General features: G+C 44.9%; 2 protein-coding genes and 2 non-coding genes across 6 annotated transcripts in view; all 4 read left to right on the forward strand.

The window, feature by feature from the left end:
• The first annotated feature begins 3,810 nt into the window (after nt 1–3,810).
• On the forward strand, nt 3,811–39,066 carry Atg16l1 (autophagy related 16 like 1). Of its 3 annotated transcripts, XM_048428900.3 has the most exons (19): nt 3,811–4,042; nt 8,345–8,438; nt 13,324–13,429; nt 14,082–14,155; nt 14,859–15,110; nt 17,605–17,670; nt 19,905–19,991; nt 20,585–20,641; nt 20,853–20,900; nt 21,469–21,571; nt 25,087–25,192; nt 26,580–26,650; nt 28,533–28,604; nt 33,376–33,496; nt 33,804–33,909; nt 35,657–35,806; nt 35,886–35,933; nt 37,036–37,137; nt 37,865–39,066. In XM_048428900.3, exons 1-19 carry the CDS (start codon nt 3,928–3,930, stop codon nt 37,956–37,958), a joined length of 1,872 nt encoding a protein of 623 aa, XP_048284857.3. In that variant the 5' UTR covers nt 3,811–3,927; the 3' UTR covers nt 37,959–39,066. The 3 variants fall into 3 exon arrangements, with proteins under 3 accessions (XP_048284857.3, XP_085553130.2, XP_048284855.3); XM_085697004.2 differs by lacking the exon at nt 20,853–20,900 and having other exon boundaries at nt 3,812–4,042; XM_048428898.3 differs by lacking the exons at nt 20,585–20,641; nt 20,853–20,900 and having other exon boundaries at nt 3,813–4,042.
• LOC125396911 (small Cajal body-specific RNA 6) lies at nt 22,705–22,975 on the forward strand. The gene has a single exon (XR_007230938.1).
• Nucleotides 31,988–32,252, forward strand: LOC125396910 (small Cajal body-specific RNA 6). Its single transcript, XR_007230937.1, has one exon.
• Nucleotides 39,067–50,880: 11,814 nt separating the features above from the next.
• Sag (S-antigen visual arrestin) overlaps nt 50,881–71,035 on the forward strand; it is a 34,921-nt gene continuing 14,766 nt past the window's right edge. Inside the window, exons 1-8 of the mRNA XM_087907326.1 lie at nt 50,881–50,946; nt 52,751–52,811; nt 56,161–56,205; nt 57,868–58,061; nt 61,242–61,301; nt 64,684–64,760; nt 65,985–66,120; nt 67,252–67,336. Of these exons, the coding sequence (XP_087763452.1) occupies nt 50,881–50,946; nt 52,751–52,811; nt 56,161–56,205; nt 57,868–58,061; nt 61,242–61,301; nt 64,684–64,760; nt 65,985–66,120; nt 67,252–67,336 (724 nt within the window). The remainder of the gene's footprint in view (nt 50,947–52,750; nt 52,812–56,160; nt 56,206–57,867; nt 58,062–61,241; nt 61,302–64,683; nt 64,761–65,984; nt 66,121–67,251; nt 67,337–71,035) is intronic.

A 71,035-nucleotide genomic window follows, 5' to 3' on the forward strand; every position in this document is an offset into this window, starting at 1 on the left:
CTGCCTGCAGATCCAGATGTAGAATTCTCAGCCCCTCTAGCACTACATCTGCCTGTATGCCATCATGCTCCCATGAAAACGGGCTAAGCCCCTGAAACTGTAAGCCAGTCTCATTTAAAAGCTTTCCTTTATAAGAGTTGTCATGGTCATGGTGTCTTTTCACAGCAACAGAACTATCAAATGCTTGAAAAGGTTGAGATAGGACCAGGAGTATGAGCCCAGCTTTAGCCACATAGTGAGTCTGAGGTCAGCCTGGGATACATTAGACAGGGGGTGAGGGGAGATACCACATTGCTAGTGTGATGCTCTAAGATAATATCATTAATATTTTTGTATTCTTCATTCACTAAACTGTGTTTGTTGACCACCTACTACTTCAAAACTTTCCTGCCTTTGCTGAACAAGTAATAACAAGCAAAAAATACACAGGGCTCTTGTCTCATAAAACTTACAGGTGAGTGGGGGAAGTCAGGCCTCCATCAAGTAATGATAAACTCCAAATGTGACGAACGCTATGAGGAGATGTACGCTTGTAAGAGGGAGATGTGACCTAGCTATTAAGAACGGTCCCCTGTGAAGTCAGAAGTCAGGAGTGTGTAAAAAACTCTGCAGAGGGAGGGAGCACAGTACTAAAAGGAAGGATGGCTCAAAGCCATTCAGGGTGTGCTAGCCAGGGCTGTGATTAGGAAAGAGGATGGAGCAAAGCTTATTGCACTTAGTTTAGTGATTATCTTTTATTCAACAAGCATCTATAGTTGAGGAGTTAGGAATACTTCTTTTAAGCAAATAAGATCTATGCCATATACTACGTTTAGTATGAGCAGCTGACAATGAGTCTACAATAATTTAGCCAATCTCTTAGGGTTGGGAAAATCATCTCTAACCTTACACTTTATTATTAGCAATGCTATGACAAACATTTTTGTATATGGTCATGCATCAAAATATTACTTGGCACAACTCCACGTGGCTGCTGGCTGAGCAAATTAGTAAAAATATCAACACTTTTAATTATACCCTGTCGAAAAATTATCATGATTAGTTGTCAAGGTTTGATGCCATGGTCTTTTGCAGTTGACAGCACTGCTGCAGTTGGAGATATCCCTGGTGACTTTCAGGACCTGTTTCTTCATTTCTTTCCCTGTAGAAGGACGTGGCTTCCATCTCTGATTCCCATGGGTCCTTTCAATGCCTCCAGAATGGTAGCTAATGGAGTGTCCTTACTACAGTTCTGACTGTCCTCCTTCACCATTCCATGTTTGTTCTGGTCCAAGGATTTCTTACCTGTCTCTGTAGGATTTTATTAGAAGATTCTCGGACATTTCTTCCCCCTTCTGTGACCTCCACTTTGTGTGACTCCACATTTTTAAATTACATTTTACTTATTGTATGTGCACATGCGTGTGTGTTGTGTATGTGTGTGTGTGTACATGGGTGCCCCTGTGTGTGTGTGTGTGTGTGTGTGTGTGTGTGTGTGTGTGTTAAAAAGAAAACTGGCAGGAGTCAATTATCTCCTTCTATTGTGTGGATCCTGAGAGTTGAACTCAGGTCATCAGACTTGGCAAGAGTTGCTCTTACCTAATAAGCCATTGTACTGGCCCCTGTCACAAATTTACTAACATGTTAAAGGCAATGTATTCACTAGTCTGATGAAGGCAATGACATCTAGGCAATTCTATTTCAACCTAAGTTTTCTGTTCCATTGAGCTTGTCAACCAAAGCCATCTTTTCAAGGATCTGGGCATCAGTTTCTCCCATTCAAATTCTACTAGTGTTAGATTGCCTTCTGAGGCTCCTAGGAGTCTAAGGATGGACTCAAACTCTGACTCACTGTTCACATTTATTTTTATTAGCTCTTGTTTTCATCCATCCCCTTCTCTAGTGGTAGTGGTGTTTCTAAGATCAGTGGTTCTGGGCACAGGGGCACATGACTGTGTATAGTCTCAGCTACTCCAGAAGCAGATAAAAGAATTTTGGGTAGAAGGCAACTTGAGGAAATAATCGAGGAGAAGGGGGTCCTAGAAGATAGATCAATCCCCATTCCTAACTTTGTAAAGCTTGAGAAACTATCATAAAACCATGGCCCAACTTTCATAATAAAACTTCAATTTTTTTCTTTTTTGTTTTGTTTGTTTGTTTTCCAAGACAGGGTTTTTCTGTGTAGTCCTGACTGTCCTGGAAGTTGCGCTGTAGACCAGGCTGGCCTCGAATTTGCAGAAATCCACCTGCCTCTGCCTCCCAAATGATGGGATTTAAGGCATATGTCACCACCACTTCGCTAAATCCTCATTTTCTTACCAGAGAACTAAGGGATTATTTCTGGGAACTTGAACAGTCTCAAAAGGAGCTAGATATGAAGCAACTGTCTTATGTTTTTGTTGTTTGATTTTTTAAGACAGGGTCTCTCTTTGCAGCCTTGGCTGTCCTGGAACTCACCATGTAGATCAGGCTGCCTTAAACTCACAGCGATCCACCTGCCTCTGTCTCCCTAGTGAACCATTCAAACCCGGCCTTCAGTTTGTTTGTTTGTTCGTTAACCAAAAAAACACTGAACAGACTTGTCTACAGGCCAGTCTTATGAAGACATTTTTTCAGTGGAGGTGCCCTCTTCTCAGATTATGTCAGGATAAAAGAAAATAAAACACAAAACAACCACAGCAATTTGGTAGCTGTGTCTCCTGGTGAGCAGAATTCCCCATATGCTTAAATGTCCTGCAGATATCTCTCCTAGCTAATCAAAAACCACGGCTCATATGTATGTATGTATGTATGTATGTATGTATTCACAAAGGGACTACATTCCTTCAGATGATACCTTGTGGGCTTTCCTGGGAAAATCAGAATACTCTAAAAGTATGAACTAGTCCACCATAACTTGAGAGGGGAAAAGGGACGCCTTACTCCATGAATTATGCTACCTACCTCATTTTCATAAAAATGTCAATAATATCCCCAACAGAGACAGCCCACTCCTCTCTCTGTCTAGCGTGTTTGCTTCGCTAAACTTCTGCTTAAATTGTGTCTCTCAACTCTTTTATTTCCTTTGATGGAATAGGAACCGAAACACACGCACACACACACACACACACACACACACACACACACACACACACACGAGAGAGAGAGAGAGAGAGAGAGAGAGAGAGAGAGAGAGGGAGGGAGGGAGGGAGGGAGGGAGGGAGGGAGGGAGGGAGGGAGGGAGGGAGGGAGGGAGGGAGGGAGGGAGGGAGGGAAAGAGAGAGAGAGAATAGAGAGAGAGAATTGCCTACCCCACAGTACAGCAGCTAGACATTTGGTAGGTCTTGGAGGAACATGTGTCTATTTAAAGATAGGCTTGTCATGCAGCTGAGACAGAAATTACATTGTATAGCTTTTCACAATCCCGTTAAGTACCATTAGCGTTTCTATTTTACAGGTTAGGCAACGAAATGCTTAGGGAGGCTGTCACTCAACTCACTCCACATTTAGCGACTAGGAGGGGAGTGGGTCCCATTTCTGAGCTGAAATGAGAAAAAAAGGGGGTGGGCCAAGAGAGAAAATAAAAAATATAAAAGCAGCAAGGAGAACCGACACGGGAGGACAAAATAGTCCCTTTCCTGTCTCCTTCCGCGCAGCCAGGGCGCCCCACAGCGGCAGCTTCTCATCACCGACACTTCCTGTTTCGAGTTTGCGTCATTTGAGAGCGTCCCGCGACGTCTCCGGCCGCGAACTTGCGTGCGGTCTATGACGTCCGGCAGCGAGGCGGGTCTTCCGGCTCCCTGCTAAGTCATTTCCTTCAGGGACCGGAAGATCATCCCGGCTAGCCTCAGGGGTGCCCTGTGAGTGGAGGTGAGGTTCCGGCGGCCGGCCCCCGTGCGCCCGCCGCTCGCTGCACGCCGCAGCCTGCAGTCCCCAGTGTCGGCGCGGATCGGCGCCTCAGCGTTCGGCATGTCGTCGGGCCTCCGCGCCGCAGACTTTCCCCGCTGGAAGCGCCACATCGCGGAGGAACTGAGGCGCCGGGACCGGCTGCAGAGGCAGGCGTTCGAGGAGATCATCCTGCAGTGTGAGCCGCGCACGCGGGCCCGGGGCGGGGAGGAGAGCGGCGCGGCAGCGGGAACCCCAGACCGAGCCCCGGCTCCGCCCGCGCGCATGGCGGCCTTGGCGGAGACCTTGGGCCCCGCGCGCCCCAAGCCCTTTAAGCATTTTCCTTCCATATTTGACTTAAGCCTTAGGTGGGGTCGCAGAGTCTTTCTCTTTCACTTTCTTTCCTCAGGCATCGTTTGTGGTTGTAAATCTCGACAATCCACTCGGTGCTGATGCACTTAAGTATTCAGGCTCCCGAAACATCCTGTCTTAGGAATCAAGTTCGTTCGAGACAGACATTGACTTTAAGCAGTATCTTGAGAGATTAACGTTCTCTTCAGAGTGCTTTCATTTCTCAGGCTTCTCCAGTTTTTTGTACACATTTTTGTACAAAATTTTGTACAAAAATTTTGAATTTTGAATCTTATGGTTTGTACGTTGGATTTGGTATTATTGAAAGCCTTAGGTGAGAAAGGAGTTATTTTCTTGGCCGCTCTTTATGACTTTAAGGATCAAAAGTATTTGTGTGTGTGTGTGTGTGTGTGTGTGTGTAATGTATGTATGATGTATGTGTATTCCTAAGGCGGGTCTCACCAGCATTTTCGTGCTTCGTGTCCCCAGTTTTGCCAGTCGGTTTGACATTTGACCGAAGAAATTATCACTCTTCGGTCCTAAGGTCCTATCTGCTTTCTGAGTTAACCTGGGCAAAGTCTTCCTAAATTTTGTGGATAATGAGATTTGAAATAGTAATACTACCGTTTGCATTCCGATTGAGATAACTCAGTAGCTTCAAAGCTTATCTGCACATTAGAACCATCTGGGGATCTCTAAAAAGTATTTACAAATCAAAAGCACTTCCGACAAATTAGGCCAGTATACATGGCGGAACATAATTATTATTTTTTTTTTCTTTGGGAAAGATTTCATCTGTAACTTTGGAGCCTGTCCTGGAACTAGATCTTGTAGACCAGGCTGGCCTCGAACTCACAGAGATCCGCATAATTACCAACTTTAATGCGTCCTAAATGGTTTCGATTTGCACACAAGTTTGAGCCCTTTATTAAATAATTGACATGGATCATTTCATCTTAAGTTTTACGAAGCAGCCAGTTTAACGATGAGTAAGGAGCATCTTTGAAGTTGCAGTGTGGATTAATGGTGGGGCTGGGATTCGGTCTTAGTTTTCAGACACTCACTTTTGCATTTGCTCTTGTTGGACTTCCAGAGAAATGGCTTCTCTCTTCCACTGCACTTAGCTGCTTTCAAAGGTGAGAAGAGAGGGGTGCTGTGTCTCTGCAGGGTTAATCCCTTGTACTCTGGGAGAGCAGTGGCTATTTCTGTAGCACAGGAAGCCACTTCTTACTCAAAATGTGATTCCCTTTCATGATTCAGTTCTTGCTTCTTTAGAAGAAGTGTTTTGTTTGTTTTTTGTTTGTTTTTTAGTAAAATAATATACTTAAGTCACATTGCATTGTAGGCCTCACTAGCTCCTTACTGACTTTTTCTCCTTTTCTGGTTTGATGCGTTTTTAAAATGGGGGTAAAGATTTGCCCTGCCTGCTTCATAAAGACAGTATAGTGCATATAAGGAGTTTAAAAGCCATCTGTATGATAAAACATAATAGTCAGGTGCAAATAATCTCAGACACAAATTGAACCGTTTTTTAATTTCAAAACTGTATGAGCTGTTGGTAGGAGAGGGTAGAACCATCTGAACAGTCAGATTTTGGTTGTGAGGCTAGCCTTGAACAACTAAGCCATCTGCGAAGGCAGTGGATATAATACACAGCTCTATTGTCCCACCCCACTTTGAGTTGTTACATAGTACTGTTTGCCAGTGTAGGGAAGGTATTGGATATGATCCTATTCAAAGTATATCTTTAGTCAAACAAGTTAAGTAATGACTGCTTGGGGCCAAGAGAAGAGAAAACAGTGAGAGACCTGGAGCAGGTTGTACAGACGGCCTTTGCTTGCTTTAACCCTTTATAGGCCAGAGCATATAGGGCATATCTTCCCCAGTTTGACTCTGACCTAGTTCATTCTAGCCTTCTCAAACCAGTTAATTCTGATCGTCAACTGTGTTTCCTGAGCTTGAAGAACAACATAGAAAGAGGCCTTGGTTACCTAGCCTTCTCTGTAGGAGAAAAGAGCCTGCCTGCCTGCCTGCCTGTCTGTCTGCCTTTCTTCCTTTCGTTTTTCAAGACAAGGTTCTCTGTGTAACAGTCTTGGCTGTCTGGAACTCTCTATAGACCAGGCTGGCCTAGAACTCACAGAGATATCCCCCCCTCCCTCCGCCTCTGCCTCCTGAGTGCCGGGATTAGAGGTATGCTCCATCACCACCCAGGTAGGAGAAAAGAACCTTTGTGAAATAACCCTCTTATATTCATTGTGTCCTTTAAAAGACCTACCTACCGTTATCACAGGGTTCCATCTGTGGTGAAAGTAAATGGTACCAGATTTTAAACTCCTCTTTTTGTCACGCTAGTCAAGGGACCACTTCCTCCTAAAGTTCCTAATGTAGGAAAAAACTCCTTGACTTCCATTTTCTTTTCTTCTTTTTTTTTTTTTTGAAGATTTATTTATTAAGTATATAGTGGTCTGCCTGCATGCATGCCTGCAGGCCAGAAGAGGGCACCCAGATCTCATTTCAGGTAGTTGTGAACCACCATGTTGTTGCTGGAAATTGAACTTAGGACTTTTGGAAGAGCAGGCAGTACTCTTAACCACTGAGCCATCTCTCCAGCCCTTGACTTCCATTTTTCAAGAAGTAGGACCCCACCACACCTGGCTTTTGTTGTATTGATTTCCTTCAAAGGTCTACCTAGTTCCCATGGTCAGTTTCTTGTTTTGCCTTACGAGGTTGGAACTCAGAAGGGGAGCTTTATGTTTTGAAACTGGGTCTCTTTGTAACCCACACCACTTCCAGCCCAGATCCTCTTTAAGCCTACAGAGTGCTGAGGTTAAAGATGTTGCCCCGACTCAGCGCTGTCCTTTGATGTGTTGACCTGTGTCTCCTGTTTATTCCCTACCACAAGAAATTTTTTTTTAATTTCAAATTTCCAAGTGAGAAATCTTTTTCTCTCAGCACTACTGTGGGCTCAAGCCTAGAGACTGGCATGCTAGACTAGTACTCGACCACTGAACTACCTCAGCACATATGAACGAGAAAACTTTCTCCAACAAAAATGCAGTTGCCCCGAATTCTCTCCCTAGTCATCTCTTCAGATAACTAGGAAAAAAATTAGATCCTGTGAACGAGAATCTTAAACTTCATCTCGCCTCTCAGTTGTTTATTTTGCATGGCTTCACGTTAATAGAATGGCCTTGTTTCCTTTCTGTTAATTTGCTTTCCCTTATAAGACTGTAGACTGACCGATCACCCCCATTTTTGCTCCTTCAGAACCCCCCCTTGATCACACCTTATTGAACTGTGCCTTTTGTCCCTGACTACATCTTTCAACCTGTCCGTTCTTTTGAGTTTCTTTCCTATTTACCATCTCACGGACAGAAAGAACTTGTTTTATTGCCACAGTCCTTCCAACAGTGTTCTGAGATAAACCTCCATCCAGTTGCCTGGGCAAGAAGCTTCACAGTGGACTTTGACATCTTTTAAATCAGATTTTTTCATGTAGCTGCCTGCTTTTACAGTCTTTTATTTTATCTTTGCCAGTAAGAAGTCTAAATATTTCACCTCACCCCTTTAATCTCAGCACTCGGGAGGCAGAGGCAGGCGGAAACAGACTGAAAACAGTCTGGTCTACAAAGTTCCAGGACAGCCAAGGCTACACCAGGAAACCCTATCTTGAAAAAAAACCAACAAGTAAATAAATAAATAAAGTCTAAATATTTCATCCTTCTTTTTCCTGTATTAGGTTCTAACCTTTCTTTCTAGCCCATTAGACTTTCTGCATTTCCCAGTACCCTGATCTGAAAAATATACAATAAGGTTCCATAGTACCTAGTGTTTCATTTTAGTGTTATGTATGGTATTTTGTTCCTACTCCTGAGGCAGAAAACAGTAACCTTGGAAATAAGAAGCAATTTTAGTTGTCTCCACAGGGGTCATTCTTACAGCTGTGTGTCCATGGGTGCCTGTAGGTGGGCTTCGCAAGCTTAGACCAAGAAACCCAAGGAACTCCTACATGTGACCAAGCCTGCTGCAAACAATAGTTTGCCACATAATTATGATGACATTTGCCCAGGACTCTGGTATTTTTTTGGTCCCAAGCTTTGTAAGTTTTATAAATGGTGCAATAATAGCTTTTTTCTTTTTATATATATAGATACCAAGTTGCTGGAAAAGTCAGATCTTCATTCAGTATTGGCCCAGAAACTACAAGCTGAAAAGCATGACATACCAAATAGGCACGAGATAAGGTATTCTGAAACAAACTTATGTTGTATATTTTATTTGAAATTTGTCTTACTGTTCTCCCTCATGTGTATTTATTTGTTATTTTTGAGGCAAGGTCCCGCACTACTAGCCCAGGCTAGTCTTGAGCATGTAGCCATCCTTCTTCAGCTTCCCAGGTGCTGGGATACCGGAGTGTACCAGCATGCCCTGCTCAGTTAGCACTTTCTAAAGCAAACACCTGTTTTCTCAATTCCTTCATATAAAAACTCCTAAAATCATGAAACTAAAGTGATTGTTCAAAAGATACACGTGCACACGCAGACCCCCACTCCCACCCACCCCCAGAAGCCTTATCAGTACAGTATCATCAGGTTGAGAAATTCTCAAGGCCTGTACACGTAGCACTTGTTTCAATCTCTCTTCTAACCCACTGGGTTCTTCTTTTTGAATAATTGAAACAAGGGCTAGGTCTGGTATTGCACACCTGTAATTCCAGCACTTTGAAGGCAGAGAAAGGTGGATTTCTGAGTTCAAAACCAGACTGATATATATAGCAGGTCCCAGGCTAACCAAGATATCATAGTGTGACCCAGCCTTTAAAAAAAAAGTTGAATAATCAGAAACAACTGGGTTCCTGAGTAGTCTTTCACAGCCTTGTTAAAATAAGATTAACTGGCAAATAAACACAGATTGTATTTTATTATAGTACTGACTTGTTTGATCCTTTTTAGCCTGGTGTTTTCGACTTTAGCTTGTGAAATTAAATTAACAGGTTGCTACATGCTTTTATTTTTCTTTCAAGAACTAGATTGGAAAAGTAGCAGTATTTGCTAATGGGAATGGTAAGTCCTGTTCAATGCCCATGTGTGTTCATGTGGGATGTTTGGTTGTTTACTGGGCTTTAGTGAAAAGCCATACTCCAGTGCAAACGGGGTTCAGAGTCTTTGCCCTCTTCATACTGTTTACAACGTTTGCATAGTCAGTGGCTGATAACGGAAACAGTACCCATTACTAGTAATTTATACTCTTAGTGTGTTGGCACCTGGTAATTGTTAAAAACAAGGTAGATAACTTAAAAAACAAAAATGATAGGTGTGGCCTACCATTTACTTCTGCCTGTAAATGCATCTTTCATATGGCCTTTTGTCCGTCTGGGAAGTGACAGAGTGGGGAAAATTGCAGAGAATAGATGACTCTGCCCAGCATGGGTCCTACCTATGTGACCTGAAGAGGCTTCTCTAGTGTTTAAAATATTAGTTACAGTGATCTGGTTAATTATAGGAAATACACTTTTACCCTGTTCACCTAAATTTATTCAGTTAAAAAATTGTATTTCTGGGTAAGCACCTTGGCTTTTTGAGACAGGGTTTCTCTGTTGGCCCTGGCTCTCCTGGAACTCACTCTGAAGACCAGGCTGATCACAAACTCGGAGATCCACTTGCCTCTGCCTTCCGAATGTTATGATTAAAAGTGTGTGACAGCAGGAGGGCCTGCCTGGTAAGCCCTTGGTGACTGTCCTAATTAGGTTTCTATTTCTGTCACAAAGACTATGATCAAAAGCAACTTGGGAAGGAACAGGTTTATTTGGCTTATATATCCCAATCACAGTCCATCACTGTGGGAAACTGGCATAGGTACTTAGGCAGGGCAGGAACCTTGAGGGAGCAGCTGCAGCAGAGGCCATGGAGGAACACTCTTCCCTATGGCTCACTCAGCCTGTTTTTTCAAACACCCCAGGACTGCCTGCCCAGGGCTGGCACCACTCCTGGTGGGCTGGGCCCTCCCACATAAATCATTAATCAAGACAATGCCCCATAGGCTTGCCTACAGGACAATCTAATGGGGCTCTTTCAGTTGAGGTTTCCTCTTTTCTGATGGCCCTAGCTTGGGTCAAGTTGATGAAAACAATCAGTACAGTGACTATTCCTATATCATCAACAGATTGATTTGTTTGAGAGGGTATTGTAAATATAGACAGTTCTTTGTGTGAATTTTATTAGTGTATTATTTTATTGGAAGTCTGTCTTTCCCACAAACATCCACAATGAGCCAGTCCTCCTGACTGACTTGTCTCCATTAACTTGGCCTTTCCACAAGTTGTCTGCCTTTTCCCCTTGTTTCCCTTTCCCTCCCATATCCTGTCTGTTACATTTTTTGCTACCACTTTTCATTCGTGAACTGTAACTAGAGTCTCAGTTTAGATTTGTGACTGTAGTGTGACCAGGCATTAGTGATGCAGAGATGAGAGTTAAGAGTCCACTTTGTGGGGACAGAAGCTAAGCCCGAGACCTGCACAACAGGATGTCTGCTTAGAAATGTGTTGAGTGTTCACAGAAGGTATCAGTCCCTTTGTTTTGTTGTGAGTAGGAGGAAGTCGCTGGTCCCAGAGCAAGGGAGTAGCCTATCTCTTTTTGCCTTGTTCCTAATGGTTCTGATGGATGCTGTGTCTGTCTGTACGTCAGTCCCCGTCAGCCTGCTGTCCTCATCTGCAGTTAGGAAGTCCTCCCTGCTACTCTTTTCAACCCCTCCCAGCCTTGTGTGAGGAATGACTTGATTTTCTTACTGCTTTCATTTCATGAGCCTTTCTTTTTAATGCTAGTTTGTAGGTTAGAAGGAATGTATTTGATGCTTTGCATTTAGAGAAAGAGTTGGTGAAATACTTTCTAATCACTCAAAATTAGTAAGAATGGTTTTATGTAGGGGCTGGAGAGATAGTTCAGAGCACTGGCTACTTTTCTAGAGGACCGGAGTTCAATTCTCAGCACCCACATGATGGCTCACAACCATCTATAATAGGACCTGATGCCCTCTTCTGGTGTGCAGGTGTGCATGCAGAACACTCAGACATAAATAAAATTTAAAAAGAATGGTTTTATATAGGGTACTCTACTTTTCTAACTGCTGCTGTCTACTTCTTGAACTAAAATTGGGAAAGTATTCAGTTGCCTAAAGAGTGAGATGCATGGTTATACTTAGGTATATAATAAAAATTCAAGCTTAAGTAGAGGTTTGAATTATGAAGTGTTACTAAGCTGTTTTGAGACATGGCCTCTCTATTTAGCCCTGGCTGTCCTCAAACTCAATGTGTAGACCAGGCTGGTCTTGAACTTTCAGAGGTTCTCTTGTATCTGCTGGGATTAAAGTCTCACACCACCACGCCCAGCTTCTGCTACTCTTTGTCATCCTCCCTCCCCCTTTTCCATTGTAGCCTAAGGTCTTAAGGAGCAGTCTCTTCTTGAAGCATGGATGTTTAGTCACTGTCCAGCCTTCCTTTTTTCCTATCACTTTTTCCAGATCAAAGTCACCCACTAATATGCATATCTGTAGCTCTTGCCAGGACCCTTCCATTGAACCATAAATCTTCAGTTGTTGTTAGCCAAAATTTTAGTCCATTGTGGATGCTGGCTAAAAAAATAAAGAGCCAGATCCTGGGACACTGGTCCTTCCGCTACTGGGAGGAAGGTAGCAAAGGCTAGGTAGCCCTTGATAAAAGTGTATAGTCACCACACCAGATCAAGACTATTGGCAGTTTTGTTTTCCCTTGAGCTTTGGAGAAGAGATCTTTGGGACTGGTAGGAATTCCTTGAGGAGAAATGGTTACTTCTGGATCTGTTTGGGTTTGAGTCCAGATATTTCTCTGAACAGGGGTAGTGGCCCTGGAGGTCTGTGGTGACAGGACTTAGGTCTGGGTTTCCACACAGTTTGTTTTGCATGCAGCTGTTAACTGATTAACTTCCTTTCTTTCTGCCTGTGTAATTTAGAACCTCTCAGTGGTTTTCATCACAGTGTTTCTGAGATAATATCAAATATCTGACAGAGTCCCCCAAACAAACTATTGTTGTGGTAGCCTGTACTCCTGCAGTGTTGTGCACATCTGTGTGCTGACCTTAATTGTGAGTGTGGATGTCCAAAGCAGAGTCCTTCTGTCCTCGCTAGACCTGTTCCTCCCTAGTCTTGCCATTCAATTCATTAATGATAACCTGCCTTGCTGGTTGCTCAGGCTCAAAGCCCTGAGTCATCTTTGATTCCTGTCATTTTATCATTCCCCACATCCAAGTATTGTAGGCACTCCTCTGAATGGTTCAGACTCTGAATATCTCCACTGGCACCACTGTGGTGTGAGCTCCCTTGTCTAGAAGGCTTTTCCAGTGTCTGTTAATTGGTCTCATTGTCTCTGCTCCTGTCCTAGCACCACCTCCCCTTCTAGACTAATAAAACCCTTCATTAGTGAGTGAATGCCACTCCACGATCCTCAGGGGAGTAGAAGGCTCAGCATCATCTTAACTTTCTGAGTCTTGGCTCTTCTTCCTCTCCACTGACACTGGTCTCCCGGGTATATAGTGTGTTCCCCCTTCTACTCAGAGGATCCTTCTCCAAGTAGTGAGTGAGCACACTTCATTCTTTCTGGTCACCTCAGAGAAGCCCTGCTTCCTCATGCCAAATAGAATAGGACTTTCCTTCCCTTGTTTGTGCTTTCTCTGTAGCATGTAACTTCACACATCTACTTGTTTTTGCCATCGGCCTTTTATTGATTGTCAGCTGCCTGAGGACAGAGCTCTGTGCCCCCTCTGCCATTTTCGTCAGAACCAGCAGTACAGGGCTGGAATGCAGATGCTTAGTAACGAGTGGGTGTGTTGACTGTTCACCTACACCTGATTTCGAAGCCCAACCTTTGCTCCTGATCAACAGGTAGCTGTGGTTGTGGTTGGTTTACCACTACCAGTCTCCTGCTTTCTACTCATAATGGTTCAAGATTTGCCACTGTTTCAGATGCCAAAATGGTTTGGTAGATTGGCAGATTTAAATTCTCGATAGTGCTCTGATGCCGAGTGTGGAAGGTCTGGAGTCTAATGTTTTTCACTCTCCTTTTTTGCATGTTGCCTTGGTGTGGCTGGTGGTGACTTTTAGTCCTGGACACGATGGTGCGTGGAGTGACAATCAGCTACAAGAAATGGCCCAGTTGAGGATCAAACACCAGGAAGAACTGACAGAACTGCATAAGAAACGTGGGGAGGTAGGGAAAGTCCTTCTGCTCTTTGCAGGACCCTCTGGATAGAGGCAGGAAAGCAGTCACCTGAAGCAGTTCAGTAATTTGGTCTAATTTGGTATTACAAACTCTCAATGAGGCAAGGTGAGGGGGGCATGGGACAGGACACAACAAAGGAAACCATCAGTCTGCACGAGGTCTTTTAGCAAGAAGTAAGCCTAAGCCAGACCACTGCTCTAACAGCAGCATATGAGAAATAGTAGGGAAGTCTTCAAGAGCAAAAGGTTTATTTTGTGATCCTGTAAAGGCCTTCCTGATGCATCAGCTTTTGAGTGTGAACCCTCAAATATCAGTCACAGAGGTTGAGTACCTAGTTACCCTAGTTTCTGGTCTTACTTGAGATAAGTCTAGATGAGAAAATACCTTTTCTGTTTTCAGCTGAGTCAGTCACAGGGTGGAGGCTATCCTCTGCAAAAACGTCTCAGCCTAGATTGTCAGCAAGAGGCAGCAGACAGCCCCAAAGGCCCTTCTGCCTGCTCTGCAACCATCTTCCTTTTCCTTTTTAACTACCCAACAGCACTTCTTCTTTCTTAAAACTAAAGGAAATGCTAACCCACTTTGTAGCTTGTGGTTGAGATTCAACCGTCTCTTATTTATGAGAGTATTCTTTCTCTCCCAGTTAGCTCAGTTGGTGATTGACCTGAATAACCAAATGCAGCAGAAGGACAGGGAGATGCAGTTGAATGAAGCAAAGTAAGTAGAAACTGTCTTCTGGGGGTCTGACTGTTGGGTCGCACATTGTTTTTGCTGTACTATTTTGGGTAGAACTGGTGGCAAGCAGTGGCCACACTGCTTTCCACAAGAATTTTACTGCATTGCTTGCAACCTGAGCTTCTTTTCTAAGTAAAGCAAGGGAAGTGCCCTTTACTCATAGGTGCTGGACATCGGCTAAGGAAGTAATGGTGGCTCTTGCAAGTGAATGTTCCAGAGACATTCTTGGTTCTACATGGCCACTGAGTGTGATCACTGGTGTCTTCCACTAGAGGTGGGGCCACAGTGTCCAAGCATGTGTCTGTTAGAATGGTGAAAGGTACATTTGTGATTGTTAACTGGCAAGAATTCTAGCAGATGGGAAACAGAATCTGACCTTGTACCTTAGAGCTGTGGAGGGGTCCTTAAAAGGGTCTTCCCACTTGGGAACTGCCTAGAGCTTCCCCTTTAAGGCCTTTGAGGTGGGGGAGCTGCTGTTACTGGCTGTTTGTGGTCAGTAGGATCTTTATCCTGGGTGTTTACTAATATAACTATTCTGTACACCAAGGAGCTGGATGGACCAGGTATGGTAGCCAGTGTTCCTGCTGCTGCTTGCTCAAGCCCACCTAGGTAGCACTTGGCTAGTCGCTCTCACTGAGGTACAGGACTCTGATGAGAGAAACCTCTTCTAAAATTGTTCTTTCAGAATTGCGGAGTGTTTACAGACCATCTCTAACCTGGAGACAGAATGCCAGGACCTGCGCACCAAACTGCAGGACCTGGAGCTAGCCAACCAGACCCTGAAGGATGAGTATGATGCCCTGCAGATTACTTTCACTGCTCTAGAGGAGAAACTGAGGAAAACTACTGAGGAGAACCAGGAGCTGGTCACCAGGTGGATGGCTGAGAAGGCCCAGGAAGCAAATCGTCTCAATGCAGAAAATGAGAAGGACTCCAGGTGTGATGTTTAGCTTTAGTTAGTGTGCTCTGAGGTTGGTGGAGCAGAACTGGTTCTTTGAAAAGAAAAGCATGTCTGGAGTTGTCAATGTGGTGGTGGTAGAGGCTGAATTAGAAATGCAGAAGTCAGAGAAATCTGCATTTGCAGCTGAGCAGAGGGATACGCTATTTGGAAGACACTGTTCAAGTGGTGTATCCTTGTTGCATATCTCCCAACTACCTCCTAGTTTCATGAAGCTGTTCAGACGCATACAAAAACTTTGATTCTGCTAGTATGTAAGAAGACTGTAGTTTCCCGTGGTGGCGCACGCCTTTAATCCCAGAACTCAGGAGGCAGAGGCAGGCAGATCTGGGTTTGAGGCCAGCCTGGTCTATAAGAACTAGTTCCAAGACAAGCTCCAAAGCTACATAGAAACCCTGTCTTGGAAAAAAAAAAAAACAAAAAACCAAAAATAAAACTAGTTTAACGTCAGGAATGTAAAATTGAGATTCCTAAACCAAATTTATTGCTAATGTTGTTAATACAGTAAAATCTTGGTAGGGTTTATGCTGGGAATTAAAAGATGGGTCACTGGGGTATCAGTGACAGCTCTCTGAATAAGGAATTTTGTAACCGTTCAGTTAACACTGTTCCGCTAAAGTCGTCTTGATTAAGACCCCATAAATCCAGAACAACAGCAGCAACAAAGCTTTTGAAATGAGCACCTGTCTGACAACAATTACTAAATTCTGTAATTAATAGGGAAACCTCCCACCCTACTATACTAGAAACTTGCATATATATGCACGACATGAAGGAATTTAGCACACATAGTTGCTGGTGTGTGGTCAGGGTCCACTATTACCCCACATACTTAAGTTCAGACAAGAAGACTACACTTTAAAACCTCTTTCTGGAAAATCTCTATCTGTAGCTCAGTCTGGAAGGGATTTTAGTTCATCCGCAATGGGGTTAGGAGTGAGTCCTAAGGACTGATAGTGAGTGCTTACCCTGCCTTGCTTCGTCCTCACTTAGTGGGAAAATGAGGTCGTAGAGGTCAAGGTAGAAAACAAATGAGTGCTGATTATTTCATGAAGAGTTCCTAAACAAATATTAGCGAACTTTGTGATCGGAAAATCGAATACAGTAATTAGGAGTGGCAGTAAAACTGTTAGATTTCTTAATATGGGAGCCGTGGATTAAGAAATGCTTTTTTGTCATTGCTGTGTATGCTCTTAGGTATGTTGCTCACACAGGTAGGGAAGGGAAAGCACAGTGCACATGTGGAAGTTGGAGGGCACTTTTGTGGGATCAGTTCTCCCCTTTATGTGGGCTCCAGGAAATCAAATGCAGATCATCAGACTTGCACATCAATCACTTTAATCCACTGGGCCGGAAAGATCTTTTAAAATAAAATGATCTTAATGCAGTCATTAGGAGAGATGGGTCTGACAAGCAGCAGTGGCTATCATCAATAAAAATGCCAGAAAGGTTTGTTAGGAGTCTAGTGTGTTCTGGAAGCACATGGCACCACCTCTAGGAGGACTGCTTAGAATCTGATAACGTTCCCACTTGCTGGGCCTTATCCCAGCCATGGAAGTAAGGGAACTTGTTCACAAATGATCAATCAGGGTGGCACGTTATTCATAGTGAAAAAATTAGGCCCTTACGTTTAAGTTGTGACATAAGCACACAGTGAAATTTTATGAAGACATTTAAGATCGTATATTTTAGGGTTTTTGTTTGTTTGTTTTTAGAAGTTTAACGTTAATGTATTTTATATTCATATTACACACACATAAACAATGATAGCCATTGTTTTCCTCTTATTTTTGAGTTGTGGCTGGACTAGTAGATAGTTCATTGCAGAAAGTTAAGTCATAACCATAACTAACTCTGGAATTACGAAGCACCTTTTGTCCTAGGCAGCCATGGGTCCCTGCAGGCTAGTTTTCTTTTGTGTGTGAGAGTACTTTTGCCACAGGTGGCTCCCACAAGGGATCTAACTCAGGTCATCAGGCTTGGCGGCACATACCTTTTCATTGGCTCTGGAGCCTTTTTATAATGGGAACTCTCATCAGTATTGGGGTGTTTTTGGCCATATTGTTATTTGAAATGTCTTAAACATTCTTTTTTTGTGGAGAGGGACAGGAGGCATGCTCAAGGAGGCTCTTAGATGTTCTGCTCTGTGACTCTGCCTTATTCTTTTGACATAGACTTGCTCCCTGAACCTAAAGTTAGACCGGCAGTGAGCACAGCCCCAGTGATTCTCCTGTCTATACTCCCACCGGGGTTACAGGCCTGTAGCCATGCTGGGCCTTCAACGTAGGTGCTGGGATCTGAACTCAGGTCCTCATGCCTGTGGCAGTAGCTTTCTTACCCACTGAGCCGTCTCTGCAGTCCTGCACCTGAAAGTCACATTTCAGAACCAGAAGTTTGCTAAGATAGAAACCTGGTGCTTTTTAAACAGGCATAAAGTTATGTTTTGGTTTGTTTATTTTATTTCTGCAAACAGGAGGCGGCAAGCACGGCTGCAGAAGGAGCTTGCAGAGGCAGCAAAGGAACCCTTGCCTGTTGAACAGTAAGTACAGAGAAGTTAATCCAAACTGTGCTCTTAATGATTTGTTTTATGGTTTTATTTCTTTAAAAGGTAAAATAGTTTTATTATGGGAAGTACTGGGGATAGAAGCTGCAGTCCCAGCCCAAGTTAGAAAATGAAGACCAGAAATTAAGAACCCGTTACCACCACTGGAAAGTAAGATGCGCACAACCACTTCTGTACTTTGATGCTGGTGGCGTTCTGTTGCACTTAGAAATAGTATACTGAAATAGCTTTTGACTGTATTTCAAATCAGTTACTTGGGATGAATTTTTTAAAAACAATACTGTGTTGACTTAAGATTTTCAGATATATCACCAGGTTACTTTCCCAGAAGTTTTTCTTGTTGACAGTAATCAGCTGATTATGACTAACTTCCCTCACAGAGAGCCACCTTACTATTTTCTGTAGACTCTTGGGTCACTGGCCTTCCTCTAACGAGACCTGTTGTCATGTAATCTGGGCTATGGTTTCAGTTTTATTATCTGGATCTGTGACTTTAGTGGAAGTTTATCCAATTTTTGAGACATTAGTGAGGTCAGAAATCTCTTTGCAAAAAGAAATTAGATCCAATCAGCCCTCCGTGCTCCTGCTAATGAAAATGAAGTGCCTGGTATTAGCAGTCCCATGGTAAGTGGTGGGACTTCAGTAACAGTCCTCTCTGCTCTGATTCAGGACGGGTTTCCTGCTGGGCTATGTTAGCTCCAGAAGTATGACCTACTGTTACTTAAATGTGCATTAATTCCTGGGGCTGAGAGAGGCTCAGCAGTTTAAAGCACGTGTTGCTCTTACAGAGGACCTGGTTCAGTTCCCAGCACCCACATGGTGGCTCACAGCCATCTGTATATCTCTAGTTCCACGGGATCCAGTGCCCTCTTCTGACCTCCCAGGTACCCAGCATGATACATACACCCATGCAATCCAAACACACACAAATACATTTTTAAGTGGAGAGGAATGGTTTAAACTTGAACCCATACACCTTCCCTTAAAGGAAAGGAGAGTTATGCCAAATTTTTGCTCTAAGAGAGAATATGAATGTATGTATCTCCTGACCTCAATGGAGAAAACTGGTCTTGATGCCTTTTTTTTTCAAACCCACAAAGTAGTAGATAAGTAGGTGGCCTAAAAATGAGATTTGATTCCTTTAAAAAGAAAAAAAAAAGGAAGTCTCACGTGTCTGCCTCATTTGCTAGTGTAACCAGGTGGCATGATTAAGAAAGATCCAGCATCCTTCCCGGATTCCACATGGAAAGCTGTGCTGAAATGTAAACCTGGGAGAGCTTGCTATAGAGATTTTCCCAATCTATCTACTCTGCAGGAATGTAACAGAGTCTAGGTCAGAGATACTTACATTTCTAGAACGGGGAGGCAAGACCTGGTATTTTCTGGGGTGTGGGCCCTTACACACTTCAAGTCTTTAGAACCATGAGACTCTGTCACGGAGCATCAATGTAGGCTCAGTTCATATTGTTCCTCTTGCCGTCTTTCTCCTGTGACTCTCAAACTCTAGGTCTGGGAAGGCCAGGCAAGCAGGAAATCAGACATGGCCTTGTTCTTCTTACTCTCTCCATACCCTACCAAGAGTGTAAAGCAGCTAAGTGTGATCCCAGAGTAAACAAGGGAAAATAAAGTTACTTAGTCATGGTTTTACTTGCTTGGTGTAACAGGTTCTTAAGTATATATACTCATAATCCAGATAATCATAGAAAGGGGGAAAAAAATCTTGTTTTCAAAATCTTAAGAATCTAAACAGTGGGTGGTGAGCTCTTAATATTTTAAGGTGGTTTTTTTTCCATGAAGATTGCAAAACAGCAAGTCATTAAGACCAAAATTATGACTTGGCTTTCTTCTCAATCAGGGAAGACTTGGCCTGTAAGAATGTGTAAAAAGGAATACCAGAGGGGCCTGCATCGCTGGCATGAACAACAAAAGGAGCATGTTCTGAATTCAGATGATAGCATAGGAAGTGTGCAGACCCTCCAGCCATTAGAAGCACATGTGTTTAGGTTTTGTTTTTGGAAAATTATTCTTGGTTGGCTTTATTGGTCTTGAATAGGTAAAATGGTTTATGTTTCTCAAACATGATGTAGTTCCCTTTTCTCTTTCACCATCACTTTGCAGCCACGACTCAGAATTCTTCTCTAGAATGTGGTACTGGCCCTTGCAGAGCTCCTGTTCGGGACAATGACAGACTCACTTTCATTTCTTTCCAGGGATGATGACATTGAAGTCATTGTGGATGAGACCTCAGATCACACTGAAGAGACCTCCCCTGTGCGAGCCATCAGCAGAGCAGCTACGTGAGTGGACCGGCTGGGTGGGAAAAAGGCGAGCCCCAGCGTTAGCGTGACTGCCAATTTGTGGATGTAACAGGAAAACCTTGTCAGATGTACCCAGAGTCCCCAAGCCTATTCCACCACACAGAGAGAAGAGTGGGAGGGAGGCAGACAGGTGGCCTGGCATTTCTAACACAAACAGGTGCACCAACCTCCCGAAAGATGAATGGGTCAACCGTTAAATTTCATTATTCACTGCAATCATCCAGATCTTAGGACACAAGGATATATATTATAGGGTTTTGTTTTTGTTTTTTTAATTTGCTAAAGTAGGGCTGAAAGAATGGATGGAAATTTAACACCCTGATGTTTTTGGTGAATTAGACAGATCCCTTATCAGGAAATTTCTTAGGGAACCTTGTTTCTTTTAAGACTGTAGACTGGGTTTTCCCTTCTGCCTTCTTACTATTTCCTGATGGTTCAAATGCTGTATTGAGTTTGTCTTGGCTGGGATTTGGGAATGGAAAGTGTATTCCCAGGTATTTGTTTTTAGGGGCTATTTTGATTTGGGGGCAAAATGTTTCTAAGGTTTAAACCTATCCTCCCCTCCTCTTTAGTAAGCGACTCTCGCAGCCTGCTGGAGGCCTTCTGGATTCTATCACTAATATCTTTGGGTAGGTTAGAAGTCCTTCACCTTTCCTTTTAAAAATGTGTGAATATACCTAAGCATATGTATGTGATGTATTATTTTTAATATACACCAGAATTTCAGCAGTGCCAAGAACGTGGATGCCTTAATTCAGCTTGTCATTAGCTTCTTTCTCTTTTCTGCAACTTCCTTTCTCTTTATCTTGCTGTGAGCTGATCTATGGCCTTTCCCTTTAGTCTGTCCGAATCTCCCCTTTTGGGACATCATTCTTCTGATGCTGCCAGGTGAAAATATTACCCTCTCTCAGCCCAGCATGTGAGTGTGGGTTATTGATAATTGTGCTGACCACGCTGCGCTGCCCGCAATCATCGATGTCCACACGCTAACCAGGGCGCTTTGCATGTTCCTCGGAATGAATGCTGGAGCCCTTGAGCTGGGCAGTCAGGTTGAGCTCTCTGCAGTCATCATGCTCTTGACGCCGTTCCTCTTAGCATGCATTTGACTCTGCCTTGACCACAGAGTGTCGGAGGTTCGCCTCCAAGCCAGCTGCTGTGTTAGATTGAAAATGTTTTCCCAACGTTTACTGACAGGGCAAGCAACTTTGGTTCAAGATTGTGTCAGTGTTGGGTTTTGAAGCCCATTAATTAGCAAACAGAAAAGGTGTGTGCTAACTCCTGTCATATGTGTAAGATGGTATTATGAATCCTGGATTTTGGAGGGTCTAGATAGACAACAGCTATTAACACAAACACACTGCTTAAGTAGGGTCATTCTTGAGGTCTGTTTAGCAGTTTGGTACACACTAATCCTAAACAGTCCTGTATAATATCTGCTTTTTGTGTTGTTCCTTAGGAGACGCTCTGTCTCTTCCATCCCAACCCCTCAGGATAATGTGGACACTCATCCTGCTTCTGGTAAAGATGTGAGAGTCCCAACTACTGCCATGTATGTCTTTGTAAGTATGCCTTGTACCCAGACCCCTCTGAGCCTGGGATAGTAGCAGGATCTGGAACTAAAGGGTCTTTGGGGCTGCCTCTAGACTTTACACTGTTGACTTAGACCAGCTGACTTTGTGACCTGTGAGGAATTAAGGTATGTTGTGTTTAGCTTTTAGCATAAAGAATTTGTTAAAAACATACTGTGTACCCTGGGACCGACTGAAAGGATTGGTGGCTTTTGAGTATTGGAGCAAGAGAAACCAGTGTAATTTGTGCAGTTGTTTTTAACCAGTTAGCTGCAACTTAAGATGACATTCCTGATGGAGACTTGTGTCATTCAGAGGCACTAAAGCAATGGCTCAGATTAAAATGTGGGGAGCTAGAAAGAAGACTCAGTGGCTAAGAAAACTAACTACTCTCCCAGAAGACCTGGATTTGATTTCTAGCACCCACATGGCAGCTTAAATCTATCTGTAAATTGTTTCACGGGGTCCAATGCTCTCTTCTGGTGCCCACATCACCAGTCATATACATGGTGCACAAACATTCATGCAGATAAAACACCCAAGCATACACATATAAAACTAAAAAAATATTAAAGTCCACCAGAGCAGGTGTGTTGGTTTCCTAAATCAAATTGTATCTGAATGACTTCCAGCCACTCAGAACTTGTTATGGGAAGCAGGACACAGCACTGGACAGAAACCACAGTGGTGCCTGGGATTCTAAGTTGGATCCTGGCAGTAGCAATTAATCTTAGTTTCAGTTGAGCCATAGAACAGAAGAAATTGGTGTAGCCTGAGGAAGTGTGGTCTACCTTGCTCAAAGCTTTCAGAAGTGGAGAGGCAGAAAGGCATCATGACTTACAGTGCCCTGGAGTTGGTTAGGTAGTTTGGGAAGGACATGTGGCTCAAACAACCTACTTCAGTTAGTGCCATAGAAATGGCGTGGCACCTGGGTGGTAGAGCTTTCAGTAGAGCACATTCAGGAGAGCTTCATTGGCAGGCAGGCAGACATTGCTTTTCAGTGAGCTGACTGAGCCTCAGGGGTTGAGAATGAGCCCTGCTTTGGAGGAGGAGTTGGGCAGGACAATGGCAGGGTCATACCTACCCACTCCCGTGATTCCATATTGGGCTGAGCACCTTACAGAGGTCAATGATGATCGGTAAAAGGTCTGATTGCACTAAATGTCACAGCTCCTTCCTTGCACTCTACTCCCAGCAGCCCTTTTTTTCCCCTAGCACATTGAGACCGTGCATGGGAGAGTGGGGCAGCTGATAATTTAGGATTCTGTCAGTGTGTGTTCCAAGAGTGAGTGGTTCACAGCTGACTGCTGTCCAACAGAACCCATCGTACAGGAGTCTTGATGAGTGGCAGGATGGATGTGATAGTGCATGATCTCAAGTTTTCAATCTGAGACCTCGGGAACAAGTGGTTCTTAAAAAGGAGAATTGCATGAGCTGAAAAGCCCAGTCACCTACTGGATTTCCACCAGCTGGACATGAGGGAAAGAGGACAATCACATCGTTAAAGTGCTGATTATGTTCCAGGCAGTTAGGGAGATGCTGGCTCCCCAGACTTTGCTGGACTTGAAGCAAAACCTAGACATCAGCTTTGTTCATAAGTAGTAATTCTCTGTCTACTGTCGTGTTGAGGGAGAGCATAGCAACGCCATCTCTTACTCTTTTCTTCCATTGTACATGGGATGATTTTACCTGTTCTTTCTCTGAACATGAATGCTCATCCATACTAATCTTTGATGTGGGAAGTCCTTCTGTATATGTGTTGCTTTTACTGGTTAATGCATAAAGCCGTTTGGACCAACAGCAGAATAAAGCCAGGCAGGAAGTACAAACATATATAGAGAGAGTAGGCGAAGTCAGAGAGATGCCATGTAGCTGCCGAAGGAGAAAGACGCCAGAGCCTTACCGGCAAGCCACAACATCATGGTGATACACACACTAATAGAAATGGGTTAATTTAAGATATAAGAGCTAACTAGAAATACGCCTGAGCCATTCACCAAACAGTGTTGTAATTAATATAATTTCTGTGTGATTATTTGGGTCAGGGTGACTGGGAAATGTAAGTGCAGTCTCTGTCTACAAATCTTAGAATTTCCTTTGGAAAAGGCCAGGCACAGTAGCATACACTTTTAAGCCCTGCATTCAGGAAGCAGAAGCCTGATCCAGAAAGGAATTTCCCTACAAAGAATTTATAATTCTTTCAAAATAACACTTTTATTGATAGTTTATTCATTTTTCAAAAACAGTTTGAGTCATAAAAATATTTCTGATTTAAAAAAAACCAAACTGTAGCTACAGGAAGTTAAATACTTAATGAGCATCACACTGTTAATGAACTAGTGCCATGTTCCAGAGTGAACTACACAAACTTACAGTATTAGGACTGGCCAAGAAAACTTTTCTTGGGACTGCATAGATGGCTTAGTGGGTGAGAGCACTTGCTGCAATCTTTGAGGGCCTGTATTCATATCCATAGAACACATCTAAAAGCTGAATGGCTTTGTGCCTATAACCACAATACTGAGGAGTGGAGAACAGAAAATTGCAGGATCTTGCTGACTGCCAGCCTAGCTTCTAGTTCAGTAAAAAGTCTTATCTCAAGGTATTAAAGCAGAACAAGAGACCCCATACACAACTGCACATATACCCCCTACACACACACACACACACACACACACGCAGAAACCTTTAGAGTGTTGTATGTTTCTAGGTACATAGTGTTTAATGTTAGTAACAAGAGAAAATCTAGTGTCTGGCACAGAAGAGGCAATTCGGAGACTGGAGAGATGTCTCAGCAGTTACATGTGCTTTGCTGCTTTTCTAGGAGACTTGAATTTGGTTCCCAGCTCCCTGCATCAGTCTGACAGCTCGTAACCACCTGTCAGTTCAAGGGATCTGGTGCCTTCTGGCTCCCACAAGCACCCATACACATACACAAACATTCATAAATAAAAATAGATGTTAAAATAGCAATTCATTTCTCCATATACTTTTAAGCTAGGAAAATTAAAGTCGGATTATGATTCTTAGGAATAAGATAATGCAAAGGCAAAGTTTATGCAGTATACATCAATTTTGAGTACTTTTGTGGGGGTACATCATTGTATTTACTGTCTGGCTTTGAACTTCTGGCTGGCTGTCTGCCTTCTGAGGGCTGGGATTAGAGGTATGTGTGAGTACAAACCAAACATGGTAGCAGACTCCTGTAACGCTTAGCTCGGGAGGCTAAGGCAAGAGGATTACAAGTGTGGTTCAGGTTGACCTGGACTACACAGTGAGATAGTACAGTGTCCAAATGAATGGATTTATGCTACTGCAGCTGTTAAGAATAAAATGAACTAGAATCTTAGGAGATTTTGGGTGTGTAGTCTACTCTGAGTTCATAGTGGAATCCAGCTCCTTTGGAGATGTTTGGCCTACGGTTAGGCAGTTGGAGTATATATTTGTGTTTTAGGCTCCTGGGTGATGATAACTATTGGGCTTTGAAACAAGGTACTGTCTTACAGGATGCTCATGATGGGGAAGTCAATGCAGTGCAGTTCAGTCCAGGTTCCCGGTTACTGGCCACTGGAGGCATGGACCGGAGGGTTAAACTTTGGGAAGCATTCGGAGGTAAGAGCCCATTATGTATGTCCTTATAAGGAAGCTCTGGTGACATCTGAGTGACTTTTTGCTTTATTTTGAATTATATTTTAATTTGTTTAATATATGAGTAGTAGACTCAGGGCTAATGAGAGCACATGACTTTGATTTTGAGACAGTCTCACTGTATTTGCAGGCTAGCCTGGAACTCATGGTTCTCCTGCTATGTCTTCTCTGTGGCAAAATCCCATGCTCTTAATGTTGAAGATTTCTCTAGGCTCTAAAGCAGAGAGAAAGGTGTGGGTTACTGCTTTTGATGTTTGAGCAAGAGTAGTTTGTGAAACCTTTGATTGCTGGAAAGCATTGTGCCTGTCTTCCCTGAATTGCCGTTAGCAGAAAAGTGACTCAGACAAACCCCTTAGTATGCTGAAGCTGTGAGAATGTGAAGTTTTGCTCAGAGACTTCTGTTAGGAAGATGGAAAACCTGAAGTTGTAAGAAGCTAGAGCTCAACTGTAAGGAGTACTGGCAGATATGCTTTCTAAAGGTTTTGCAGAGTTGGTGTAGCTCAGCAGTAGAGCACTTGCCTAACTGCTGACCAAACAACAGCATAGTTTCACTTCCTTTGATCACTAAAACACCTCTGAGGAGATTGGAACGGTGGAAGTGGGGCTGGAGAAGGAGGAGTGTGTGCAGGAGGAAGGAGTTCTTAGTGGGCTGTCTGAATTGATAGGACTATGGAGTCCAACAGGTTTTCAGGCCATAATGAAATGAAGATTTCCAAAACAGGAATTATGAAAATTTGGTGGTTAGTTTCACCGAGAACTAACGGAAAGACCTGCATGTGCTCCAAAGACTAACTTGGAAACATGCATATGACATTGCTGAATCTTCATTGTTTTAGGGCTCAGATTGCAGCAAAATGCCCTGTTTTCTGTTTTTCTTGTCTGATTCTGCAGAACTACAGAAAAGCTCCTGTTCGCTGTCTTTATTGACTTGCCTTGTATTTCACTGCCCCCCCTTTTGTTTTTTTTATTGATATTTATTGAGCTCTACGTTTTTCTCTACTACCCTCCCTGCCTCTCCCCACCCCTTCAATTCTCCCTCCAAGGTCCCTGTGCTCCCAATTTACTCAGGAGATCTTGTCTTTTTCTACTTTCTACTTCCCATGTAGATTAGATCTATGTAAGTCTCTCTTAGTGTCCTCATTGTTGTCTAAGTTCTCTGGAATTGTGATTTGTGGGCTGGCTTTCTTTGCTTTATGTTTAAAAACCACCTATGAGTGAGTACCTATGATAATTATCTTTATGTGTCTGGGTTACCTCACTCAAAATAATGTTTTTTTTTTCATTTTCCTTCCACTGCCCCTTTTTAATGTATTTAATGTAACTCTTAAATTTTTTATTTTACTTCATGCAGATAAATGTGAATTCAAGGGTTCCTTGACTGGCAGTAACGCGGGAATTACAAGCATTGAATTTGATAGTGCTGTAAGTACCTAATTTTAGATTGTTGTTTGGTTCGTTGGTTGTTTTTTAAGACAGGGTCTCTACATAGTCCTGGCTGTCCTAGAACTCATTATATAGACCAGACTGGCCTGCCTCTGCATCCAAAGTGTGACCACCATGCTTGGACAATTTTAGAAATTTTTTTTGAAAAATACTTTGAGGTATTTGATTTTTGAAATTAGAAACAAAAACGACATAGGAAGCAGAGTCAGGTACATCTTCATGAGTTTGAGGCCAACCTGGTCAGGACAGCTAAGACTACACAGAGAAAGACTGTCTTTAAAAAAAAAAAAAGGAAAAAAACAAAACCACAAGACTTCCTGTTCTCTGCAATTTGAAATTCAGTTCACACTGGGGAGGGTTAGAAGTAGATTAGAGATCGACCAACTCTCACCACTTTGATCTGTTTCAGAGCCCGATTGCTTTGTTTACATACATGTCCCTTGGGGTCAGGATGGTATCTTCTCAAGGAATTTCCCTCTAACAGACCCAGGCCAGCAACGTGGCTCAACAGGTAAAGGCACTTTCTGCCAAGCCTGACAGTCTGTTAGATCCCTGGGACCCTGTGGTGGCAATAGAGAACTTGCTCCTGAAAGTTTTTCTCTGACCTACACGCACTGATATACACACACTAAAACAAACATATGTTTGTTTGTTTGTTTGTTTTGAGACAGGGTTTCTCTGTGTAGCCCTGACTGTCCTGGAACTCACTCTGTAGACTAGGCTGGCCTTGAACTCACAGAGATCCTCCAGAGTGTTGGGTTTAAAGGCATAAGCCTCCGCTGCCTAGCTTAAATTTTTAAGAGAATGGCAAGAAAGCATTGAATTGCAGGTCATGGTATTAAGGTAACATAATACCTCTGGGGTGGCTTAGGAAACAAAGTAAGCCATTTGAGGCAGACCTTGAGGTCATATGCAAAGAGTAGACATTACAAATACAGGCATTGCTGACAGAGGAAGCAGAGAGAAGAGCTGAAACAGGACTGGTCCAGTAGCTGGTGAATAATGATAGCATCCCTATTGCTCACCAGCACTCACTGATATGATGTATCTTTTTCTTGTTTTCTGATAACCCCTGTGTCCCATATTTTGTTGCTCTCCTGAGAAAAGATGCTAACTACATCTGCCTCTTCACAGAGTTGAGAGCCTTATCTCAAAGGATGGGCACTGGCTAGGAGTGAATCATCTTTATGCCTTGAGCAATGGTGCTTTGATATTGGGAGAATATTAGGAAATAGGAGTGGTTAGTTGTGTGGGGGGTCAGAATATATATGATGTCAAAATGTTAAATAACCACAAAGCCATGCTGAGAGTCCTGAGAGGTTTCTTGGCAGCTTTGGAGATCAAACCCAGGTACCTGGACATGCTGTACAGGTGCCTTATTGAGTGAAATCTTGGTTCCTGAGAGGTTTAGAAAAACAAATTCAGAATAAAGAGGCGGGTCTGAAATGGCCCACAACAGCCCAGTAGGACTGAAGCAGTGGAACTTCAGAGGAAGGAACAAAGCTAATGTGGAAGCTAGATATACTGGGTAGATGAGTTAGAGGCTTTCTGGTTTGCTCAGTATTGTAAGGAAGTCCTGCTTATTGTTAAGGACATTGGTGAAGGGAAAAGTGGGTGGGCAAGGCTGAGCTCTACTTTGAGCTTGAGATGTCTGCTATACTCATGTAAGGTCAGGTGAACCTGGGAAGAAGGACTTAGCTTAAAGACTAGGTGGGGGTAGTCGCCAACACATTGGCAATGTAGTTTGGTCTAGCTTAGAAGCGAAGTTGAAAGCATCGAAATTACTTCTTGGACCTGCTAACTGGGAATTCGTACTATGTGAACTGAATTTTGCTCAGAGTTTTTCTTTTTATTCTTGTAGGGAGCTTACCTCTTAGCAGCTTCAAATGATTTTGCAAGTCGAATCTGGACTGTGGATGATTATCGATTAAGGGTAAGACCCAGTTTGAGAAAGCTAGCATAATCTTCCAATTGCATGTATCAATCAATATATGAAATACAAAAAAAAATTGACGGGTGTTTATAAATGTAAAATTTGTTTTGTTTTTTGAGACAGATTTTTTTTTCTATATACCTCTGGCTTGGAACTCTCTCTATAGACCAGACTGGCTTTGAACTCAGAGTTCCACCCGCCTCTGCCTCCTGAGTGTTAGAATTAAAGGCATGTGCACCACTGCCCAGCTTGAAATTATATTAAATTCATGCTTTATTCTGGGAAAATATGTTTCTCCCTTGCACCCTTTCAGCATATTTGCTACCAGACCCTCACATTTCCGTGATAGTCTCAGAAGTTTTGTGATCCGAAGAACCAGGTATATTTTGTATTCTATTTTAGTTTAAGTTGTCAAAATATGACACCAGCATGTGAATTGAGATGGGTTTCTATGTGTAGTAGCCCTGACTATCCTTGAACTAGCTTTGTAGATCAGGCTGGCCTTGAACATAGAGCTAGGCCTGTCTCTGCCTCTGAGTGCTGGGGGATTAAAGGCGTGTGCCTCCACACCTGGTTTATCAATTGTGGTTCATAAGAGCCCTCAGTCCCAACAGTTACCTCATAGTTGGAAATAGGATTATAGAAATACACGGGTATGCTTGGGGTAGACCTTAAACAGGTGGTAAAGCTAGGAAACAGGAGCTTCCTCTTGAGGGAATCTGCATTTGAGCCCAGTGTGATATCCAGGACAGCGGTCAGAACTTGGCGCTTCCAAGAGTTGGGTAATGGAGAGAAGGTAACACAGAAGGCACTTGGCATTGGTGGGGCATTTTAAGTTTGACATAGTTGCGTTTGTGTCAGCTCACGCAAAGAATTGCACGGTGTTTAAATGAATGTTTGAGCTCTACAGACGTCTTTACAGTTATCTTGGTGTTCTGATTGAATGGTACAGAGATAAAGCTAGAAGATTCTTCAGAAGCAGACTAACTTAGCACTTTAGTTTTTCATTTTCCTGGAAGAACTTTGTAGACAGGACCTGGAGGGTGATAATTCATGGTTCTCAGTTGAAGGAGAATGTAGGTGGAGGCCTCTTGTTTGTTCCTGGCTGTCCAGACCACAAAATAATCACACAGAAACTGTATTAATTAAATCACTGCTTGGCCAATCACTTAAGCGTATTTCTGGCTTACTCTTATAACTTAACCCGTTTCTGTTAATCTGTGTATTGCCACATGACTGTGGCTTACTGGGTAAGATTACAGCGCTTCTGTCTCTGGTGGAAGCTTCATGGCTTCTCCTTGACTATGCTTACTTCTCCCTATATATCTCTTCCAGCCTGGCTAAATTCTGTTAAGTCATTGGCCTAAAGCAGCTTCTTTATTAACCAATAAAAGCAACACATATACAGAAGGACTTCCCACACCAGGAGAAGTTAGTTCTGAACATGCAAAACATGAGCCCAAAATACAGCAGATGCATACTGTGATGGCGAAGAGTCAGCCTTGTGTTTTCTGAAGGGAGGACTGCGGCAAGGACTGCTGCAACTCATGTCTGCGCACTCTCCCCATTTCCAGTGAATGCTTCACAGCTTTGCTTTCTAAACATAGGAAAGGCGCCTGCCGGTGCTGCTGAATGCGCAGTAACCAACCCTCTGCTCAGCTGTCATTTGTTTGAACTGTTCATCTTTTGGGGGTTTTGTTCTTTAGTTGTGTGCATGTACCTGTATCTACGTGGGTATGTCTGTGGAGCTTAGAAGTATCACAGGAAGTTGTGAGCCACCAGTGCAAAAACGCGTGCACACATAAACCTTTATTTTTTGAATTGCAATTTTCCTACATAACCTTGACTGGCATGGAACTTGTATAAACCAGGTTGTACTCTAATTTGCAGCAATCCTCCTGCCTCTTCCTCCTTGGTGCTTTCGCACTATGCCCAGCTCTGTTCATCTTTTGTTGGGCATTTAAGATCGAGTGAATTCTTCAAGGAGTTAGTTTGCTTAAAGAGAAAACATTTCTTTGTGTTGGATGCAGTGCCAAGCTATGCCTGTTTTATATATTTCTTTTTAATTATCTGGGAACTCAGATGAGGGAGGTAGATGAGACAGGTTCAGATAGGCAGTAAAAGGTCACACAGTTAAATATTATGGTTAGAATTTGAATTGAGACCTATGCTTCAAGGCTGAGATGAAATAGTGCTGGCCAACTGTAGAAGATGGACCTGCAGGTTTCTTTATACTGAGCCCTGGGAGGAAAAAAGAGGAAGCTTTTGAAGCAATGTGACATAGAGGGTGGTGTTTTTGTCATTGGTAAGGGAAAATTATAAATAGGTGGGGATCATTCTCCTGAAGTATGGCGAGGAGACTGGAGAAATAGACCTAGAAGATGGAGATCAGAGTCAGGATTGTTCCGGCTCACTGAGCTGGAGCATGGAGGTCCAGTCACTGGTCCACACATGGGGATGAGTTGAGTAATGATGACATCATACATGGGTTGCAGCATCATTTGATAGACTAGCTTTGGTACATAGCTTTGAGAGCTGTGGCCTGCTTGTAGCTCTGTCTTGTCCCTAGGTAAATGGAAGATTGGAGGCCTTTTCTATGACTTTTCTGTTTTTGAAGAACTCAGGCAGCTCCTACGAGGCTTAGGAAATGAGAAAACTGTTTGCATTTATTCTGTGGGGTAAGGAGGTATGTGTGCTGTGGCATTTGTATAGAAGTAGAGAAGAACTTGTAGGAGTAGGTTCCTTCTACCATATGGAGCCTGTGCTGATCTTCCTGGGCCAGAGCATTCTTTTCTTTATTAGAAACAAAATATTAATGAACCTTTTGAACTTGGGGGCAGAGGAGTGATACTTATAAAAAATGATTCTAGTCAGGTGTGGTTATACATATCTTTAATCCAGTACAGTCTGGTCAATGTAGTGAACAGCCAAGGTTACATGGTGAGCCCCTGTCTTTATTTAAAAAAAAAATAAAAAGTGACCCCTGGGAAGCCAGAGATAGCTCAGCAAATACAGTGCTTAACCATATAATCCTGATGATTTGAGTTTGATCCCTAGGACCTTGTAAAGGAAGGCGAAAACTGTCTCCACTTGGTATTTATACACATAATTAATAATAACAATAATAAAGAGATGCCTCAGGAGTTGAATCCCAAAGCATTTCATTCACAACTAGCTGTAGCATCAGCTCTAGGGGATCCAGTGCCTCAACCCCCGGAAACTGAAATGGTATGCACAAAGAAAAAGCAGACCTTTAAAAATAAGTCAAAATAAAAAGCCAGGTGTGTTAGCACATGCCTTTAATCCCAGCACTCAGAAAGTAGTCTTGTCTACATAGTGAGCTCTTGTCTCAAAAACAAAAACAAAAAACTACCTTGAAAAGAGGTCAATGATGAATAGTAAAAGGTCTGACTTCCGAGGTCACCTACCAACATCTTATGTCCCCAGCTGCTTGCCTCTTTCCCATCATGCTCTAGTAGTGCTGTCATGGGCAAACCAGTAGCTGACAGACAGTGATGTCTCCATTCTGTGTTCCCTGACAAGCTCAGAGAAGGCACTGATTGGCATCCAACACCTTAGTCTCAAAGGGATTTGATTGTTGGGAGTTCTGGTGTCCTTGGCTATGATCTGACGTTTTAAGCTGAGACCTCTTATTTTAAATGCCCCATGGCTTCTAATTGTGTATATGGAATTTTGGTGTTTATTTTTGTGAATTATACCTGCAATGGATCTGTCTGTTCTCACTTTGAGAACGCTTTCAGTGGTACTGAATAAACTCTTCCTGTCTTTGATAATTTGAGCCAGACTTGGTGGTACACCTATTACACCTATTAATCCCAGCACTAGAGGATTGGAGGTCAGAGGTTGTAAAAGCATCCTCCATTTGCTTTCTTTTTCCTCTCTTTTTTGAATTTCAAGGAGTTTATGGAGTTTGGTGCAGTGTTTAAGGTGGGGTTTGTATTTATCTTTAGTAGGAGATCCCCACCCCCTTCCAGTGCTAGATCTAGAGCCTCATATGTGCTAGACAAGTGTCTACCGCTGCACTTTATCCCCTAGGCTTACCCAGGCAGATTGTGCGTCTAAAGATTCCAGCAGTTCAAGTTCTGGAAATACATATGTAACACCATACCTGCCTTTCTTTTTGTGATCTCGATCCCTGTGTTACTCAGCTTTCTGTCACTGTTGTGAGAGACCTAAGTAAGATAGGACACAATGCCTGGCATCAACATCTCAAACTCAGGTTTTAGAAGTTTAGCCCATGGTTGCTTGGGCCTATGTGGGCACAGTACATTGTGTGGCCGAGGAACCTGTTTGCCTTGTGAGAAGTAAAGAGAGCAAAACAGGAAGAGTCCGGGGCCCCCCAGTCTTTTGGAGGTGCGTGTGCTCAATGTGTTACCTTTCCTCCCACTGGACCACAGACTATAGAGACCAGGCCTCAGCACATCAGTTCTTTAGGGCTATTTAAAATCATACTAAAGCAATGCTTCATCTCTAGGCAGCACCAGAAATTGTTTCTGGAAGGTTCTGAAAGCTACTCCTCAGGTCAGAAATGTGGCTGCCTAGTTGAAAATGCTTCAGATGAAACATGCAACTTCTTTGAGACTGAGTCAGTAAAGCTATTCTCCATATGACGTATTTCTTTACCTTTTTTTTTTTCTGATTTCTTTGAGGGTGTCTGGTGGGATTTCTTTGAGGGTGACTGGCTCTGGAGCTCCTCTGGGAGGGCAGCATGTCATCTCAAAGCTCACCCTAACTGTGTCCTCTCTTCTAGCACACACTCACAGGCCACAGTGGGAAAGTGCTCTCTGCCAAGTTCCTGCTGGACAATGCTCGGATAGTCTCAGGAAGTCACGACCGGACCCTCAAACTCTGGGATCTACGCAGCAAAGTCTGTGAGGAAATTCAGTCTCTCAATTCAGTCAGTCTCTCTCTCTCTCTCTCTCTCTCTCTCTCTCTCTCTCTGTATAGATGTTAGCAGTGAGATGCTGCTCCCACATCCAAGCTTGCATTTTGTGTAGTCAGTCTGAACCCCAGGTTTATTTCAGTCTGAGGGACACTGGGGGTAGTAAGGGTTGTTTCTGCTTGGTATCATTTCAATTCGTAATTTGGGTTGCTCAGTAGTCAAGAGTATAACCGTATTGTATATATATATATTTAGCCATGCAGTTGCCTTTGATTGATGATGATTGATTTTTTCAGGCATAAAGACAGTGTTTGCAGGATCCAGCTGCAATGACATTGTTTGCACTGAGCAATGTGTAATGAGTGGACATTTTGACAAGAAAATTCGTTTCTGGGATATACGGTATGACACCCAAGAGCTTAGTCGGGGGAGTACATATAAAGATCTGTGAGCATGCTTTGTGTGTGTGGTGTTCTCATACTCTAGGACTGGCAGAGCTCCAGGACACCTGGGTCTAAGCTGTGCTATTTTTTCTTTATACAAAATAGTCTTCTGGATCCAGCCATCATTTATTGTACATGCATTATGTACCAGATGCTCTGCCAGCTGTAAGATAAGCAGACATGAGAAGATTTCTACCTTTAGGCAAATTAGGATGAAATTTAATTTCTGTCTTCTGTGAGGACAGAACACAAGGCAGTGAACATTTTGCTGTATAGTGGAGACAGGCTTTTTTTCCATGGTAGTGGAAATTAATCTGGAGAAGCAAATGAACTTTATATGACAGAAAACCATCAAAAGACACATCCAACTAGAACAGTCTGGTGTGGTTGACATGTAGCAAGCAGAGGGCATACGCCGAGGAGATAGTAAGGTGAGTGGGGAATCGGACGTCCACAGGCTTTATAAGGCGCTCCAAATGTCTTGATATTTGAGTTGTGGATGTTAACAAAAAAGTGATGACTGACTCTGTAAAAGTCTGCTCAGTGATTTGTTCATCTCAGAGAGTAGGTTAGGGCACGTTGAAAGCTAAGTGTTGATAAGGACCTGAATTCATGGCAGAAGAGCATAGGCAGGGGCATGCTGGAAGGTTCCTGTTGCTGGGCAAGGTTAGGAGGAGGAGGTCTGTCAGGACCAAAAGAGGTCCAGTGAACGGAGGCCCCGAGCTGCTTGTTAAGGAGTATGGTGGTGGCTGATAATTGGATTGAATAGAGTTCGGGGGCACAGTTCAAGTAGGGGGGCTCGTGAGTGTGGAGAAGCGGGTAAGAATGTATGGCTCTGGATGGACTTCGAAATGCGAGTACCCACAAGGATACTGTGAAGCTTGCGACTCTCTAGACCCTACCTCAAGCTTTATTTTTAATCCTTTTTTCCCTCCAAACCTGAAGTTCAAACTTAAAACATGAAATTTTAAAATTTCACCAGACATTACAAGTCTCCTGGCTAATAGCAAGACAAATTCCTGCTCAGTTAAGACAGTAAATCAGTTCTTTGAACACTTTCAACAAAACCTTTGGGAGTGTCTCCATTGGGCACTGTCTAATGGTGGCCTGTTAGCTTACTTCTGTGGGTTGAATATGTAGAATTTGGGGAAGCAGCAGCAGAGGATACACAGTGACATTTGTGCCATGGGCTCATCCAGTCCCATGTCTGAAGTAGCCACATTGAAACTTCTGAGCATGACAAGGCCTATGGGTTCTCCAGACCCACCAAAGCAGCTTGTACTCCAGCCTTATGTAAAAGCTAAAAGTAACACCCTTGAAATTGTCCTGGTCTCCAGCTTAGGGCAGATGAGTGGTAGGACACATGTTTATCATGCACATGAGGCCTCAGATTCAGTCCACAAAACAGTAAGAAAAAGCAATACTCTGGTGTGCTCTTGCCTATCAAGAGTTGTGGTTGGTAATTGTCCTACTATACTAAAAACAGGCACAAAAATTCCAGACCAACTCTACAGTTGGTCTTTTGTTTCCTGTAGTCTCTTTTGTTGGGAGAGTTGTGTAAGCATAGTGAGGTCAGGGACATGCTTACTGCCCCTGAAGACTGTTGGATCTAGCTGGGTGGCAGCATTTTTTGCTCAGTGACATAACATCCTAGTCAAGTTGGATGTGGCCCACTGGCCTTAGTCTCAGGCTTCTGTCTCCTTTAGATCAGAGAGTGTGGTCCGAGAAATGGAACTGTTGGGGAAGATCACTGCTCTGGACTTAAACCCCGAGAGAACTGAGCTCCTGAGTTGTTCCCGTGATGACCTGCTGAAAGTCATTGACCTCCGGACAAATACTGTCAAGCAGACATTTAGGTACTGGCCCTGGGCCTGTTGTGTCCTGCTTCTGTCCTACTGGGTGAGTGCCAGCTGATCTGTCTGCTTTTTGTTTCAGTGCACCTGGCTTCAAATGTGGCTCTGACTGGACCCGAGTTGTCTTCAGGTTAGTAACCATTAGCTACCTCCTGCTTGGTTTATCTCGTGTTGGTTAGGGTTAGGGTTAGGGTTTAGGGTTAGGGTAACCTGGACACTTTCCCTTAAGGGAAATGATCCTTAAAGTACTTAAAGGAGAAAGTTGTTTCCTTTAAGGGAGTAAATGCCTCTCAGAGCTTGCAGGAAGAAGTCTGAGGGTCACTGGTGATCCTGCTAGAGTCTTTTTTTTTTTTTTTAATGGTGTTCCTTCTGTGATTGTGAGCATGGTTGGCTGGTGATTGGTTCTGAGTGAGCTGCCACATTTCCCTTTCCACCTACTCACTTCCCAGACTTGGCATAATTTCAGGGAACACTGGAAAGGCTTGACCTCCCTGGGGTGGAACAGTGCGGTCTGTTTGGGGGTGACACTCCAAGGTGATCTAGTGTCACTCTTCTCGTGCTGCCTTTCGTGTGCCATACTTTTCTCAAGTGCGTTCTGGGGTTGGCTCTCATAATAGGGAAAAGTCTATTTCATGTGGTATGTGTGTGGTTCATTAGCTTATGCACACATGCAGAACCAGAGGAAGACATCTTGTGTCCTGCTCTACTATTTCACCCTGTTCCCTCCAGTTTTTCACTGAACCTAGAGTTAGGCTGACTGCCTACAAGCCCCAGAAATCCTTCTCTTCCCACAACAGTGCAGGGGTTACAGGTACAAACATGCACACACACATTTTTTAAACTTGGGTTTTAGAGATTCAAACTTGGATCCTCATGTTGCAGCAAACACTCTGGACACATTAGGCCATCTTCCTAGCCTGTGTCTCAGCATTTCATGGTTTCTCCTGCCTCCCTTTACTAAACCATGCAACAAGTTTGTTCATGGGCAGAAACTGTAAGCTGTCCAGAGATTGGCTTTAGGCTTCCCTGTGTGTTGCTTGAGTCTGGTAGGGAGGGAGGGAGGGACGGGGAACCTCAAGATACAACATGGCACTGCTCTTCAGCAGGCAGATGGCTGAAAAACAAAGGGCACACATTTGCTGCCGTCTCATGACTAGCACCCGACCTTCATCTGTGAGCACAGGAGTGAAGTCAAAACTCTGCAGCTTTTGCTTTCTCGTTGTCTTCTCTAGCCCTGATGGCAGTTATGTGACAGCAGGCTCAGCCGAGGGGTCTCTGTATGTCTGGAGTGTGCTCACAGGGAAAGTGGAGAAGATTCTTTCTAAACAGCACAGGTAAGATGAACCCCATCAGTGAGTGTACTCAGGTCCACATCTCAAGCAGAGCCGTGATTTTCATCCCAGGGGTTATGAGTATTCGGTTGGGTGTGAACCTTAGTGAGCTTGATTCTTGAGGGCAGTTCGCTCTCATTTGCAGGGCTGTCTGACCAAGGTTAGTGGGGCCAGGCTTTACCACTCAACAGTATAGCAGACCACAGTGACTGAGATGCAGCATGTGGAATCATTGATTGGTGACCACTGGGAAAAGGGTCAGAGTAGCTCCTTACTTCAACCTTTCCTACTCCGTCCCTTCTTCCTTTCTCCTTGACTCTAACATTTGTCAGTAATTCCACAAGTTCCAAACAGATTTTTACATCCTCCCTTACCTTCTACCAGATAAGTAGCTCCTGGGCTTCTTGTTACTTACTCTGTGCCCAAAGCTACCTGCCAACTAGAACATAGGCTCTGCATTCCTGTGGGTTGGTGGCCTCTGCTGATGACCTTGCAGGGTTTGCAGCTTTGTAGTTTGTTGTCTCCCTGCTTCTGTCAGTGCTGTTCTTGGGGTGAGCCAGATGAGGCCTGGTTGCTAAAAGAGACATCTTCTTTCTAGTCCAGTGCTGTATACTAGAATAGTGCAGCTTTCTTGGCATAAGTTCCTGCTGTGGGTAGGTGTGCCTGTATTCCCCTCATGCCTGGGCCTGGTGTCTGGCTGACCGAAATCTCTTCTGCTCGATCCTTAAAGCTCCTCCATAAATGCAGTGGCCTGGGCCCCCTCGGGCTTGCATGTTGTCAGCGTGGACAAAGGAAGCAAAGCTGTGTTGTGGGCACAACCTTGATGCACCCCCTCAGGAGCAGCGCGGGACCATAGCATCCTGCCTTGTGGGGTGATGTGTCCTCCCAGAGAAGAGCTGGAGCCATGTGATGCCATGGCTTTCCTGAGAACTTTGACTTAAGGTCTCGAGTGGCCTAGAAGAACCAACACTGAACCACACCTACTCTGCAAGTACCTGGCAGAGGCTCGGATTCTTGTCTGTGTTTGAGTGGGAAACACTACTAACTGACCTTCCATACCTCATGGGGAGCACAGGGTCCCTGCTGGGTCTCCCCACTGGACACAGTGCCAAGGACAGCCCCACACACTGGGTATTGGGTCCCCTGTGCTTTTCCTGTCTTTCCAAAGTCTGTTGTGGCCTGATGCACACCCCCTTTCTGGGGTCGCTTACCCAGGGGACTCACTGAAGGCATTAGGTCGGTGGAAACCAAATGTAGGGCCTGTCCTCATGTGACAAAGGATAGATGGAGCTGTTTGTTTGCAGGGCTGGTGGTGAAACCTCCACATCTCGGCTGGCCTTCAGAATGCCTGGCTCCCTTCCTGCCAACATTTCCACGTAGTTTTGTGTGTATGTGTGTGTCAGAGAGAGAGTGTGAGTGCACGGAATGGAAAGGACTTGTGCCAACCTTTCCCTGTCAGGTAGATTTGCAGCAGAGGTGAGAAACATCTTTATCCTGCATCACAGCGTGCTGAAGTCTGAAGTCCAGCCTCTGCCTGTGCCTGCAGTGACTTTAGTGTTCGGTACAAGAAGCCTATGTAGGAACTGGCTGCGGTGGAGACTAGGAAAGCATTGTCTGTTGCTCACCTGTGCACACGGTCTGAGCTCTGTGTGGCTGAAGCACCATGTGTTTGTCACATTTACTTTGCACTTTATTTCTGGCCTCCACACTGGTCTCTGGACAGGAGCAGTGCTAGAGCTAGGAAAGAGGGACACCACAGTCTTTCTCTGACGTCTTTCCCTGCTTGCAGCTTACTGTTGTTCGCTGCCAGAGAGCTTGTGTTGATGGAGTTGAAATTTGCTGGCCAGGGCACATCTTTTATTTATTTAATTATGTGTCCCAGCAGAACTTGATTGTAAATAAAGATAAAAATTGTGTTATATACTTTTCAAACTCCTTGCATCTTGTTTGTTTTTGTTTCTTCTTTCATTTCCTTAAGAAGGGGAAAAGGAACTTTTTTTTGTTGTTGTTGTTGTTGTTTTTTTATATTGGTCCTTTTGGAGGTAAGGACTTGGTTTGTGTGTAGCCTGGACCAGATTTAAACTCTGAGATCCTCTTGCCTCCCAAAGGATAGGATAACAAGGTTATACAACTTTGTCCAGCAGGTATTTAGTATTTCCAGATAACACTTTTCCTGGTGTTTTGGTCACCTCTCCCCATAAAATACTCCTCCCCCCATAAAATACTCCTCCCCATGAGCACCAGCACTCCAGTTTTGTGTCCTGTGCAGGTCTGAACACAGGCAAGTGTTGCAGATGTGGACTGACATCCTGCCTCCACTGGAGAGGTAGAAGTTGGGGGAGCAGACATCGGCTGTCCTTGAAAGGGAGAGAGAGTGTCACATGAGCATCACAGTCGCTTCAGGTCACCCTGGCTTTGAACTTGAAGCAGAACTCATCCCCTCCTCAGTATCTCTGGTCCCTTTTTACTGCCAGCCCTGAGCACTAGAGTGTCTGTCTTGTTCACCCGAGGTCTGCACCTTTCTCTGCCTGTAGGTGGAGTCCTTGCACCGGTGTGAGTTTCTAGTCTTTATGTGATGTGGTTTTGTTCTCAGGTGTTTCTCATGCAGCCTCCAGAGAGAACAGACTGACTTTCTCCTATAGCCTGTTCAGTCTGTATAATGTTACTTGAGGATATTTTTAACTAACAGCCTTATATTCACCAGGTCATTTCCCAGTGCAGTATTCACAAATCAGGTTAGAGGCTTGATTCTACATACGCTCTGGGTACACTGTCCCCTTCAGACACAAACACACCCCATAGGGTCTCACCATGTAGCCATGACTGGCCTGGAACTCACAGAGATCCTACCTCTGGAGTGCTGGGATTAAAGGGGTGTGCCACCATTTCTGATACCTTTTTCTGCTTTATATCATACATTGTAGACACTGGGGAACGACAGTTTGTGGACATTGTGGTAAATGAATGAGGGAGAGGACCAGGGCAGCCCAGTTCCCAAGGATCATTTCCCTGGAAAACAAGATTGCCATGATTCAAGGCGCACAGAACAGCCTTGTCTTCGCCTAGCTGGGGTTTGGTCAGTCTCGCATTTTAAAGCGTGAAGTTTACATTCCAGCCTGTGTGGAACAGATTTGAGTAGCACTGACATGCGAGACTTTTTACTTCTGCTTTCTTTAACCACTATTTAGTTTCCATCAGGTGTCCCGAGGAGTAATAGAATGAGTTTAGTTCTTAAATTTAGTCATCTGAATATATTTGATTTTATTTTAGAACTGGGAGGAGATTTCACAGCTGAGTTCTGGCCAGTTTCATGATCTCAGATGGGCACATTTGTGCTAACACTGCCTCTCTAGGTCCATAGTGGGGAGGGGCATGCAAAATGAGTCAGCTATGATGTCATCTGTATCCTATTTCAGTAAATGTCACACAGTAGATCCCAATTTTCATCCATCAGCTTAAATCTCATGAAATGAAGGACCCCCAAACTTGAGTAGGTTTCTATAGAAGCGCCTGGGTATGTGTGCCAACGAAAGGCCACACTGATCTGCTGGCCGCTGCGCTGCAGCAAACTGCTGCTCTGACCTCACACCAGCGCGTAATGCTAACCAACAAAGGCGCTGGATGTCTTTCAAGTTAAGATCTCTAAGTAACCGATCAATCCAAAGAAAAGTGGACACTTTCTTCTTGCTTGGAGACCGCTACAGAAAACCACAACTAGTCTCAAAGTGAGACTGCTTCTTAGTAATATCAGAAGTTATACCCATAAATTCTCACCAACAGGACCACCCAGATGTGTGGAGCCAAAGAGGACACCAGCAAACACCAGATACCGGGAGCAAAAGCTCGCGAGGCCTCAACCCTACACAACACTAGGCAACTGAGTTAGGCTGGGAGTGGGAGAGGTGGTCCTCCCAGGAAGAGCACACCAGTTGGTGGTCCAGCTAGGTCCAGAGCACACCAGTTGGTGGTCTAGCAGGTGCAGAGCCTAAGGAAGCACCCAGGCATATCAACCTCCAGTGGAAAAGGAAAAGAGGAAATCGGATGGAGTCATGTCTAATCCTATACTGATCATTTTTTCAAGGGGCTTGACTACACATTCTACAGGTTTCTTCACACACACACCACAAAATGGTCAGGCAGTGATGTTGCCTTATCCAAATGGAGAAGAAGTAACAGGGAGGCTGAAGAGCTTTCTCAGGGACACGAATTCATCAATGAACTATGGAACTGCACCAACCTGGGACATTAGTAACATTGGATCCCAGAGTGGTGAAGGGATTCCAGTACCCTTGGGAAGTAAGCAAACTTATGCTCATCACAGAGATACTTGCCTGTGGGAGGAAGATTTTCTTGAAGCAATGGGGAGAAGTAGAAGGAACACCTGTTTCATACCAACAGCCCTCCCACAACTAAGCTGTAGTGTCGCATGCCTGTAAGTCTAGCATTTGGAAGGTTGAGGCAGGAGATTCCAGTGTTAAAGACTACTCCAGACTGCATGATGAGATCAAAAAATGAGTGTATATTAGTGATTTTCCAACCTTGGAGACATTCAACAACTTAGTAATGTTGCACAGGATCCAAATAAGGGCTGGGATGTGGACCAAGGGCTTGTTTTTGTCTGCAAAGTCTAACTACTTTGAGTTTGTGAACTACAATTATGTTTAAATACTATTAGCTAGCCCTCTGTTCTATAGAGGATTAGCTAATGTAGGAGTTGGAGTGATAGCTTAAATTCTTTTTATTTTTTGTGTTTTGAGACAGTTTCTCTGTGTAACAGCCCTGACTGTTCTGGAACTAGCTATGTAGACCAGGCTGATCTAAAACTCAGAGCTCGCCTGCCTCTGCCTCCCAAGTGTTGGGATTAAAGGCGTGCACCACCACCGCCTGACTTTTAAATTTTCTTCAGTATTTTATTTTATGTGTTTGAGTGTTTTGCCTGCGTGCATGTCTGTACACCACTTAAATGCCTGGTACCTCTGGAGGCTAGAAAATGGTGTCAGATTCCTGGAACTAGAGTTACATACAGCTGTGAACCTCTGTGTGGCCTCTGTGCACTGGGAATCTAAACCTGGGTCCTCTAGAAGAGCAGCCAGTGCTCTTAACCACTGAGCCGCCACTCAGCCCTTTAAAGGTGATGGCCTTTAAGAGCTCCTGTCCCCTGACACTCTTCAGAAATGGCAGCGACTTCAGACGTCATGGTGTTCGTTCCATAAACCTTGGCAATGAGGCCATGCCATTTTCACTTGTGTTTGATGATTAGCGCAGTGCCTGTTTTCCTCCAGCGAGTGCCCTTAGGACGGAGAGCTAACTGCAAAGTCCATAAGCCTCTTGACCGACAGTCCCCTTAGCGCTACCCCTCCCCCGTGAACCCTGACTGCCCTTAACAGTGTTTAGAGTTGAAACACAGGGCTTGGAGCCTCGTCTCCCCGTGGGTGACTCCAGAAAATGGTGTCCTATATGAACAGGACTTCCTGAACTGGGAAGTCAGGCTAGTCAAGTTCAAGAAGAAATCTATAGGGAAGGTTCAAAGGGCTGGCTGTGTGTTTGTGTCTGTGTGTATGTACACCTATGGAGGGTGTTAGATACCCTGAAGCTGGAGTTAAAAGTAGTTGTGAGCAAAGGTGTGCATGTGTCCCCCTGTGGAGGGTATAGATCCCCTGGAATTGGAGTTGCTTGTGAGACACCCAGTGTGGGTAGTTTCTCTGATAGAGTAGCAAGCGCTTTAACTTTGAGCCATTCTAGTGCCTCCCCTCCCCTTTTTCTTTTTCTCATGTGTATCCCAAATTGTCCTTGAATTTAAGATCCTCTTGCTTCAACCTCCAGCATGCTGGGATTAGTAACATGAGGCGTCATAGCCCGCTTTGGAGTCACCTATAAGCAAGGACTTATCCCTGAGTGCCACCACATTCTGCCTGTTTTACAGGGTGGAGGTCTCTGCCCTTTTGCTCAAGAACCATCTTCAGAAACGTTGGTGGGCTAAGGGTTGCATGCACACACAACAAGCGTTGCTGGCCTTGCACACTGGGTGGGGTTTATTTGTGCTGCTTCCAACTGTTCCCTGGACTCTGCAGTTTCACAATGCAGTTCTGGAATGCACAACTAGAGACAGGCAGATCTGCCCTTGCCCAGGGCTGGGCGGTCTGTGTAAGGCTTGACAGAAGTGGGTGCTGGTATCACTAAGCGTTACACCAAGGGTAGACAAGTCACGCTGGTTCTAAAGCCTGTCCTTTAGAGGCCGGAAGAGGAATCACACTGAAATGTTGAGAGCTTTGAAATCAGAATAAGAGAGTCCTGTATCTTGAATACTTGGTTTTTAGGAACAAGAATGCCCTTTCTGTCACTTATTTCTCCATCAAGAAGAGAAAAAGATCACAGACCAGATGTTAAAATAGACATTTTCAAACCAAGATAATGCTGAAAGTGAAGAAGGAAGTTCCTGCCCCTCCTAAAGCCAAAGTGAAGGCCTTGAAAGGCAAGAAGGCAATGCTGAAAGGTGCCCACAGTCTCAAAAAGATCTGCGTGTCTCCTACCTTGTGGTGACCCAAGACCCTATGGCTCCAGAGACAGCCCAAATATCCTCCAAAAGCATGCCCAGGAAAAACAAGCTTGCTGTGCCATCAACGAATTGCCCCCTGACCACCTAGTCAACCATGAAGAAAATAGAAGAGAACAACACGCATGTGTTCATGTGGATGTCAAGGTCAGTGAACACCAGATCAAACAGGCTGTGACGAAACTGGCATGTGGCCAAAGTGTACACCCTGCTAAGGCCTGATGAAGAGAAGACATGTGTTCACTTAGCTCCTGATTATGACACTCTGGATTTTGCCAGCCAAACTAAACTAAGTCCATCAAAACTTAGTCTCATCTAAACTGAGTCCACCTGACTTATTCGAAATACTTTTTTTGCACCGTAAAAAACCCGACATTTTTACATAGAAGTGTGTAGAGGTTTCTCTAGTGTGTATGAATCCAAGGCTTCTGGCTGGATCTCCAGTGAACACACACACACATGCTTGCATGCATGTGTGCACACACACAAAGTTATAGCAGGTCAGTGACTAAGATGTGCTCATCTATACCCTTCTTGTGGCCTGCTACTCATGAAGCAATGGGAGGATTCAGGATTCCGTGAGAAAATAACTTGCAGTCAGGCAGGGACTCCTGGTCACTTTTCTTCCCATTGAGTTTGTGGAGCTTTTTGATTTTTGGATTTTTAGCTTTTAATTATCCCTTACTGGGTATATACATGGTGTATGTACGTGGATATGCACACATGACAGCTTGTGTGGAAGGCAGAGGACAACTTTATGGAATCAGCTCTCTCCTCCCATTTCCATGTGGGTTCCGGGGATTGAACTCATGTCATTAGTATTTTGTGGCAAGTGTATACCCACTGAATCATCTTGCTGGCTCTAGCTTTGGAGTGGAGTTATGTGAGGGGAATCACTGAGAAGATCACACTGGGTTTGTACTTGTGGAAATCCTCCCATCAGCCTCTCAAGTTCTAGAGTTACAGACATGTATCATCATGCCTGGCATTATTTCATTATTATTTATTTATTAAATGTATTCATTTATTTTACATCCTGACCAAAATTTCCCCTCCCTCCTCTCCTCCCATTCCCTTCACCTACCTCTTCCATGCCCCTCCCCAAATCCACTTCTTTGTTTTGTATTTGAAAAAAAATTAGATTTTTAAAAACTTTTGTTGTATGAGTGTTTTGCCTTCATGTATGTATGTATTTTTAATTTTAAAGGGAGAAGTTAAGAGAAAATGCCCTGAGGGGCTGCAGAGATGGCCCAGTGGTTAAGAGCCCTGACTGCTCTTTCAGAGAACCTGCATTCAATTCTCAGCACACACATGACAGTTCACAACTGTCTGTAACTCTAAGATCTGACACCCTCACACCAACATATTATGCAGTCAGAACACAAATGCACATAAAATAAAAATAAACTAAAAAAAAAGAGAGAGTCTCCTGGATTTATAGCCTATTTTTGTTGTTATTGTTGTTGGTTTTGCTTTTGAGACAGGCTCTTACTATGTAGCCCTGGCTGGCTTGGAACTCACTATGTAGACCAGGCTACCTCAGAAATCTGCCTGCCTTTGCTTATGAGCAGTGGGATTAAATAAATGTGGCACCATGCCTGACTTATAACCTATTTTAATGCTCATTTATTTATTTATTTATTTTGTGTGTCAAAATGTCTTGTGCACAGGTATGTGTAGATGTGTACCATGTCCATGCCTGGTGCTGGTAGAGATTAGAAGAAAATGTCGGGTCCCCTGAAATGAGAGGGGACTGTGAGCCCCCATGTGGGTACTTGGAACTGAACTCAAGTCCTCTGCAAGAGCAGTCAATGCTCTTAACTGCTGAGCCATCTCTCTAGCACCCATTTTTGGTTTCTAATAAGGGTTCATATGTGTCCTCCTGTATGTGCCAAAGCACTCATGCAGAGATCAGAGCCCAGCTTTGGGGAACGGATTCTCCCCCTGCCCCATGGGATCCAGGGATTGAATTCAGGTCATCATCAGGTTTGTATACCAAGCACCTCAACCCACTGAGATATCTGCCGGCCTCTATTCTAGCAATTCTCATCTCAGCCATTTTCACATTTCCCCAGTTCATCCAAAATGTCTGTACACCCCACTTACCCAGTTGAGTATCCAGTCCGGGCTCACACATTACACATGAATGTTGAGTCCTTAACTGTATTTTAACTGAACACATCCCTCTCTTTTGGTCATAAGTAGGATCTAAAGACTTCATGGATTCAGACAAATCTAAGGTGATACCTCACATGCAGTTGAGAAAGAGATTCATATACATTACCTTGTACTAAAGGAACTTCATTCCCCACATCACCCGATTGCTTAAAGACCAATGACTAGTCCTAGAGTTTCAAGATGTAAGGTTTACCATTATTCAGGTATGGTGAAGCCAAAAGATGAGGATGTAACTCTACCATAAGGAAATTTGTCACTTGCATGCCACACTACGCAGAACACACTGGGGAATGCTAGAGTTGACCAGGGAGTAAGGAAACCATGGCAACAATCTTTTTGCCATTTCCATGGAAATGACAGGAAGACCATCTCGAAGGACCTGGAGGTAGGAGATGTCCCTAGCTGTGATTAGGCAGATCAGAGCCTGAAGTATAACATCCTTGATAAAAGGGTTGGTCTGAGGGAAGCATGAAGGTATAGGATTATACAGCTAGCCCTCCAGGTAAGACAGGAGGATCGATCGTGAGTTCAAGGACAGCCCGAATTAGATGAGAGACCCCATGTCAGAAAAATGAAGTCGAAGGGTGGGAGTTAGGAATATGTTCTGGATCAGAAGCACTAGGAAGCCAGGATTTGTACTGTCTTTCTCCCTAGAAGAGGAGCAATCTCTCCATGGCCTGCCATGTCCCAGCTGCAGAAACTAGTCAGGGTTGGTGGCACACACCTATGATCTCAGTACTCGGGAGGCTAGAGCAGGAGGATTGCCATGAATTCCAGGCCAGGGGAGGAAAAAAACCTAAAACTAGGATTTACAATTGCATTTTGTTGGATAATGTTTTCCTTTATCACTCCTTCTACATTTGTTAGCTGGCATTCGATGTTTAAAAAAAAGTTGGACCAGGTGGTAGTGTAAGATTTTAGACAATTCTGAAGCCATTTCTGACAATTCCAAACCCTCTCAGCCTCCGTGCCTTAGTGCTTCCCCTCCTCCCCTGGGAACCAAGGACCTAACAGGTACACATGCACGTACTCAGTTCTTGAACAATTACCCATACACATATGTTTTGACTCAGTCCCCTAGGAAACGGGGTCAAAATGACCTCTTACCTCATCTGATCTGACAATAGTTCTCCAGTCAATTATTGGTATTAGCCCTTTTCGACTAAGCCAATCATAATGGTCAAGGAACAACCCCTCTTGTTTCTATGGGGCCTTCTCCTTTAAAAGTAGACTGTACCAGCTAGTCGGGGTCTCTCGGCTTCCCGAATGCTGAGGGACCCTGTCATGACAGAATTAATAAAATCCTCATGCTTTTGCATCGGCTGTGGTATATGAAGTGGTCTCTGGGGGCGACTCCTTCTCGGGTTGGACACAGAGTCCAACACAGTAGTGGTGCCCGCCTTTATTCCCGGCACTTGGGCGGCAGAGGTAGGCAGAGCTCTGTGACTTCGAGGCCAGCCTGGTCTACAGAGTGAGTTCCAGGACAGACTCCAAAGCTACACATAGAAACTCTGTCTTGAAAAACAAAACGAACCAAAAATGTTGGGACAAACTAAAGAGATAACTCAGTAATTAGGAACACTGACTGCTTTTGCAAAGGATCCGGGTTTGATTCCCAGCATCCACGTGGAGGCTCACAACTGTAACTCTGGCTCTAGGGGATCCTGGGCCCTTTTCCGACCTCTGCAAATACATGTGATACACAGACATGCATCACAGCACACACATACCTATAAAAGAAATATTTTTTAAAAGACAATGTTGGGGCTGGAGACAAGGCTTAGTAGTTAGCTCATGGGAAGGACCTGGGTTCAGTTCCCAGGACCCGCATGGAGGTTCACAACTATCTCTAATTCCAATCCTAGGGGACTGGGCACCCTCTTCAGGTCCAGGCAAGCACCAGGCAAGTATGTGATGTGCATATATGCAGACAACACACTCATAACGGAAGTAAAAGTGCATCTCTGAAAACTTGTGCCAGCTGCGGTGGTGCTCACCTGTAATTCCAGCACCCAGGAGGCAGAGGCAGGTAGACTCCGAGTTCAAGGCCAGCCCGATCTTATGAGAGGTCTAGACTGGTCAGAGTGATATAGTGAGACCTGTCTCCAAATAATAATAATAATAAAAAAGTTTTGACTCAAGCATCTGAGCTAGAAGGAGTATGAATTGTAAGCCAGCCCAAGGTACGTAAACATGACCCTATCTCAAATAATACAAATAACTATAAGGTTTTTCACTTGGAAATGAAAAGATCCATGAGTTTTAAGTTAAAACTAAATAAACAAAGGAGAGCTTATAGGGGACAGGGAGTGAAATAAAATGGAGCAGAGTGACAGATGTGTGAAAATCCATCAAATCCATCACCATGGTAACTACTTCACTGACTCATGGACTGTCACTGCTGCAGTCCAGGAACTTGACTTGCTCAGTGTAGGGAGTCCCAAGTACGCCGTTGGTTGTGTGTGCTGGGGGCTGAGGAGCAGCAACTAGAAACAGAAAGGGGAAAGACAGGTTTACCTCAAGGGAGGGCAGCAGATCGGGCAGTGGCTGATGGGCAGAGTGCTGAGAAATAAGGCAGGTGTTATCCAGGAGGGATTGAAAGCCTCCGGACTGGGGGACAGATACCGACACCCCGGGTATCACAATAAGCCTTCTGTTGCTACTGTTTTATTTCTAGAGTGAAACCCATTATATAGATGAGATAGTGTCCATAGCTTTCCAGATTTTCATTCCCTGAGGGTTTGGGGGAGTAGAGATTCGCAAATCCATACTCAAAGTGAGGGAAACACGGCAGTGACACGGGTGCTCTGCCTTACAGGTCGGAGTCTAATAAGGAAGAAGAGCCACTCGTAAGGGTGGATGGTAACTGTCCTGGTCCTGGTGCCTGGGAGGACTTCCTTGAGGACATGACATCTGGCCAAACTTTGAAGGACCCAGGTAGAGGGCTCACACGTGTCTACATGCAAGAGTGACAGGACCTTCCCCCAGCAGGGGAATTGATGGTCGGGGCTAAGATAGTCTGTACTAGATGTGGAGAAGGGCCTGGAAAGTAAAGATGGATGCCCATCAGATGTGGGCTCGTTACTGCCCAGAGGAGCCGGGGTGGTGTGTGAACCCACATGGACATGTACAGATGGAGGAAGACAAAGGCCCCAATAGGACTCTTGATTGATGTGGAGTGAAGAAGGGGGACATGTGCAACTCAGCCCCTGGGTTGACCTTCCTCCTTGACCTTTTCCTTCACATAATGCCTTGATGCCTGCTGAGTTTAATCGTGTCTGTCACTCGAACATCCCGCTTCCTGATGATGTTGAGGAGTAAAGGGATAAGCTGTCTATTTCCAGAACCCAAAGAGGTTTAGGATTAAAAAAAAATAGCTTTTAATTAGTTGTTCCTCCCACTGCGCCTTCCCAGGCCAGCTGGATGGCTCGCGCGTCTTTGGGATCCTCTAGAAGACTGGAGCTTCCAAGCTAATGCTGGGGACTGCTGAAATAGCCAATCTGCCACCTCACTAATCCACTCTCCTCCCCGCTCTTCAAATCTGATTTGGCTCTTAGGCACTGAGACCTCAGTGCTGGTCACCCCTGCAGAGCCCTACAAATTCCCCCACGTGGCAGCCAGGGGCCTCACCCTTGCCCTGTGGGGTCACCTGGAGGGACTTCATCAGTTGCCTCAGAGCAGAGGCTGACTGCTCACCATCCGGAAACGCAGGGACGCTCTCCTGACCTCCCTGGCCATCCCAGCTGGTGACAAGTCACAAGGTAAGTGAGAGCCAAACCCAAGCATCCTCAGAAACCTGAGGACCCAGGGAGCAGCAAGGACAGACATGCTTCTGCAAGGCAAAATGCTGGGGTTTGCTACCTCTAGCTTCCACAGACCTTTGCTTGGAAAAGAAACTTGGAGGGCATTGAATCCTAGACCATGAGATGGCCAGACTATCTGCCAGACAGAGCAGAGGGAACAAATATGTTCGAACTGTGGGGTTCTCATACGCCCCTGACAGCTGCATTTGGGGAGCAGTCCTGTTGGGGTGTGTTTCGGAGACATTTTCTATATGCTTACCACAAGTCACAGAAAAGCCAGGTGTGATGATCCACGCCTGTAATCCCAACACTAGGAAGGAGGATTGCCAGTTTGAGGCCAACCTGGCCCACATAATGAGACAAAAGGAGTAGGAGGGAGAAGAAGAAGAGAGAAGAAAGGGTCTAATCATGAGACAGAGTCTTACCTATGTAACCCTGGCTGCCCTGGAACTCGCTATGTAGATCAGGCTGGCCTCAGAGTCTCTGCAATTTAGCTCTGTCTCTTGAGTGCTGAGATGATAGATAGGTAGCATGACACCTAGCATGACAACGTTTCAGATGTAACCCAACAAGTACATGACACCAATATTTAATCCAAAAAAGCAAAGCTTCATTAGAATCTGGCTAGGGAGGCTTACTGGAATGTTTGAAGCTTACCAAGATAACTGGGCCAGGCGTGGTGGCACGTTCCTTTAATCCAAGTACTCCAGAGGCAGAGGGAGGTGGATCTCTATGATTTTGAGGCCAGCCTGATCTACAAAGTGAGTTTCAGGCCAACCCTGGGCTATGCAGTGAGACCCCATTTCAAGGGTGGCAGTACCGGAGCTGGAGAAATGGCTCAGAGGCTGTGAGTGCGTGCTGTTCTTCCAGAAGACGTGAGTTTGGCTCCGGCACCCAGTTCAGGAGGTTACAGCTCTAGCGCCAAGGGATCCGAGATTCTCTTCTGGTCTCTGCAGGCATCTGTACACATGTGGCACACATACACATAAATAAAAATGAAATAAATAAAAAATTTTAAATGCACACCACTGTGAAGTCCAACCAATCAGCTGATTTGATCAAGCTTGGATGCTGGAGCACATGCAGGGGTCACATCCAAGGGAGGAAGTCTCAGGAGTGGGCTTTACATCCAAAATGTTCTTAATTTTATGTTTGGGATCACTGTACTTTCCTAGCCCTCCAACCTGACATACATCCCAAGGGACAGACAACATGGCGGCCAGTGTGAAGACCAATAAGTCCCACGTCATCTTCAAGAAGGTCTCTCGGGACAAGTCGGTAAGTGCCACCAAGGAGAGTGGAGATTGTTGTGAGAGTGGTAGGAAGCAGACATTTGTCAGGTACAACCATGATCAACATCCAACTACCATGATCAGCATCCAACTACCTTGAGGCCTAGGGATCCTTTATGTCCATAGGCTGGGTGATCAGTGAGAGATGACCAAGGGACACCAATAGGTCCTGCAACCCACCATCTCTGGGTCCCATTGTCCCAACCCACCTGGGGACAAATGATACACTGTGGAAGACAGAGTATAAGACACGATTTAATGTCAAAAATCATTTGGGTTGCTTGCAGAAATAAAAATGTGTACTTGCAAGGCTGGAAGAAGCAGAGGGCTAGCCAGGATGCACAATTTTAGTCATTGGTGTACTTAGCAACCTCTGATTTAATCTCTCTATGCCCAAAGGCTGTAGTAAATACTGAGAAGGCTGAAAGGAGCACAGAACACTCCAGATCAGCAGTTCTCAAGCTTTGAATTGAGACCCCTTGGGGGGGTGTTGAACAATTCTTTCACAGGAGTCTCCTAAGACCCTTGGAAAACAGATATTTGCATTGCAATTCATTTCAGTAGCATAATTACAGTTATGAAGTAGCAACGAAAATAATTTGTGGTTGGGGGTCACCACAAAATGAGGAACTCTGTTAAAGGGCCGTAGCGTTAGGAAGGATGAGAACCACTGTTCTAGGTTCTCGCCTCAAGGCATCTGCGGTCTTCTGGTTGAGCAGTGGGCAGCAGGCAAGCAGCTCCCTGCTCTCCTACGGAATAGGTGAGGAGACTGGCTGCCAGGAGTGTGGATGGTGTCCCCACCACTCAGCTCCACCACCTCCTTCCTCAGCGCGGGGTTGCCCGTTTATCTGTGCAGGGCTTACCCAGTGGGATTTCAGGCCCCTCTGGATTTCCTGCTTCTTTGCCTCGTCTCTGAATAAGAAGACAAGGCCTTTCGACACACAACTAAAAATAGAAAGCTGACCGTGTCCATAGGCATAACCTTCCACGAATGTACGAGTTTACTTGGTTGCTTACAGGCTGCACTCGATAGGAAGGACAGAACGGAGTGAAAAGAGTTCCTACCATCCACATGGGTGGAAATCATTCTTTGGAGCTGATATAGGGCTAGAAGACAGCAGTTGAAATGAACCATCTTCACCCACAGCTGAGAAAGAAAGAAGTCACAGAGCAGCCAAGGAGCCAAGTGACTTCTCAATTGAAGACTAACTAATGGAAAGGGCTGAAGCTCCAGAGTGAAGCCCCAGGGTGGAGTGCTTGCTTTGCATGTGTGCAGCCCCGGGGTAGAGTGCTTGCCTTGACTGTGTGCAGCCCAGGGTGGAGTTCTTGCCTTGCTTTGCATGTGTGCATCCCAGGGTGAAGTGCTTGCTTTGCCTGTGTGCACCCCAGGGTGAAGTACTTGTCTTGCCTGTGTGCAGCCCCAGGGTGGAGTGCTTGCCTTGCCTGTGTGCACCCCAGGGTGGAGTGCTTGCCTTGCATGTGTGCATCCCAGGGTAGAGTGCTTGCCTTATGTGTGTGCATCCCAGGGTGGAGTGCTTGCCTTGTGTGTGTGCATCCCAGGGTGGAGTGCTTGCCTTGTGTGTGTGCATCCCAGGGTGGAGTGCTTGCCTTATGTGTGTGCATCCCAGGGTGGAGTGCTTGCCTTGTGTGTGTGCATCCCAGGGTGGAGTGCTTGCCTTGCCTGTGTGTGGCCCCAGGTTTGATGCTCAACACTGAATAAGAGGAAGAAAGAAACTGGGGAGGCTTTGGGATTGTTGGCTTCTAAGTGAATGCCTTCGTTCTTCCCATAGGTGACGATCTACCTGGGGAAGAGAGACTATGTCGACCACATCAGCCAAGTCGAGCCTGTAGGTGAGTTGAATTTGAAGGAAAATTTAATGCTAGTTTTCCTTTAAGTCATCAGACAATGACTAGTTTTTTATTAGGAAAAAAAAACCAAAACAACAAAAAGGGCGTTTCCAACTAGGGATGGTGGTGCAATGGCAGCACACGCCTCTAATCCCAGCACTTAGGAGGAAGAGGCAGGTAGATCTCTGTGAAGTCAGCCTGGTCTACACAATGAGTTTCTGGATAGTTGGGGCTACATAGAGAGACCTTATATCAAACAAACAAACAAACAAACAAAGAGATGGGTCTCAGGCTGGAGAGATGACCCCAGTGGTTAAGAGCACTGGCTGCTCTTGCAGAGGACCTGGGTTCAGTTCCCAACACCTACATGGCAGCTCACAACCATCTGTTACTTCTCTCCACTCTCCTTGCCTCTGTGCACAGTACACATAGGTGATATATATATACATACAGGCAAACACCCGTATATATAAAATGAACCTTTCTAAAAAAAAAATAAATCTCACCAATAATCTAACCAAAGAGATACAAATTAAAATGTCATCAAGTGGCTGCTGGTTGGCCAGAAACTATTTTCTATTTTTATAGTTATGTATCTGTTTGGGGAGAGCATATGTGTGGAGGTCAGAGGGCTAATCTGTGTAGTCAGTTCTCTTGCACCTTTGTGTGATTCCACGGATTGAACTCAGGTTTCCAAGAGTGTGCAGCAAGCATCTTTACCCACTAAGTCATCTTGCTGGCCCCTCATATTAAAAAAAAAAATTAAAGGGCTTTTTTTTGTAGCTCAGCACCTGCCTAGTACAGGACTTTGGGCTCAATCTTTAGTACTAAAGGAAAAAAAAACCATATTTCTGTTTCCTGACTCTGCATGCAATGTGGCCAGCTCCCTCAAGCTCCTGTCTCCATATTTTCCCCATCATGATACACTGTACTCCCAAACCGATGCAAAGGAAACACAGAAAGACTCAAAGGAGTCTGTGAGCAAGAGAAGATGTCTGAAGTAAATGGGTTGGAGCCAGAGACAACAGTAATTGTCCTAATCTTAAAACTTTAAATGCTTGGGCCTGAGGGAAGAGGTCCACGAAAACCACTGTCATGATGCCATCCATAATTCTGGGGGCATATGTGGCTAGACCAGTCATTTCTTATATCTCCAGAGCCACCTAGACTCTAGGAAACACCTAGGAATCCAACTATGTATAGAAAAAGAAACTGTTCCTATATATGGTTTTCCTTACATAAAACCAATATATTTCAACTTTTCCTTTTTGTTTGTTTGTTTGTTTGATCAAAAGAACAGGCAGTGGCAATGCCAATAACGATGAGAATACCAAGGATCTGGCACATGTAGGCTGCTAGTGGGATTGCATAGAGCTGCAGCCACCAGGAAAGCAGTTGGCAGTTTCTTTAAGAACTAAATGTACGCTTACTATAAGACCCAATAATAGCACTCCTGGGTATTTATTGAGAAGTGAAAACTGTGTCTACAAAACCTTGCTTAGACATGGTTGTCCACAGCAGCTGCAAAACAAAAAGAACGAAAGTCTTTCTTCAGTAGATGAGAAAGGTTAAACAAACTGTGGTATATCCCTACCATGGATATATGGTATCTGTCTGTCTGTCTGTCTGTCTATATCTATCTATCTATCTATCTATCTATCTATCTATCTATCTATCTATCTATCTATCTATCTATATCTACACACACACACACACACACACACATACACCCATACCATGGACTACTATTCAATCATAAAAAAAGTAAGTAGCTGGTTGTTGTGGCATACATCTGTAATCCCAGCACCTGGGAAGCTGAAGGAGGAGGATTGAGAATCTGAGGTCAGCCTGGACTGTATAGGAGAGACCTTTTCTCATAAAAAGAAAAGAAAAGAAGAAGAAATGTAAGATGTGTGAGCTATTGATACCTGCAACAACTTATAGATCTCTAAAGCCTTATGCTGGGTGACGAGAGCCATCTCAAAGGGCTATGGACTTCATGGTTTCACTTATACAACATTTTCAAGATGACAAAGTTCTGCAGCTAGTGCTTGCCACTTCCACCGAGGGCGGTGGAAGCAGGGATGTGTAACATGAGGGCCGGCTTGCTTGGGGTATCTGTCCCTCCCAGTACCCCACAGCTGGCAAGCAACAAAGAAAATCACACACAAAACTCCATAAGGTTATAAACTGAGCCCATTAGCTCAGTCTTCTTATTAACTAATTCTTACATCTTACGGTAACCCATAATTCTTGTCTATGTTAGTTATATGGCTTGGTACCTTTTCTAGTAGGGCAGCTTACATCTTTCCTCTCCGGTGGTCTGGGCAGGAATGGTGGAAGAGCTTCCTTCTTCCCAGAAGAAATACTCCTGTTCTCATCGCCCCACCTCTACTTCCTGTCTGGTTGACCTGCCTATACTTCCTACCTGGCCAATCAGCATTTTATTAAAATACATGATTGACAGAATACAGACAATTCTCCCGCACCAGGGATGGGTGGCATGAGAGAGCCCAAAGGATGAGAGCCTTACGATGCCAGGACAATTCTAAATGTACATTGTGGTGGTTGTCACCCAGGTCACTTACGATAAAGTAGCACAGAACCATATACAACCATTGTGTGCTTGTCCATGTCCCAGTTTGACACGGTATATAAGCCGTAAGCACAGGAGGCATCCCGGAGCCCCCTGTACTGGCTTTGCAACTTCCTCTGGCTTGATAAGCATTTCACTGTCTATCACACGTTGAAAGAAGTATGGAGAAAATTGGCAGTTTTAAGCACTGAGGATAAACACGCCCTCAGTGGGTAAGGATACTTGCTGCCGAGACTCACAGTCTGAATTTGATCCCCAGAACCACATTTTAAAAATTACTATTCTTATTCTTGTATGTGTAAGTGTGAGGGCCTGCCTGTATGTATGTGCGCCATACACATGCAGGAGCCCTTGGAGGATAGAAGAGGTGTTGGCTCCTCCAAAACTGGAGCTATAGACAGTTGTGTGCTGCCGTATGGGTGCTGGGGACCAAACCCGGGTCCTGTGCAAGAGCAGCAAGTGCTCGTAACCGCTGAACCATCTTTCCAACCCCTAATAAAAAATTACTGTTTTTTTTTTAAATAATAGAAAGCAAGTCAGTTTGGAGGATCAGGCCTGGAGCCAGGAGGATTACTTGTTTATGGTCCTCCTTAGCTACCTACATAGCAAAGCCAAGGCTAGCCTGAGCTACATGAGACCCTGCCTCACCCTCCCACCTCCAAAACAAAAACAGAAGACAGCATATTGTATACAGTTTTTAAAGCCAGATGCCTGATTTTCTTGATCTCACTCTCAATTTTCTCTCTTTTGGTCTAGATGGTGTTGTGTTGGTGGATCCCGAGCTGGTGAAGGGGAAGAAAGGTGAGCTGAGCCCCTTGCTTCTCCTCCTTGCCCATTCTTCTGTTAGTAAAGGTTGTCGCTGTGGGTAGTAGGCTTTCATGTGGGAAGCCGTGCCTACTGAGAGGCAGGGGAATAAAACCCAGAGTTTATTTTTCTTTGTCCTTGCGAAGTTCTGTGCCTCGGTATGACAGTGCCCTTGAGATATCTGGCACTTATGATGTGTGCGGCAATTTGTTCCTAATGACAGTTGCAAAAACTGAATTAGAACAGATTCGAGCTAGGCTGATGATAATGTCGCTGACTCAGTTCCATTCTAAATATGCCTTTGGAGTGGTTGCCGCTGGCAACCACAAGGCATTGTTCTAAACCTTGGATGTACCCACTAGACTATGTCAGGTGTGGGCTGGCAACAGTGCAGAGCAGGAGAGGGGAGCGAAGCGGGAAGGGCAGGAAACGGTTCTCCTCTGTCTCCTCACTTGCCTGGGTGCTCCGCAGCTCTCTGGTTTGAACCCAGGCGGTCCCTGCTCTTTACCACACAGGGATGTAGTTATCAGGGAAAACCACAGCTTAGTGGGTGCAAGCAGAAATCCAGGCCTGCTGTGGACACCTCTCTCACGTGCTCACCTCAAAGGAAGGATGCACAGCTGGTTAGTGGTTCGTCTGAGTCAGTGGCCAAGGGGCAGCTGGCCTTAGAATTGACCCAGAAAGAATTCACAGGCCAAGATAGAGAACTCCAGGTACCACTTTTGATAAGCCTTGCTATGGAGAACGGTGCACTTCCTTTCTTCAAACAACAACTTCCGGTGAACTTTCACACACTGGGCACAGGCTGTCTTTAGTCAGACAGAATTTTGGGAAACAGTGATTTAGAGAATGCTTCATATGCTTCCGAGCAATGTACAGAGACTGTAAATGCAGCTTCTCAGGGTTGATTCTGTCTCCTTGCTTGACCCGGACCTTTGGTTGTTCCCTCAGCCTCCATATGGCTCAGGCACATGTCTGTTTTGCTTTTGCAATTTCTCTGTCTGTCTCTCCAGACATCCTGCCTTCTCTAACCCAAACAAGCAAGTTAGCATCATTTCAGACATCCAACTCCAGATACCCAAGCTGGTAGCCCAGGCAGAGGGAAGGTGGGAGATCAGACAGGTGGACTGCACATTTATTCCATTTGTCGTTATGCAGTGTGTGGATGTCTGTGTGTCTCTGTGTATGTCTGTCTGTATGTGGTGGGCGCACAAGCACTAAGGTGCACCCGTGGAAATCAGAGGACAACTTGGGGAGAGCTGATTCCCTCTTGCCACTGTGTGGGGTCCCGGAGATTGACATGGGCTGTCAGGCTGTGCAGCAGACACCTTTACTCCATTAGCCCATCTTGCCAGCCCTGTCCCCAGATTTCTACCAGCCTAGCAAAATAACGTGGTTGCCAGGGAGATGCCTTGCAATCCTGTGACGGTCCTGTCTAGGATAATGAACGCTAACCCTAGGAACATGCTGCTTCTCCCAAAATGTGTCAGCCAGCTGCCTAGTATTATTCTCCCAGCCCCAGCTCCTTCCAGGCAGCAAAGCCTGGAACCCTGCGGCAGACAGTGGTCGCTCTGTTGTGGGCACAGCCCAGTGGAAGTGGCTGAGGTAGTCCGGCTTGTGCAACGGACCAGGTCTAACCTGTGTGTATCTTCTTCCCAGTGTATGTCACTCTGACTTGCGCCTTCCGCTATGGCCAGGAGGACATTGACGTGATTGGCCTGACCTTCCGCAGGGACCTGTACTTTTCTCGGGTCCAGGTATACCCTCCTGTTGGGGCCATGAGTGCCCCTACCCAACTCCAGGAGAGCCTGCTCAAGAAACTGGGAGATAACACCTACCCGTTTCTGCTCACGGTGAGCTTTCTTTACCCTGCCTGCTGGCCTGCCTCCTTCATCCCCAGTACCTCACAATGGGAATGGGGCAAAGGGAAGGGGCCAGAGGGAGGACTTCACATCTGTGGGTCTGTAAATTGCACCCTTGAAAGAAATTCTAGATTGCATGCTCTGTGATTGTCTGTTTTTAAGTCTTTGAAAATAGCCTCCCTGCCTCTGAAGGCACCATTTCAACCTGCCCTTTGGATATTTTCCTTCATCTGACCGCCTAATTAGATGAGTATGTGTTCTGTCTTCTCTCATTCAGCTATAAAAAGAAACTGGTAGCCGTGACCCCCAGCTGGCCCTAGGGAGTTCTAAGCAAGCAAGAGTTCCCTATGGGACCGGAGGTCTTGATAGAGCGAGTGCCATCATTTACCCTTTTGTCCCCAGCTCTGCTCCCCCACATGGTGCTGGGAATTGAATCAGGGCCTTACTCTGTCCCCTCCCCTCTCCTGAGACCCATGTACCACCCAGGGAAACCCAAGTCCTTAGCCAGAGCTGGGGATGGGGAAGCTTCTGTGGCCTTTCTGTTTGCATGGTTACTATCTTAACCATTGAACCATCCCTCCAGCCCCTGCACAGTTACTATCTTAGTGACACACACTCCTCCAAAGTGCTGGGGTTCAGCCTTAGAAGCCATGAAGCACTGTCCAAGTCAGGACATGAGTGAACCCCAAAAACATGATGCCATGTAAGAGAGACCAAACACAAAAGGAAAAAACGGTATCATATAGTCCCACTTCCTTGAAGCAATGGGCATAGCCCTTTAATTTAGACAGAAAGCAGCAGACCAGGTCTACTGGCGTGCTGGGGAGGAGGATAGGGATTTGGGGCTCCATGGAGCGAGCTTCTGTTTGGGTTGATGGAAGAGGCTCTGGGGACCAATGGTGGTGACTGTTGTGGCGCAGGGTGAAACACACATTGAAATTAGCTAAAGTGGTAAAATGTTATAATAGCCTGTTACCGCAGCTGTAATATAAAATTATTTTTAAAAAGATTGTTTAGCCAGGCAGGGTGAATCACGCCTTTAATCCAAGCATTTGGGAAGTAGAGGCAGGCAGGTCTCTGAGTCTGAGGTCAGCGTACTCTACAGAGCATGTCCCAGGACTGCCAGGAGTATACAGAGAAACCCTGTCTTGAAAGCAACCAAAAAAAAAAAAAAAAAAAAAAAAAAAAAAAGAAAGAAAGAAAGAAAGAGAAAAAAGAAAGAAAGGAAGAAAATCAAAACAAATAAACAAAATTATTTAGTCCTTGGTGCTTCTATGCACCTATACTGAGAACCTGATGTGGCATAATTTTTTTGGTGATATGTCAATGCATATCAAAAACTATAAGAGGTATCTTAGTACATGCCTTTAATCCCAGCATTCAGGAAGCAGAGGCAGGAGGATCTCTGTGAGTTCAAGGCCAACCTGGTCTACATAATGGGTTCCAGGTCAACCAGAGCTACATAGAGAGACCCTGTCTCAAAAATACAAAAAACTCAGGCCAGATATAGTGACACATATCTTTAATATTGGCACTTGGAAGGCAGAGACAGGTGGATTGCTGAGTTTGAGGCCAGCCTGGGCTACACAGTGAGTTCTACATAGGATATCCAGGGTACACAGAGAAACCCTAACTCAACCCCAACCCCAAAATACAAACAAACAAACAAACAAACAAACAAAACTTTAGCATTGTGATTTCTTTTATTTTTTTGAGACAGGTTCTCCCGGCTGTCCTGGAGCTTACTGTGTAGAACCAGCTGCCCTCAGACTCAGATCCTCCTGCCTCTGCCTCCCAAATGCTGGGATTAAAAGCAGGAGATGACACGCCCAGCCATAAATGAGACGAGCTCTTTAGGTGCCGGAGGCGTAGCTTGGTGCTGGAGCACTGTTCTAGCATGCACTAATTTGATTTTTGAATTTGGTCCCCTGCACAGAAAAAAAAAGAAAAGAAAAGCAACAGCCAAGGGCTGGGAAGATGTCTCAGAGGTTAGCTGTTTTTGCAAAGGACCAGGGGTCGGTGTTCAGCATCAGAATGGCAACTTCAACCGGCCTATAACTCCAGTTTCAGAGGTTCCATTACTTTCTTTTGGCCTCCATGAACATCAGGCACACATGCAGTATACTTATATATGTGCAGGCAAAGCACTCATACATATGACATTAAAAAATTAATAAGTCTTAGCCGGGCAGTGGTGGTGCATCCCTTTAACCCCAGAACTCAGGAGGCAGAGGCAGGTGGATCTCTGTGAGTTCGAGACCAGCCTGGTCTACAAGAGCTAGTTCCAGGACAGACTCCAAAGCTACAAAGAAACCCTGTCTTGAAAAATCAAAAAAAAAAAAAGTCTTTTAAAAATGCGGTCTTTCAGCCACGAATAATGCCATACAATGTGACTCTCAACAATATGGAAGCAGAGGCAGGAGGATTGAAAATTCAAGGCCAGCATAGACTAAATAGAGAAAGACTCTGTGTCCCCCCCCCCAACAAAAAAGATATGATTCTAATCTGATAGTTCCCTTTCTAGCAATGTGACACATAGCATTAATTGGCTAAAACTAGACTAAAGGGTTTAAAAGTGTATATTTATTGGTGTAATGTTTTGTTTGTTTATTTTGGTTTTTCAAGACCTGGTTTCTCTGTGTAACAGCTCTGACTGTCCTAGAACTCACTTTGTAGACCAGGCTGGCCTTGAACTCACAGAGATCCGCCTGCCTCTGCCTCCTAAGTGCTGGAATTACAGGTGTGTGCTACCACTGCCCTACTTGTGGTATTGTTTATAATGACAAAAAAATTACACACCATGTAAGTGTCCAACAAGGCTACATGGAGTGTGTGCTGTAGAAGCTCTAAGCACTGTGGAGAGAAATTGTAGCTCATGATATGTAAAAATGGTTGGAAAGATTTCTGAATGGGACAAGGGCTAGTGAAGTGAGCGAACCAGATAATGGGACACATTTGGTCCCAGTGGGCATGCGTCCTGTGTACAACCTCATTTGTGTGTCTCCATGCATGCTGGAGATTTCTGGAACTGAATCAGTGTCCTGGGTGTTAGGAGAGCAGGAGTCACTCCTGGAGGTCCGGTCTGTCTTCTTGTGTCACTTGCATGATGGTTTTACACTGCATATGGAATAACCCCTCTGAGTGAAGTGGTCTGTATTTGTGTCTCTCCAGTTTCCTGACTACCTGCCCTGTTCAGTGATGTTGCAGCCAGCTCCACAAGACGTAGGGAAGGTGAGTTAAAGAAGAAACACCACAGGCTCATCCTCCTTCAATAGGCTTTTGAGTGTTTGTTTTTGAGGTGGGGTCTTATGTCGCCGAGACTGCCCCCCCCCTTCCGGCCTTCCAATGTTCCAATTGCTGGGATGATAGGCGTGAGTCACCAGGCCAGGCTTTCAATAGACCTTTCAACTAGCTTTTTATCATGGAAAATTTCAAATACACACAAAGATAAAGGACCCAGCGCAAAGACTCTCTGCGACCCCAGAGCAATTGTCTCCAGCAATTATTAACCGCGATGGTTCTTATGAATAAGAGATTAGAACCTCCTGGGTCTCACATGTTAATGGAAAGCCACAGGCAACAACAGAAGCACACGACTGCAGGATATATCAGCTGGCCACAGGCCCTCTGGACAGCCTCAGGCTGGCGGGAGGGAGGGGCAACAGGTGACACTGCAAGTCCCCATCTTTACACTGAGAAAAGGGGAGCGCCAGACTCTGCAGGGAGAGAGGCCCTGTCACTTGTGGCGGAGGGAACCCGCTCGGGGATGAAGGGTGCGAGCTGAGGTCAGGGTGGGAAGCACAGGACGGCCCCGGTCTTGAGGACCTGGGTTTGAGCTACAGCGACGGGGGAGCCTGAACGGCAGGCTCTGAGTCAGGCGTACAAAGGGTCAAGAATGGATCTGAGGTTGGTTAAGCACGTGCTGTGAAGGCAGAGGGAGGGAAACAGTGTGACCAAGATGGACCAGGGACTCCAGGCACAAAGGCAGGAAATGATGAGAGAAGGGGACGGGTACTCGGTTGCCAGGGCTCCAAGACTGCCCAGATGGCAGGTCTGTATCTGAGTATGAAGGACAGTGGACAGTGATTGACAATGATAAGTGTGAGGACAGCGTTCCTCAGTGTGGCATCATCGCCCACTCGGGGTTCGTAGATCAGAAACGGAGTGAAAACACAAGCAGGTGGGACGGAACGGCGCAGAAGAGAACTGAACTAAGTGGAATGAGGTGGATGCTCTCGGAACTGGTCACGTGGCGCAAAGGTGAACGTCACGTGCTGACAGTGGCTTCACACCTATGTGTCTGTTTTATTGGTCACACTATACATATTACCTTTAAAACGTTTGAGTGCCGTTGTCCAGGGAAGTTGAAGACAGCTGAGATTAGGGCCAAGGTGGTCACTCAAGAAAAGGGAGACCAGGAACTAAGAAAATACAACCAAGCCTCGTCGGATCCATCCGTGCTCTTTCAAAGAGGCTCCAAATCCCGATCCTTAGGTGAGCTTTCTGGAGTTTTACAACCCTGTGTGAGCCAGAGCCCCTTCCATCCCCTCTATTCTTAGAGGGGAGAGGCTGTTAACTTGGTTGGGAGGCTTCTGGGCCGGGAACCTCCAGTATCCTCAAGCTGGGGACTTGGTTGCAGTTGGGAGGCTTGAGGGACACATAGGAGATTATTTTGTTTTGCTTTAGTTTGGTTTTTTGAGACAGGGTTTCTCTGTAGCTTTGGAGTCTGCTCTGGAACTAGCTCTTGTAGACCAGCTGGCCTCAAACTCACAGAGAGCCGCCTGCCTCTGCCTCCTGAGAGCTGGGATTAAAGGCGTACACCACCACCGTCCAGCCACATAGGAGATTATTAGATACATACATATATAAAGATATAATACATAAATTATATCTGAATATAATGCACAAATTACATGTTATAATACTGTAAATATTATGTAGTTTATTTGATGTTATTATATTAATAAAATGATAATGAATATACTTTATACTATATAATGGTCACACAATATAATGCCTTAATACTGTCTAATAGTTAACAGTATATAATATATAGGCAGAAATTTGTAAGTATGTGATATATTATTATGTTATTATTCAGTTTTACACAGCTACAGAGTGAGTGCTTCAGCGCAGGGGATCCACAGAGCCCAGGGAAGCCTATAGATATGTGTGGCTTGTTCAGGGACCAGCATAGAGTGTGGTGGATGGTGGGATGGGTGGGTGACAGAGCAGGCTGCCTATACATTGCCTGGCTGATGGAAGTGACACTTGTTTCTTTACAACCTACAGTTAAGAGGTGTTGTGTGTCCCTTAGTCTCAGAACCTCTAGATCTGTGGCCCAGTGGTCACCATTGACCTGCAGCATTGAAACATAAGAGACATCTTGCTGCCTCTGATTTTCTCTCTGGCCAGAAACCAGAATGTGCTGGGCCTCCATAGGGAACTGAGGATTGGAAGTCACAGGCAAATGGCATTTACTCCATCCATGTAAGCTTAAAAGTTCTCTTTCATTTTGAAAATGAGGTTACCTTACCATCTTACCTCATTTTGAAGGGGAAAAAAAATCAACCATTGCAAGCCATTGCTATCTGGCCAGAATTAGCTTTGGGGTAGTCACTGAGATCAGAGTGCAACATGGCAGGACATTCATGGGTACTGTTCCCAGCGCCATGAACATCTGTATCTGTCTCCACTGCTGTGTGCAGCACCGTGCAGGGTCAGGGTGTACATTTGTCAGGGTCAGGACAAAGTAGAGGGAGGCAAGGCCCTACCGGGACCCGAGAAGAGCGTCTCAGGAGACATGGTGACAAGCTCTCAGCCCCCTGCTCACTCCTTGTGCTGGGCAGTTTTATGCCAACGTGACACAGCTAGAGTCATCCAAGAGGAGGGAGCCTCAGTTAAGAAAATGCCTCCAGGGCTGGAGAGATGGCTCATAGGTTAAGAGCACTGGCTGCTCTTTCGGAGGTCCTGAGTTCAATTCCCAGCACCCACATGGTGACTCACAACCATCTCTAATAAGGATCTGGTGTCCTCTTCTGGTCTGCAGGCAGACCACCATGTACATAATAAATAAATAAATCTTAAAAAAGAAAAGAAAAGAAAATGCCTCTGTAAAATCAGACTGTTGGCAAACTTGTAGAGCATTTTCTTAATTAGAGAGCTCAACCCACTGCAAATGGTGCCATCCCTGGGCTGGTGGTCCTGGGTTCTATAAGAAAGCAGGCTGAGCAAGCCGCAAGGAGCAGCGCCCTTCCACGGCCTCTGCATCAGCTCCCACCTCCAGGTCCCTGCACTGCTTGAGTTCCTGTCCTGACTTCCTTCAGTGACGAACAGTGATGTGGAAGTGTAAGCCAAGTAAACCTATCCTCCCCAACTTGCTTTTTTGGTCATGTTGCTTTATCACTGGAATTGTAACCCAACTAGGACACTCACCATCTGATGTCAATGTTGGGTTCACTTATGCATCCCCACTAGTCCTCATGGGACAACCCCAAGAAAGACACAGCTAAGGTGAAAAGCTAGGGCATTCCATCTGCCTGCAGGTGTGATCTTCTGTCCTAACTCCTGGGAAGAGAGGCGCTAACCACTCCCTGTCTCTTGTCTCCAACAGAGCTGTGGAGTCGACTTTGAGGTCAAAGCATTTGCCACAGACTCCGCAGACAGTGATGAGGACAAGATCCCCAAGAAGTAAGAGTCTTCTCGTGGGACTGGGAGGGGCTCGGTGGTATTGCGGTAAGGACAAGAAACAGCCCCACTTTATCCTGGTGTGACAGAACTCTCCCCACAGGCTTGCTGTGGCTGGTGACATGGAGCCTCCCCAGGTCAGGGCAGATAGAGACCGAACTATCTGCCATTTATAAAAGGCTCGGCGGCAATAACTAATAATACAGGGTGGGGAGAATAAAAGAGAATGACAGTGGGCTTAGCAGCCTCAGGGACCCATGGGTCCCCCAAACCTGCCAGGTCATTTCTTTTATTCTCTTCCTTTAGTTTCTTTATTTCCTCTTTTTTGTTTTTCTTTTCTTTTAAAATGATGTCACTCTGTGGCCAAGACTGGCTGAGAACTCACAAGAGTGCTCCATGTGCCTCAGCTTCCCAAACATTGGAATGCCGGGCATAAGATACCATGTCTATTTCTTTTTTCTTTCTTAAAACATTTTTTAAACTTACAATAAGATACGTACACCATGAAGTTCATGATTCTAACCACTTTTATGTGCATAACCCCACAACACTAAGTATATTCACAGTGTTTTTGCCACCGTCAGAATCTAACTCAAAACTTTTGTGTCATCCCAAACAGAATCTCTATCATCAATAAACATTCCTCCTACCAACCAGGTGCTCCATTTTCTTTTAATTTTTTTGAGAATTTCATACATACACGCAGTGAACGCTGGTGATATGCACATCCACTTCCTTGCCTCCCAGCGCCTCCCCTGCCTACCTTTGTGTCTCCTTCTGATTTGATAACTCACTTTCACTCCTAAGTCTCCCCCTATCCCATCCCTTTCCATAGTCTCCTCGTACTTGGCACCCACATCTCACAGTGCTGTGTGTTCTGTGCTGTGGATCTGACCCGTGACATTGTACATACTAGGCAAGCACTCTACACCCGAACTCTGTGCTTTGGATGCTTATGACAGTGACAGTGTGCCAGTTACACGGTGCTCTAAAGCCTGGTCACATATGGCACCTGAAACCATGATACATGCTCTCCTGAAAAGAGGCTAGGCCGAGTCTGACAGGATGAAGGGGATCTTTGAGGGCATTGCAGGTTCAGCATTCAACTCCTGGAATCATGGAAGAGGGATGAGAACAGCACCCTGCCCATTCTCCCGTGTCCTCTTGAAGGCCAGTTTGAAGCTCTGGGAGTCTGAAGGGTACCAACCAGGAACCTTTTCTCCTTAGGAGCTCTGTGCGGCTACTGATCCGGAAAGTGCAGCATGCCCCTCCTGAGATGGGTCCCCAGCCCAGTTCTGAGGCTTCCTGGCAGTTCTTCATGTCTGACAAACCCCTGCACCTCTCAGTTTCCCTCAGCAAAGAGGTAATCCACGTCCCCATGGGCATTCAGGTCAGGGGTCGAGACCACATCTTTCTCACTGTGTGGGTGCATCACGAGTCACCTTCTTTCTGCCATAGCAGAACATAGATGTTTGCAAAGTGGCAGCTTTATTCCCATTACTTTGACGCTAGTCACCATGAGCCACCATGGCTAACCCTTGCACTTGTTGGCTATGCCTATAGACTGGGGGCTGTGCAGATTGGAAGCATACATTCCCTCCCAGCCACTCTGGCCATTTTCCACTCCTGTCTCTAAGGCAGCATTGCTCACTGCACTGCTTCAAATTGCTCACTTCCTTGGGAAATTCAGATCACATGGAAACCTCACAGGGCAGCCCTGTCAAGAGTGATGTCATCAGTGAGGAGGATCATGGTAGTAGAAGGTCAAGAGCTGCTGGCCAAGGCTCTTGTGATCCAGGGTCAGCAATACACAGGTTAGCCAGTACTGCATGTAGTGTGTACATATGTGTGGGTGTGCCCACTCAAGGCTGGATAGCACAGGGTGTTGCCAGATAAAGCTCCGTCAGCCAGCTTTCTCAGTGCCTCTTCTTCATTTCACACGTCCCATCCCCAAACAATGATGTCAAGGCAGACACCTCAAAGAGCTAGTCGCATCACATCCACAGTCAAGAACAGAGAGAAAAAATGCATGCATGCTCATTGGCTTTCTCCTGTTCAACTTGATTCCTCCACTCTTACTACAGTTCAGGACCCCCTGCCTAGAGAATGGTGCTGCCCACAGTGGGGCTGACTCTGCTCACATCAGTTAACAATCAAGATGGTTCCCCACAAACATGCCTACAGACCAACCCAATGTAGACAATCCTTCAACAAGACTCTCTTTCCAAGTGATGCTAGGTTGTGTTAAGTTGGCAATTAGAGCTAGCCATCCCACCTCTCAACCTCCTTGACCTTCTGCAGATGGGGCTGAACGTGTCCATACCCTTCTCTTGTGGAAATGTTGCTATCATTTTTAGCTTCTCTAATAGTGGGGGTGTTCAGCTTTATCCACTGGAAAGAGATTAAGAAAAGCTTGGTCTAGAGAGCCTTCCAACCCAAGATTCCACCCCACTGCACTCCGTTCTTCTATTCTGATGTCGTTCTCACTTTTCAGATCTATTTCCATGGGGAGCCCATCCCTGTGACTGTGACAGTGACCAACAACACAGAGAAGACTGTGAAGAAGATTAAAGTATTAGGTAGGACCTTCTACAGCTTTGCAACCTCATGCTATTTCCTAGGGGCCACTCTGATAAACCTCCTGCCTCACCCGCGTCCTTGGGTCTGCCTACTGTTGCTGTTATCATTGACAGTAGGACCCTAAGAAGAGAAGGACCTTGAAAGTCAGGCTGTGGACACAGCTCAGTTGGTAGAGCATTCAGGAAACCCTAGGTTCAATCTCTGTGCCCCATAAACCAGGTGGTGCTTGCCTAGAATTTCAGCACTTGGGAGGTAGGGACAGAAAGATCGGAAGTTCGAGGTTGTCCTTAGTTATATGTCTACATTGATGCCAGCCTGGGCGACATACCTAGATATGTCTATTTTGAGCCTCTACCTCAAAACAATAAGTCATTGCATTCACCATCATGGTCTCTTAGGCTGCCGTTTGTCTTGGTACTTTGTCTCCTACATATGGTCTTCCCATCTTCCCATGATCATGCCTTCCCAGAGAAACTCCTCTGAGCCAGTTCTCACTTGGGAAGTCCAGGGAGAATCTTCTCTTTTTGTTTTGATTTGTTTGTCTAATTCTTTATTTAGTGTGTGTGTGTGTGTGTGTGTGTGTGTGTGTGTGTATCTGTACCATGTGCATGCAGTGTCTGTGTAGTCCAGAAGAGGGCATCAGATCCCCTGGGACAGATGGTTGTTAGCTGCCTTGTGAGTTTTGGGAGTTGAACCTGGGTTCTCTAGAACAGTCAGTGCTCTTAATCACCAAGTCATTTCTCTAGCCCCCTTCTTTTTTTGACAAATGATAGTTTTGTTGATAAATATAGCAAGTGTATCGAGCAAGAAATTAGATTTGTAAACACTGGGCTTAATTTGTGGGCTCCTAGTATGTCACCCTGGAATCTCAGCTGATACCCACAGTAGCGACTCCTCGCCCACCTTCCTAGGCCTATAGGCACTGCGTAGAGGTCCCCATAGAAGTGCATAGTGAAGCATGATGTCCATCTGGAATGACCATCTAGTGAGCATCAACAGTGTTGTGTACTGTAATGGAGTGCCTCCCACTACAGCTCCTTTATATCATTTCCTCAACTCAGAGCTCATCCAAGTGCCAGTCTTAGAGCATCGTGGCACACCCCTGTAATCCCAGCACCCAGGAGATTCAGACAGAAGGATAATGAATTTGAGGTCAGTCTGGGTGACATCCCTAGATTTTGTCTCAAAACATTAAAAGTACAGAACAACAACAAAATGTGTAGGTCTTTTGTAGGCAAAACAAACAATGAAACACAATGGATTTATCTGGAAGAATAAATTCAGACGTCAACTTTCAACTAAAGCATTTGATGACCACGATATGGTAGATTTACCATGTCAGAGTCATTAGCCATCTCAGGTCACCCAGGACAAAGGATAGGGAATTTCAATGTTAAAATAGGCATTGTAGCTGGGCTTAGCTAGCAAGAGGATCAGGAGTTCTGGGACAGCCACAACTACATGCAGAGGCCATACATAAAGTCTCATTCTTTTTTAAAAAAAGCTAGAGGTATCGCTCAGTTTGTAGCATGCTTGCTGGGTATAGGCAAGGTAGTCCTGGGTTTAATCTTCAGTGTACACACACACACACACACACACAAATAGGGTTTGTCCTATGCTAACCATGGGCGGTTATACAGTCCAGTTATCTGCTGTGGTTTGTGTGCCCACAGAAAGCTCACATGTTTGAAACTTGGTCCTCATATTCATGCGTTAATGATATTTGCAGTTAAGACTGTAGGAAGTCACTAGGGTCAAATGAGGTTATAAGGAAGAACCTAGAATGACATTAGCGGCTTTGTCAGAAGAAAAGAGACTTAAATTGGCACACCTGCCCTGCCCCCACCATTTGAGGTCCCCTGCTATTATAATCAAACAGGAAGGCCCTTGTCAGATGCTAGCACCATTTAGGATTCCCAGGTTCCAGAGCCAGGGGCTAATTAAACCTTCATTGTTTATAAGTAGTCTTGTCTGTGGTATTCAGCTATAACAACAGAAAGTGGGCTGACATGCTCCTCTTTCCTTGAATGTCCCATCAAAGATGAAGTTCAGATTATGTGCGTGTGTATTAGAGACTATACATTTTATTGCTAATATGAATATTAATTTAGCCTTGTTTTATGTTAGTTTAGTTTTCTGTAGGACTGAATTATTCAGCATGTTGTATGTTGTGCCAATACCTTGGTCTATATGGTAGAGTTTATCTGTCCATTCAGGCTGCTGTAGCAAAAAATACTATAAATCAGGTGGCTCACATACATTGAGATGGAGGCCTCAAACTTGTAATCCTCTTGCCCCTGTCTCCCTAGTACTGGTATTTGCAGCTCTATGCCACTATATCCAGCTAATAACAAAGAGTTATTTCTGGTTGTTCTGGAGGCTGGGAAGTTCATGATCAAGGTGCTGTCAGACCGCATTCTCCAGCAAGCTCCTGGAACCTCCTCTATCAGGACACTCATCCTATTCATGAATGTACCATTCCCACGACCACATCATGTCCCCAAAGAACCCTCCTCTTAATAATGAATGCATCCTGGGGCTAGTGGGTGAGCTGGTAAAAGTGCTGTTTCCCAGCCTAATGACACGAGTTTGATCTCTGGAACCCACAGGGTAGAAGGAGAGAAATGACCTTCCCACATATTGTCCTCTGACCCCCCTAGACAAGTGCCTTGGCATGTAAATGACTCTCTCCAATTATGCAAATTTAAAAATGATGCTACTTTGGGGTTATGATTTCAATTTTGAAAGAACAGAGGCAAACTTTCAGAAACAGTAGCAAAACTGATACTGTATTATTGAATACTTGTATTTAAAATAATTTCTCAGCAAGGTGTGGTGCAACATGCTTGTAATGCTTGTACTTGGGAGCCTGAGGCAGTATTGGGAGCTTTAGGCCTGCATTCAGCACACAGTAAAACCTGTTTCAAAATAAAAATAGCTCTCAAAGTTTATTGAATATTAATAGCAAAACTAATGACCTTGAAAGAAGCTATTGAATTTTCTGAAACAAGTTGTTAATAGCTTTTTATAAGTTGGGTACGTGATGGGTACTTTAAATGGTTTCTTTCAGCTGGGTGGTGGTGGTGCATGCCTTTAATCCCAGGACTTAGGAGGCAGAGACAGGCTGATCTCTGTGAATTCAAGGCCAGCCTGTTCTACAGAGCAAGTTTCAAAGACAGTCAGAATGACACGGAGAAACCCTATCTTGAAAAATCAAAACAACAACAAACATTTTTTAAATTGACTTTGTTTTTCTTGTTGCAACAGGGTCTCGCATAGCTCAGGTTGCAGCAGAGACTGTCTCCGAACTCTGATCCTCAGCCTTGTCCTTCCAAGTCTCTCGGGCATGAGCCACCAGTCTCAGCTTCAGGGTTATTGTGTTGTTGGCAGGGCCTTTCTTATCTGTCCTACTGTGTAGACGAGGCTAGCCTCAAGCTTGCAGAGTCCCTCTTGCTTCTGCCTTCTGAATGCTGTGGTTTACAGGTACACACCATCACGTGTGTGCATGCATATATATGCAGGTAGAGACCAGAGGACAGTCTCAAGTCTGGGTCCTCAGCTATCACTCCTCCACACATACACTTTTTTGGGGACAAGACTTCTTACTGGCCTAGAGCTCACCAAGAAGGCTAGGCTAGCTGATCAGCAAGCCCTAGGGATTCATTCATCTGTGTCTGCCTCCCAAGTGCTGGGGTGTG

This window comes from Myodes glareolus, chromosome 1 (genome assembly GCF_982192425.1).
Source record: "Myodes glareolus chromosome 1, mMyoGla1.1, whole genome shotgun sequence".
NCBI classification, from domain to species: domain Eukaryota; kingdom Metazoa; phylum Chordata; class Mammalia; order Rodentia; family Cricetidae; genus Myodes; species Myodes glareolus.

Excerpts from the sequence above, each read along its gene's own strand:
- Atg16l1 (XM_048428900.3), top strand. The coding sequence starts at position 3,928 with ATGTCGTCGGGCCTCCGCGCCGCAGACTTTCCCCGCTGGAAGCGCCAC. Across the intron at positions 33,497-33,803 it reads GGATCTACGCAGCAAAGTCT|GCATAAAGACAGTGTTTGCA; the intron begins GTGAGGAAATTC and ends TGATTTTTTCAG. Across the intron at positions 35,807-35,885 it reads ACTGTCAAGCAGACATTTAG|TGCACCTGGCTTCAAATGTG; the intron begins GTACTGGCCCTG and ends TTTTTGTTTCAG.